This window comes from Vicugna pacos, unplaced genomic scaffold (assembly GCF_048564905.1).
Source record: "Vicugna pacos unplaced genomic scaffold, VicPac4 scaffold_192, whole genome shotgun sequence".
Lineage (NCBI taxonomy): Eukaryota > Metazoa > Chordata > Mammalia > Artiodactyla > Camelidae > Vicugna > Vicugna pacos.
Genome location: NW_027328871.1, coordinates 1,510,030 through 1,582,118, shown reverse-complemented (window position 1 = coordinate 1,582,118; position 72,089 = coordinate 1,510,030). Strand labels below are relative to the sequence as shown.

The following is a 72,089-nucleotide window of genomic DNA, read 5'->3' as shown; positions in this document are numbered from 1 at the left end:
GATGTTCCCATTGTACTCACTTTCATGAGAGTTATGATGATGAATGTATGTTGAATTTTGTCAAATGCTTTTTCTTTGTGTATTGACATTGTCTTGTGAATTTTGTCCTTCCTTTATTAGATATGTGTCACGATGTTTGACTTGTGTATGTTGAACTATCCTTGTGACTCTGGAAAGGAATCCAACTGATCATCGTGTATAATCATTTCTTAGTATTGCTGGATTCATCTGTTGATGTTTTTCGACGATTTTTGAATGTATATTCATCAAGGATATTGGATTTTCATTTTCATTTTTTTAAGTGTTTTTGACTGGTTTTGTTATCAGGGTAATGGTGGCCTCATAGAATAACTTTGGGAATTTTCCTTCCTCCTTCATTTTTTTAAACAGTTGGGGGGAAAGAGGTTTTAGTGTTGGCATCCAGGCATTTTGTTCAAGGGGTGTTTTGAAAATTATTGATTTTATTTAACTTATACTGATTGCCCTTTTCAAGTTCTCAGTTTTCTTTTTATTCAGTGTTGGCAGGCTGTATGTTTCTAGAAAACTGTCTTTTCTATTAAGTCGTCCAGTTGGTTGTCATGTAACAGCTCATAGTGCTTACATAATCAATTTTTGTATTTCTGTAATATCAGATATTATTTCTACTGTTTCATTTCTTATTTTTTTTGGATTCAGTCTCTGTATTTCTTGATAAGCCTGGCTAAATGCTTTTCTGTTTGTTAATATTTTTAAGAAAATTTAAAGCTGTTCATTTTATTATATGTAATTTATTTTTTAACTTTTATATTGTTTATTTTCAACATAATCATTAAAGATTTCTCATTCTACTGCCTTTGGGTTTTGTTTGTTCTTGTTTCTTGTTATTTTGTGTGGTATGCTTGGTCGTTTCTATGAGGTTTTTCTCTTTCCTTGTAGAAGTCTTTATTTGTTCTCATCTTCCATCTAGACTTGTCTTTACTGCATCGCATACATTTTATGAAGCTGTGTTTTCATTGTAATTTGTCTCCAGGTATGATTTTATTACCTCTTTAATTTCATAACATCTTGATTTCATCATTGATAATTTTTTATTTTTTTAAAGGATGTTGTTTGAATTCATGTTTGTGTTTTTCCTATTCTTTCTACAGTTGAAGCACAGTATCATTCTTTTGTGTATGGAAAAATACTTGCTGTAATCTATATTGGCTTAAAGTCCCTGAGGCTCATTTCATGACATAATATGTGGTTAATTCCTTAGATAACCTGTGCACATTTGAAAAGTTTATGTGTTCTGATTTTCTGATGCAGTGTCCAATTGCTCACTTACTTTCAAATGATCTAATATGCTATTAAGACCTCTGTTTCCTTACAGATATTCTTTCTGGATGATCTGGCTATCAGAATAGTGAGGTGTTAAACTCATCTACTATTATTGTTTCATAATGAATTAATTCTTTCATGTCTACTAAAATTTCTTCTTATACTTTGGATTTAAGGTGTTGGGTCCATATATAATTTAATGAGTGTAATACCCTATTTTTATTGATCTCTTTTTGCTTATATAATCTCATATATTTTTTCATTCTGGCCCTTAATTTAAAACATATTTGTATGAGTTGAGCATTGAAATCTGCACTTTCTTGTCATTTCCATGGAATACATTTTCCATTTTTTCCAAACTATGTTTATCTTCCACCATAAAGTGAGACTTTCTGAGGTGGAGACAAAAATGGTGGAGTAGAAAGATGTTCGTAGCTCTCCCTTTCCCAAAAATGCACCAAGACTCACATCCACAGACCCACTCAGCTAAACAGAAAACCTGCAGAACTCTGACAGAACATTGTCTTCTTCAATAGATAAAGATGCAAAAAATCTGGTAGGAGAAAAGGAAGAAAGAAAGAAGAAAAGGCAAAACAGTGGGACAGTTCTCACGGGTAGGGAGCATCAATGAAGGACTGGTGCTCATTCACTGTGTCTCCCCTCTCCAGCTGAGTGGTCAGCAGGATGGTGGGGGAGCCTCCAAGTCTTGGACCTGTACAGAGTATAAGTTGCCTGACAGATCTAAGTCAAACAGGCACAGAGAATCCCTGTGACACCCAGACAAAGATGCATCCCCAAAGCTGGGGGCAGGGCCATGCTGCCTGAGTTGGGTGGTAGATGAGGATGGCAGCACTGTGGCGGCCCAGGGGAATGGAGTGGGCTTTGATCCATGGCTGTGGGTGCACAGGGCAGAACAACCTGGGCCCTCCATTAAACAACAGGGCAGATGTGCCCTGTGGGGTGAAAGGTGCAATCCCCATCTCTGAATTTCCACAGAAGTTTCCAGGTGAAGACAGCTGGGGCTCAGAAACAGCCACCATAGCCTCTGGTGCTTTGTACCCAGGTGGCAGTGGGGGTAAAACCTGCATCTACACCTTAGGACTTAGCAGCATCAACGGCCAGACTGAGACTTGTTGGAAGCATGAGGCAAATATGATCCTACTGTCCTGGTTCCTCAGAGAATTTGTCTGCCAAGACGAACAAGGAGCTGGATTATAGCCCAGACCAGGTACAGGGCTGTTCCTCAGTCTTTCCTGAGCCCACTCCCGGTTTGCAAACCCGAGGTAGAGCGTAGAGTGGCACAGAGCAGCAGAGTGATCGGCAACCTGAGCGGGTGGGTGGCCCCTCAGCTTTTGAGCTATAAAGAAGCCCTTGACCATGGTGCTGGGAGAGGGCATGATGCACAATCCTGCCTGGTCAGTCTGCAACAACTGACTGCAGCATTGAGCAGGGCAATGACAAGCCAGCCCAGAGTCAAGAAAGCTGCACCTAATCCAGTGTTGGTTGTAGGAGTGAGCTGCTTGATGATATGCCCTGGGAGCAGCACAGATGAGTGATCCAATGGAGGGCCTCTGGAAACAGCAAGCTGAGCTTCCAAAACAGAATGAAAACAGAATGACTTCACATTAAATGTACACTGTCTCCAGGAGGACACAAACAACCCCTTGTTTTAAACTGTTTTATCTGTTCCATTTTCTATTATCCTCTTAATTTTTACTTCTTAGGCAATTATATATACCCCCATTTCAATCTTTTTGAAATTTTTTAAAATATTATTATTATTATTTTTGAAAACTCTGCTTCAACTTGCATTAATATTATTAATTATACAATGTTTTCAAAGCTTTATCTCTCCCTTTTTTAAAATTATTTACCTCTCTCTCTTTTTTCCTATTTTCTAAGTTGTATTACTACATAGGCATTAGGTAGATATACTCATTTGGGACCAGGGTAGATAACTGATACTCCTTAAACCACAGTGCCAGAGATGTAGTAGAAATATGAAGAAGCAGAGAAAGCATTCACAATTAAACGAACAAGAGAAATATCCTGCAAGGATGATCAGTGAAATAGACATCGATATCCTACAAGATGAAGATTTCAAAAATGGAGTGATTTAAATACTGAAGGAAATAAAAGAGATAGTGTTTAGAGATATAAAATATGTCAAAAATGAAATGGAAGCTATAAAGAAAAGCCGAGTAGAATAGGTAAACCCTCTGACTGAGATGAGGAATAATCTAAAGGGGTCTCAATGCTGACTGAATAATGCAGAGAAACGAATTTGTGACTTAGAAGACAGGACAATAGCAAACATCCAATCAGTAGATTGACAAGAGAAACAATGAGAAACAAATGAAAAAAGCCTAAGGGACCTATGGTATAATAGAAAGCATGCCAAACTTGGCATGATAAAAGTCCCAGAAGGGGAAGAAAGATCAAAGGGGATTGCAAAGGATTTTGTAGAAAGCATGGCTGAGAACTACTGAAACTTAAAGAAGGAATCAGATATCCAATACAGGAAGCTCAGAGTGTCCCAAAAAGAAAGAACACAAATACACCCATACCAAGACACATAATTAAGAAGGCCACAGGCAAGGATAAAGAAATGATCCTAAAGAGAGCAAGAGAATAGCAAAGAGTGAGTTACAAGGGAATCCCCATAAGGCTCCCAGCTGATTTCACTACACAAATACAACAGGCCAGAAGGGAGTGGCAAGATATATTCAAAGTGCTGAATGATAAAAATGTTATAGCCTAGGATACTTTAAACAGCAAGGCTATCATTTTTGGTAGAAGGAGACATAAAGTATTTTACAGACAAGAAAAATCTTCAAAAGTTCAGCAAAATAGACCCATGCTAAAAGAATTATTGAAATGTCTTCTCTAAAAAGAAAAGCAGCAGGATGCTATAGAAATGTGGAACTCACAGCTTTAAAGGTGATAACTCATGAATTAAAAAAAATAAACACAAAATTTTAAAACAAGACATACAAATCATTGAGAGTGGGAGAGGGAGAAAGGAAAATAGAAAATTTATATTTTTGGTCTTTCTTTTTAAAATTTTTTGTTCTCAGTAGGATGGGTTGGAGATCATGTTACTATCATTTAATAAAAGCAGTTATAGTAATGGTCTAATGGACTTATAAAAAAGGGTAACAAGAAGAAAAAACTTATCAGGGAGTCACTGAACTAAATGAAATTCATGATAATACAAAGGAAAATTACCAAACCATAAAAGGAAGATAAAAAAACAAAGAGGAAATACCAAATCAATTGCAAAAATAGGTCAAATTGTCAATAAACACAAGCCTATCATCAATTATTGTAAATTTTAATGAACTAAATGCTCCAGTCGAAAATCATAGAGTGGCAGGCTGGATAATAAAGCAAGAATCTTTAATATGCTGCATACAAGAGACCCACTTCAGAGAGAAGGACACATATAGATTGAGAGTGAGAGGATGGAAAAGGGTATTCCACATAATTTGAAAGCCAAAAAGCAGATGTTGCAGAACTATTTCAGACAAAATAGTCTTTAAAACAAAGGCCATAAAGAAAGATATAGAAGGACATTTTATAATGATTTAAGGAGTGATACAATATGAGGATAGCACACTCGTTAATACATATGCACCAAATACAGGAGCAAATAAGTGCATAAAATAATTACTAACAGATATAAAGGAGGATTCATATTTGGAGATTTCAACACTGCATTAACATCACTGGAGAGATCATCGAGACAGAAAATAAACTAGGCAACAGAGAAGTTAAATAAAACAATAGAAATATTAGACTTGGTGGATATTTTCAGAGCATTGCACCCCCCACAGAATAGGATATAAATCCTTTTCAAGTGCACGTGGAACATTTTCCAGGATTCATGATGTACTTGGGCATAAAAGAAACCTCAGCAATTTTAAGAAGACAGAAATTACCTCAAGCATGTTTACTGAACACAATGTCATGAAGCTAGAAATCAACAACAGAGAAACAAAGGACAACAAAAGAAAAACATGGGGATTAAACAATATGTTATTAAAATACAAATGGATCAATGAAGAAATCAAAGCTGAAATAAAAAAGTACCTTGAGACAAAAGAAAATGAAAGGAAAACCCCACAAAATTTATGGGACACAGCAAAAGCAGTGCTGAGAGGGGAGTTTATAGTGATACAGGCCTACCTCAAAAAAGAAGAACAACCAAAAATAAACAATTTAACCCACCAGCAGAATGAACTTGAAAAAGAAGAACCAAAAAGACCCAAAAGGCAGGGGAAGGAAGCAAATCATAAATATTGGGGAGGAAATAAATAAAATAGTGATTAAAAAGATCATAGGAAAAAAATTAACCAATTCAAAAGCTGGTTTTTCCAAAAAGTAAGTAAAATCGACAAACCTCTGGCCAAACTCAAAAAGAAGAAAAGAGAGAGAGCACAAATTACCAAAATTAGAAAGGAGATTGTAGAAATTACCACAAAAATTTAGAAATACAGAATATCTTACGAGAATATGATGAAAAGTATATTGAATCAAACTGTATACCCTAGAAGAGATGGACAAGTTTCCAGAAACATACTGTCCACCAAGACTGAATCAAGACATAACTGACCCCTGGAAAAAGTAGAGCACTAGAAATGAAATCAAAGTAGCAATATAAAACCTCCCTACAAGTCGGAGTCCAGGACCAGACGGATTCACTGAGGAATTCAACCAAACATAAAGAAGAACTCATACCACTACTTCTCAAAATCCCCCAGATGATTGAAAAGGAAGGAATACTCCTAAAGTCATTCTATGAATCCACAATCACCCTGATACCACAACCAGGCAAAGACACTACCAAAAAAGAGGATTATAGGCCAATATCACTGTGAACCCAGACGCCAAAATCCTTACCAAAATAGTACCAAATAGAATCCAACAACGCAGAAAAAGGATTATATAACATGACCAAGTGGGGATCATGCCAGTGACACAGGGGTGGTTCAACATATGCAAATCAATCAATGTAATGCAGCATATCAACAAGAGAAAGAACCAAAACCGCATGATCTTCTCAATAGGTGCAGGAAAAGCATTTGTTAAAATTCAACACCCACGTATGATAAAAACTCTCACAAAGTGGCCATAGAGGGAATAAACCTCAACATCATGAAAGTAATAGATAAAAAACCAACAGCAAGGATAGTACTCAATGGTGAGAAAGTCAAATTCTTCCCACTAAAATCTGGGACAAGACAAGGATGAACACTATCATGACTCCTTCTCAAGATAGTCTTGCAAGTCCTAGCCACATCAATCAAAGAAGAGAGAGAAGTAAAAGGGATGCAAATTGGAAAGGAAGAGGTAAAAGTCTCAGTATATGCAGAAAATATCTGACTATATATAGGAAACCCTACAAGATCCAGACAAAATTTACAACAGCTGATCAAATAATTCAGCAAGGAAGCAGATTACAAGATTAAGGTCCTAATATCAGTGACATTTCTTTACGCTTATGATTCAGATAATACTATAGAGCTATAGTCCACATGACAGCACTGTATTGGTAGAAAAACATACATATAGGTCAATGGAACACAATAGAGAGCCCAGAAATTAACCCACAAACGTTTGGTCAATTAATCTTAGACAAAGGAGACAAGAAATTACAATGGTATCGAGATAGTCCCTTCAGCAACTGGTGTTGGGAAAACTGGAGAGCAGCATGTAATTCAATGAAGTTAGAACACTCCCAATGAAGCTAGAACAAGATACAATAAAAATAAACTCAAAAGAGATAAAACACTTAAACATAAGACAAGATACAATAAACCTACAAGAGGGAAATATCTGACATACGTCTCGAAAGTTTTCTCATAGAAGAAATAAAAGCAAGAATAAACAAATGAGACCTAATGAAACTTACAACCTTCTGCATAGTAAAGAAACCGGAAGTAAAACATAAAGAAAACCTACGGAATGGGAAAAAAATTTACATATGAAACCGTCAAAGGCTTGATCTCCAGAGTATATAAACAGCTCATCTAACTGAATAAGAAAAAATAAACAACCTAATCCAAAATTAGTCAGAAGACCTAAACAAACAGTTCTCCAAGGAAGACATACAAATGATAAAAAGGCACATCAGAAAATGCTCAATATCACTGATTATCAGACAAATGCAAATCAAAACTGCAATGAGGTTTCACCTCACACCAGTCAGAATGGCCATCATTCAGAAATCCACAAAGGACAAATGCTGGAGAGGCTGTGGAATAAAGGGAACGGTCCCTCACTGCTGGTGGCAATGAAGATTGGTGCAAACAGAGTGGAAAACAGGATGGAGATTCCTCAAAAGCCTAGAAATAGACTTACAATGTAACCCAAGAATCCCACTCCTGGGCATAAATCCAGAAGGAACCCTACTTCAGGAAGACGCCTGCACCTCAATATTCATAGCCAGCAATATTTACAATAGCCAAGACATGGAAACAGCCTAAATGCCCATCAAAAGTTGACTGGATAAAGAAGTGGTGGTATATTTATATAATGGAACAGTAGTCATTCTTATAAAGTGACAACATAATGCCATTTTCAGCAACATGGATGCTCCATGAGAAAATCAGCCTAAGTGAAGTAAGTCAGAAAGAGAAGGAAAAATACCATATGAGATGGCTCATGAGTGGAATCTAAAAACAAAACTAAACCAAACAAGAAATGCATAAATACAAAACAGAAATAGACTCGCAGGCAGAGACTACAAAGTTTTGGTTGCCAAGTGTTGGGGTTGGGTAGAGACAGACTCGGAGGTCAAAATTGTAGAATAGATAAACAGGATTGTACCGTATAGCACAGGGAAATATACGGCAGCCCACAGTGGAAAAAATGGGACAAAAATTGTATAAATGTTCATTGCAACTAAAAAATTGTGCTCTACAATGGAATTTGAGACAACTTTGTAAAATAATTAAAAATCAATTAAAAAATGGTAATAAAATTAAAATACATGATCCTAAATATTACAGGTGTAAATATAAATTAGAGAGCAAAAACAACCATGCAAAAGAGCAGTAAAAAAAAAGGTTTTGTTTTTTGTTTTCTTTTTAAGAAAAGCAAAATCAAAAAACCTCTATCCAGGTGCATCATGAAGAAAAGAGAGATGCTCCAAAGAAATAAATTCAGAAATAAAATTGTAGAAATAACAATTGTTCCCTCAGGTATACAAAAAAAGGAACATTTTGTCAACTCTTACATGCAAACAAACTGGACAACTTAGAAGAAGTAGACAAATGTCTAGAAATAGATAGGTATAAGGAGAAACAAATAATTTGAACAAACTGATTACTAGAAGAAAGATAGAAACAGCATTTAAAAAAATCGTGAAATATTAGGGCAGATTTAAACAGCTCCCATGGAGAAATGTACAAAAATAAAAAGCAGAACTTATACTCTTCAAACTATTCAAAAATAGTGAACATGTGGGAAACTCCCAAAATAATTATATGAAGCTATCATTACCCTGATAGCAAAGCCAACAAAGTACAATCAAAGAGAACTTCAAGCCAATAACTTTGATTGATATAGATGCAAAAATTCAAAAAAAAAATTATTAGCAAACTAAATCCAGCAATACCTAAAGTGAATCATACAACATGATCAACTTTAATTCATTTCACGGTCATAAGAGAGGTTGAAATTACATGAAATCAATCAGTTTGATACACCAAATAAACAAAGGAAAAAGGGAAAATGATGTGGTCATCCCAATAAATCGATAAAAAGCATTTCACAAACTTCAACTTTTATTCATTATAACAGCAGCAACAACAAGGACAAGAAAAACAGAATCAACAAAAACAGAAAACTCTTTCCACTTTAGGATTAAGGAAATATATCTCAACCTCACTAAATTCATCAATTACAGACCCACAGACAGCATAATATGCAAAAGTGAATAACTGAAAGCCAAGTTAAGGAATAAAACAAGGATGCCCACTCTCGCATTTCTCTTAAACACAGTATGGGAAGACCTCGCAACAGCAATCGGACAAGAAAAAAAGTTATTCAAGTTAGATTGAATGAAGTAAAACTGTTATTATTTTAGATGACATGATAATCTATATAGAGAACTGTAAAGATTCTCCACACCAAAACAACTAAGACTAATAAAGACATTTAGCAAAGTAGGATGATTCATGATTAATATACAAAAACTGTCACATTTCTTTACAAATACCAATGAAATACTACATAATTTTAAAAAATCCATATGAAATCACATCAAAAATGAAGAATCTATGAAAAATCAAAGATAATAAAATCAATAGAACACTGATAAATATATTTGAATATTATGCAATAAATGGAAAGAAATCTCAAGGTCTTAGTTTAGAGGAATTAATATTGCAAAAATATACATACTACAAAATATGTCTACACATATAAAGTGATTCAGATCGAACTACGTGATATTTTCCACAGAACTTAAATCAGTCCTAAGATTTGTATGGAACAGCAAAAGAATCAGAACTGCATAAGAAACAATGAGGAAAAAGAACAAAGTTGGAGGCATAAGCCATATCCCTCTCAGATCTCAGACTATATTGCAAATCAGTAATCGAAACAGCACAATGCTGGAAAATGAACAAACATCTATATCACTGGAACAGAACACAGAGTTAGAAATAAAACATTACACCTATGGTCAACTGAACTACGACAAAGGAAACAAAAATATACAATGCCTAAAGACAGTCTTCAGCAAGTCATGTTGAGAAAGCTAGACAGGTACATGTAACTCAATCAAATTAGAACACTCCCTCACACTGTACAAATATAAATTCAAAATGCTTTAAATATCTGAATCTATTACATGACACAATAAATTTCCTGGAAACTAACATAGGCAAAACAAGACATAAATTTTAGCGAAATTTTCTTATGTCACAATCCCAAGCTGAAAACAACAAAAGCAAAATAATCAAATATATCCAAATTAAACTTCAAACTTCTATAGAGCAAAATAAACAGAATGAAAACATGAACTTCCGAATGGGGGAAAACATTTGGAAACAATGCAATCAAAAAGGGGCAAATTTCTAAAATACACACATCGTTCATACAACTCCATTTCAAAAATCTACAACAACACAGACAGAAAATGAGCCGAAGACAAGTCTCTCAAGAAGACACACAGATGACAAACAGGAACATAAAAACATGCTCACATAACTAATCATTATACAAAGGCAAGATAAAAATAAAATAATGTTTTACCTCACACTACTGAGAAGGGCTGTCATCCAAATATCTACAAATAATAAATACTCGGGAGGTTGTGGAGAAAAAGGGACTCTCCAACGCTGTTGGTGGGAATGAAAATTGGTGCAACCACCTTGGAAATAGTATGGAAGTTCCTTTAAATACTAAAAATAGACCTATCATATGACACAGCAATCCCGCTCCTGGGCATAGAAAACATAAAACCTGAAAACAAAGAATCCTTGTCTAAAATATAAGAAGCATACTCTGACATTGGACTTAATTTGATTGTACATATGTCTCCTCTGGCAAGGGAAGCAGAAGCAAAACTAACAAAATATGATTGTATCACTCTAAACAGATTTACGCTGCAGAGGAAATGATCAATAAAATGAAAAGTCAACCAACACAATGGGAGAATATATTTGCAAGTGATATTTTCCAATCAAGTGTTAATATGCAACTATATGGCAAACTCATACACAAGCACCACAACAAAAATGACCAAACAATCCAATTAAAAAAAGTCCATAGGAACTGAATAGATAGATCTGAATCAATTTTTTGTAGCAAACATACAGTTGAATAAATGACACATGAAAATATGTTCAGAGTTATAATTTATTAGGAAAGTCATAAACCAAAAATGAGAGAAGACCTCACAGTTGTCAGAAGACTCTCATCAAAAAGAAAATAAATAGATTTTGGTGAGGTTGTGGAGAAAAAGAATCACCGTGGACACTGTTGATAGGAAAGCAAAGTATTCATTACATTGCATATATACATCAAATATTCTTCATCCATTTTTCTGTTAAGGGATGTTGGGTTTGTTGGCCCCTGTCTGAAGGCTCTAGAGAATAAGCCCGCAGGCTGAACTGATAAACAAGCTGTGAGGAATGTCACTTATAAAGGCTGGATAACAAATTGTCTACTCAATATATCCAGTATGGATGGCTGGATATCATATGCTGGGTAAGATCCTCAGAGGAGGGCAACCTATGCTAGGCACAGCCTGCTGGATAAGAGATGGGCTACTTACTGAAGTTCCGTGATGAACTTTAAAAAAATCCTTGATCATTTAACATCCTGTGCTTACTTTAGGAGCATGGGGACATAAATAGTTTAAGATTATTAACATTGTTATAACTTAGATGATATGTGAGGCATTGTGCATGTCATATATAAATCTTTTTTGTAAGAATCAATAAACTGTGAATTGCTTCGCTTCTCTCCACACAGTGTTTGTGTGTATATGATATCGTGCCACTGACAGGGTTAATTTAATTTGTTGGGAGTACCTTAAAATGATGTTGCATTATATATAATGTTCTTTCTGCACCTATTCAAATGATTATGTGAGTTTTGTTTCTCATTCTATTAGTGTGGGATGTCACCGTATTGATTTGAATATTTTGACGTATCCTTAAACCCAGGGATAAATCCCTTTACACATGTATGTGTATGATACTTTAAATGTGTTGTTGAATTCATTTTGCTTGTGTTTTGTTGAGAATTTTGGCACATATGTTCATCAGGGATAATGTTCTATGTTTTTCATTTCATGTCGTTTTTAGCTTTGTTATGCAAATAAAGCTAGCATCATAAAACAACTTTGGAATCTTTCACCCCCTTCAAATTCTTGAAAGTTTTGGGGAAGAATTGGTGAAAAATTTACTTCTAATGTATGACAGGATTCACCATTAAAGTCATCTTGTAAATTTTTTCTGGTTTGAGAGGTTTGGATTACTGATTTTCTCATACACACTTTTGCAGAATTTAACTTTCTAATTTCTTCTTGATTCAGTGTTGGAAGACATATGTTTCTGGGAATCTATCTTTTGTTCTAGGTCATTCAAATCGTTGGCTAGTGGTAATTTCTTATGATGCTTTGCATCTCTGCAACTTTAGTGGTAATATCTGCTCTTTTATTTCAAATTTTATTTGAGTCTTTATTTTCTTAGCCAACCTAAACTTTTGTCCACTTTATGTTGAAAAGAAACAAACTTAGGTGTAATTTTTCTTATCTTTTCAATTGTTTGTCTTATTTGCCTTGCTCTAATTTATTCAATTTTCTTCTTTATTCTTTCTGTTTTTCCTAGATTTTTGATGTGTAAATTTAAATAGTGTGAATCTTTGTATTTCCTTTATTATTAAATATTATTCATTTACTTTATTTATTTATTTATTTACTTATTTGAATATTAATTCATTTATTTATCATTGAAGTATGCCATTTACAATGTGTCAATCTGAGGTGTTTAGCACAGTGTCCCCATAAATGCATATATTTCTGTGCCTTTTTAACGTTACTTCACGGTATTTGACTTACTGCCCTGTGTTATGCAAAAGAAATTTTGAAAACATTTATTTTTATATATAGTGGATGACATTTATAAATCTACAGCTCCCAAATATATCCTCTACCAGTCCATTTCTGCAGTAACCATAAGATTATTAAGTAGTTCTGCAAGTGTGTTTCAGTTTTGTAGATGAAATCATAGTGTTCACATCCAAATTATTTTTTAAGATTCTACATATGTCATTTCATGTATTATTTTTCCTTCTCTTTCTGGCTATCTTCAATTAGAATGACACTTTTTGGGGACATACATTTTGCTGCAAATGTCATTGTTTTATCATTTTTTATTGCAGAATATATTCCATTGTGTAAATACAGCATAACTTCTGCATACTCTCATCTGTTGTTTGACAGTTAATTTGCTTCCATGTCATGGCTGTTGTATATAGCACTGCTAAGAACATTGGGGTGAAGGTGTCTTTTTGAAATATGGTTCCCTTTCGTATATACCCAGAAGTGGGATTGTTGGATCATTTGTTAAGTTTATTTTTATACTTTAAAGGAATCCCCATCCTGTTTTCCAAAGTGACTGCTCGAATCTACATTCCTAACAACAGTGCAGGAGGGCTCCCTTTCTCCGCAGCTTCCCCAGCATTTATTGTTTGTGAACTTTTGAATGATGGCCATTGTGAATATTGGGAAGTGATACTTCATTATAGTTTTGAATTGCACTTCTCTGATAATGAGAGTGAGCAATTTTTTTTTTCATATATCTGTGTGACATTTGTACGTCTCTATTGGAGAAATGCTTTTTTAGGGCTTCTGCCCATTTTCAGATTGAGTTTCTTTTTTTTATTATTACTAGGTTGTATGAAATCTTTATATTTTGGAAATTTAGTCTTTGTCAGTTGTATCACTTCTAAATATTTTCTTTAATACTGTAGGTTGTCATTTTCCTTTGTTTATGGTTCCATTTGCTGTGCAAAAGCTTATAAGTTTAATTAGGTCCTATTTATAAATTTTGCTCTTACATCCCATACCTGGGTAGTCTATTCTAAGAAATCATTGCTGAGATTTATCTCAGAGTGTTTTGCCAATATTTTCTTCTAGGAGATTTACCGTGTCTTGCCTTACATTTAAGTCTTGAAGCCATTTTGAGTTTATTCTTGTGTATGGAATGAAGGATTGTACTAACTCCATTGCTCTGATGCTGCTATCCAGTTTTCCCAAAACCAGTTGGTGAAGAGATGTTCTTTTCTCTGTCATATTCTTGGCTACTCTGTCAAAGATTAATTCAACATAGGCCTTTAGTATTATTCCTAGGCTCTCTATTCTGTTCCATTGGCCCATGTGCCTGTTTCTGTACCAATATCATGTCATTTTGATTTTTGTAGCTCTGCAATAGTTTATGGAGACCAGGCGGGTTATTACTCCAGCCTCTTTCTTTGTCTTAAATATAGTTTTGGAAATTATGGATCTTTTTTGATTCTATATAAATCTTATGATAATTTCTTTCAGTCCTAAAAAGAAATGTTTTGCATAATTTGATAGGAACTCAGTTAAATTCTGTGGATTGTCTTGGGCAGTATGGCCATTTTAATAATATTATTTCTTCCACTACGAGACCATTGGGTATCTTTTCATTTCTTTAAATCTTTCTTGATTTCCTCAATGATTTTTTTCTTGTTCTCCAAGTATAAGTCTTTCACCACCTTGGTCACAGTATTCTTAAGCATTTTATAGTTTTGGGTGCAGTTATAAAAGGGGTTGTTTCTATAATTTGTTATCCTGTTGATTCAATGGTAGAGTAAAGAAATGTAATTGGTTTTCGTAGATTATTCTGACTAACTTGCCCAGTTCCTTTTTTAGACTAAGTATTTTTTTTTGTGAAGCTTTTACATTTTTCTGTATATAGTGTCATCTCTGCATATCGTGACAATTTTACTTCTTCTTTTCCAGTCTGAATAGTTTTATTTCTTTTCCTAGCCTGATCGTTGTGGCTAGGAATTCCAAGACTATATTGAATTGAAATTGTGAGAATGGGCATCCTTGTCTTGTCTCAGGTTTTTGTGGGAAGGGTTTCAGTGTTTCAACATTGAGTATTTTGCTGGTTATAAATTTGTCATAAATAGCTTTCATTATGTTGAGATATGGTCACTCTATGCCCACTGTGATAAGAACTTTTATTGCAAATAGGTGTTAATTTTTATCAAATGCTTTCTCTGCATCTACTGAGATGATCATATCGTTTTTGTCTTCTCTTTTGTTGATATGGTGTATCACAATTGATTGATTGATTTGCATAAGTGAAACCATCCTTGTGTTCCTGGGATGAACCTAACATGACAATGGTGCATTACCTTTTTTTTACATGATGTTGGATTCTGTTTGTTAATAATATCTTAAGGACTTTTACATCTATGTTTATGAATTATATTGGCCTATAGTTTTCATTTTGGGGTAGTGTCTTTGTCTGGTTTGGTATCAGGTTAATTTTGGCCTTATGGTGTGAGATTGGGAGCTCTCTCTCCATATCAATCTTTTGGAAGACTTTGAGGTGGATTAGTATGGATTTTTCTTTGTATGTTTGGTCAAATTCCCCAGTGAAGCTATTAGGGTCTGAATTTTGTTTACAGAGATTTTTTTTTTACTGTTAATTCTATTCCATTTCTTGTGATATGATTGTTCAAATCATTAATTTCCTTTTGATGCAATATTGGTGGGCTGAATGTTTCCAAAAACTTCTCCATTTCTTCCTGGTTATCCAGTATGTTTCCATATAGTTCCTCATGGTATTCCCTAATGATATTTTGTAAATTTGTTGTACTCTTGTAGTTTCTCCATTTTCATTTCCTATATTATTTGTGTTCTCTCTTTTTACTTGTTGGTGATCCTGTCTAGAGATTTGTCAATTTTGTTTAAAATTTCAAAAAAGAGTTTGATTGATTTTTTCTATTTCTTAATCTTTATTTCAATTCTTTCCTCCTTGATCTTTATTTTTTCCCACTTTCTGCTGGCTGTTGGTTTTGTTTTCTCTTCTTTTCATGATTAGTTTACATAGAACGTTAGATTATTTTTTTGAAATAGTTCTTCTACTTTGAGGAGGGCTTTGTCAATATGAACTTCCCTTTTTAGACTGCTTTAACTGTATTCCATAGACTTTGTGTAGTGTTTTGTCATATATCTCAAGATATTTTTTAATTTCTTCTTTTAATTCATCAACTCCCCCCTTTGTTATAGTACCATGTTTTTTAATCTGGATGCTGCCATTTTTTCTCCCAATTTTTCTGTGTTTGATTTTTAGTTTCATGGTATTCTACTCAGAAATGTTGCTTGAAATAATTTTTATCTTCTTAAATTTGTTGAGGCTTCTTCTGTGCCTGAGTTTATAATCTTTCCTTGAAAATATTCCATGTGCACTGGAAAAGAATGTATATTCTGTTTTTGGGAGAAGTACTGTTTTGGAAGTATCAAGCATCTCCAATTATTTTATCATGTCTTTTATTAACTTTGTTCCCTTATTAATTTTCTGTGTGAAAGACCAGTCCAGTGATGGTAATGGGGTGTTATAGTCTCCTACTGTGATTGTGTTCCGAGCGATTTCTCTCTTTTTATCTATTAGTATTTGATTTTTGTATTTAGGTGCTCCAATTTTGAGTTCATATATCTTAATGTGTATAAAAACCTCATTTTGTATTGCTCCTTTAATCATTATATCATGTCCTTGTTTATCTTTCTCTATGGCCTTTCTTGTAAAGTCTATTATGTGTGAAGTCAGTACTGCTAGTCCTGCTTTCTTGTCATGTGCATTTGCATGGAATATATTCTTCCAACTTCTGACTTTCAATTGATGTGTTTTCCTCTTACAAATGGGTCTCTTGTATGCTTCATAATGCAGGGTTTTTTTTATATTATCCCATCAGACAATGTATATCTTTTGACTGAAGCACTAAATCCATTTACATTTGTGATAATTATTGATAGACTGGTGTTTATTTCTATTTTGAACTTCATTTTCCAGTTGATTTGGTATTTCCTTTTGTTCATTTCTTTTCCTTTTTGTGGCTTGATAAGTTTTCTTTTATTATCTTTGTTTCGTTTTGTCTTTGTGACTTCATTGTAAGCTTTTGACTTTTGGTTACCTTGTTTTGTATTTATATTTAACCGTACTATATCTGTTTATTTTATCTTATAAGAATACAAACTCATACCCATCCTACAGAGAAGACAAATAAGAAAAAAATACTCTGTATTGTTCTCTTTCACTCTGTGACCCTTAAAAATTTTGATGTCCAGTTTTACAACATCATATTTATTTTGTTGTAATTCATTGTATATATTGCCTTTCTAATTATTCCTTTCTCTTTTGTATAGCACCCTGCTTCTTTTTTTTTAGAGTAGATCTTTCATTATTTCTTTTTCTCTTGCTAAATTCTTTTAACATTTTTTGTGTGGAAGTTATTTATCTCTCCTTCTATTCTCAAAGAGAGCCTTGCTTGATAATGTATCTTAGATTACAGACTTCTTTCATTCAGGACTTTTAATATGCCTTACCACTGCCTTCTGCCTGCTGTATTTGTGTAGGAAACAAGTTTACAACTATTATGTATAAAATTATATATATGTATAAAGAACACCTAGAAATGAAGTTAACAAATAAGGTAAAAACCTATATGTTAAAAAACAGAAAACATTGGTGAAGGAAAATTTAACTGATCCAAAGAAATGAACAGATCTCTTATGTTAATTATGTGAAACTATGTGGTTAACACAACCATTCAACCAAAGGGAATCTACATTTAGTGTGATTCATGTCAAAATACCTATGAGATTTTTGATTAAATAGAACAAATAATTTCAAAATTTATATGTAACCACAAAGAACATGAGTTGCCAAAATAATCTTGAAAAAAAGTATTAAATGTAATGGTGTAAATTTCTCTGATGTTATACAGTCCTTCAAAACTTTAGTAATTAAAACAACATGATACTGGCTTAAAAACAGACACCAATCAAGAGAAGAGAATAGAGAAACCAGATATAATCCCTCACTCTTATGATCAATTAACCCATGAAAAAGAAAGCTGGAGTATAAAATGAAGAAAAGACATTCTCCTAAGTAATTAGTTACTAGGGAGCCTGAACTTTGAAAAGATAGATTACAATATTTCCTCACATTGTGTACAATCCATGAGCACCGAATATATTTCTATTTAATTTATTTTCTTATATTTCTTGCACCTGTAATTTATTGATCTATGTTTAGATCTTTTATTTCACTTACAAAATATATTCCTGTTTTATTCCTTATGGTATAAATTTACATGTAATAATTTTCCAAGTTTCTCTTTCTGATTATGGGTTGTTAATATATAAAAATGCAATGGATTTTTTTTTATCAATTTTGTATTCTGGAAGTTTACTAAGTTTGTTCATTATTTCTAACAGTCACTGGAGGAGTCTATGGAGCTTTCTATCTATGTATAATTATGGCAACTGTAAATACTTTACTGCTTTTTTACAAGTTGGATACATTTTATATTTTTTCTTGACTAGATGTTCTGGCTAGGACTTCTAGCAGTGTAATTTAGGACTTGTGAAAATGAGCTAATTTTTCTTATTACTGGACCAGAGGAAAACCTTCCTGTATGTTAAAATTGAACTTGATGTTAGTCATGGGTTTTTCATAAATGGCTTATATTATGTTTAGTTACATTCTATCTACAGTGAATTTGTAAAAATATTTTTATAAAAAAGTTAAGATCACATATTTTAATAATATTCCTACATTTTTTGAGAGTGTTATTTTTCAATTCTTTGCTTTTTAAGGGATGTTATCACATATTTTAATTTGCATATGTTAAATAATATTTATGAATCAGGACTAAATCCAACATAACTATAGTTGATAATACTTATAATATGCCATGAATTCAGGTTGCTAATATTTATTTAGAATGAAATTTACAGATAGTGATGGAAAAATTTACATTGTAGCTTGAGGGTACATTTATTTATTTAAAAATTTTATCTCTCATTTTTAATTTGGCTTAAGTTTAATGGAATTTATTTCTAAATAAATAATATAAATTTTGATAGAACTGGATTTACTTATGTATACTGTTACAGGACATAGGTAATATTTTCAATTAGTGAACAAATCACTTGCCTTAAAATGCTGTATTATATAAACAATGCCAAAAATTTCAGGACTGAGAAATATATTGCTTCCTAAAATGCATTAACTTGTATTTTCCACCCCAAACCACATATACTGTTATATCTTTGTTTTTTTCATTGTTCATTTGCCCCTTAATGGAGGCACTGCTTATTGAATCCAGTGTCTTGTGCATAAGTGTATTTATCAACATCATTTTGGAACACATAACAGAAGCCACAAGAGTATGGATTATAACGATGACAAGAAAATTTTTTCCTTCTTGGGACTGAAAAACCTCTGACAGAAAGAATGGCAAAAATAAATATTTGTAAATATGCAATAAGATTGTCTCTCTTCTAATTTTTATGGTAGAATGTTAAATTACATTTGTTTTACTTATAGCACTGAATTACAATTTAAATCAAAAATTCCCCACTTTGGGCTTTCTTACATTTGATTCATAATTTTAATCTAGTTTTATTTTATAAATATTTGCCATTTATTTATAAGCATAACAAATAAGCTGATATTTATTCTTCTCATATTTTGAATATAGAGCTACTTATTTTAAAGTACAGAGATAAATACCAACTTCCATTTCCAAATCAAATTATATTTCACTTTAATTACAAATGATATTGAAATAGATATACATTTTCTGTACAGGTTTTAAACAAATTTCACTTTAAATTTCATAACTTTAAAATTATTTTATATATTTATTGCATTATTTATACTTCACCAATTTTGTATAAATTTGTGTACAAAAGTATGGAGACTGATTTTATTTCATAGTCCCCAAAATTAAATTATTTAAAAAGATTTTTGGGGATAATATTTGCAGATCACAGTATAAAAATAAGCATCCTATATGTTTCATTTTAACTGGATGAATGAGAAGGGAACACTGGCTGAATGTTACACTTGAGTTGCTGGGAGACCAGTCGTTTTGTGATGTGACAGCTACTCAGGTAGAGAACCATTTTGATGGCCTAGAAGTTTATCTGTGCAGGCCTGCCAAAGCAGCATTTGAAGCTGCAGTGCTCAAAATCATGCAGATTAGAAAAGTAGCTGTAGAATAAGTTATTTCCGTTGGCACATGTTTCTCCAGAAATCCAAGATGTGTCTCATAAAGTTGGACAAACTGTTTCAGGAACTCTGATATATCTCTATTGTGTGATCAAACATTCTCTGGGGACTTGGACTTGAGGTGTATGATTGAAGAAAATGCTTTTCAGACTTTGTCTGAAAAATCCTTGATAAAAAGACCATGTTACACACATTGTGTCTTGGAACCAGATGAAGATAATGATTTTCGTTCTCTGACATTTCCAAGAAAACTCTGGAAAATGTCTGGGAGTGACCAATAAAAATCTATCTCGTGGGATGATAATGGAACTTCGATAGTGATTGATGAAGATGTCTTTAAGAAGGAAGTTTTGGAAAGAAGGGCGCCTTTCAGAATATTTGAATCTGGAAGTATGTAAAGTTTAGTTAGACAGCTTAGCATGTATGTGTTTACTAAAGTGCGGCAGAATATTCAAAGATCTGTTTCTCCTGCTGACTTTCTGGCAGAAGGAAAAAAGTCTGTTTTAAGCAAGGTATTCAGTAATTGTAGTTACTACTTGGTAACATACATAAAATTTTATTTTGTACATCAACCTATGGGAATATAAATGTAAAGCTAGATTTTGAAAATTGTATAAAACTACAAAGGCTAATATTCTTTACTTTTTCTAAAAATGAGGACAGTGCCTTAAGTATTCAAGATTATGAGAAATGTTCCTAGCAACTATGAATCTTACCAGAAAACTAAATAAACGTATTAAAGCTGCTTTTAAAAAGTGGCTTTCACCGTTACTGCAAATACTAACTTATTAAATTTGATGATATACTATTTAAATGTGTATATTACAAATAAATAATTTCAAAATATTGTCAGCAATGTTCATATTTTAATGATATTATCTTTGCATAATCAACATGAAATCTGAGGTTTTATAGGATAGGCTTATTGTAGTCTTGTATTTTCGTTTAAAATATTACTAAAATCTTTCTCCATTGGTTGCAGCTGCAGTTCTGCCATAATTGAAATCTTAAACAAGTCTGTCACCAGCATTTAGTTAGAATAAAAAGAAGAGTTGGGATTAAAAATGCCTCTCTGGTGGCTTCATTGGCTGAAGATTTCAAAAAGAAGCACTTTAAAGCAGGAGGTAATGTGCATATTCATAATTCTGATTTTGTGGCTGACACTAGTGGAGAAAGTGAATTTTTACTTTCTGCAAATTTAAACATGCCTCTAATAAGGAAGCCCTCTACTAGACAAATAATTTGTGACACAACAACCCGGATCAGAGGTGATTTTTATCCTCCATAATCAATGTCATTTAGACCACCAAAACAAATTGCAGTGGATCAACGTGCTGTTTTAAATCAGTTGACCACTGTCCACGGGCACTCTCAAAGCAGCTACACTGAAGCAAATGGCCGTGTTGTGAACTTCATTACAATTATAACTTCTACTTCTCAGTACAGCATCTTGTCTCCCACAGAGAGCTATTATTTGGACTGATGGTGGAGCCTTCTACTTTCCCAAATAGATATCACAACATATCTGCCAATGAAGGTCGTTTTTCTAAACTTCAACCAAGGAGCAACCCACGGTTTCCAGTGACAGTGATAGCTGATACATCAGCTACCTCTCTTTCAATGCCAACTTATCAGCCGTCTTCAGTTTATGAACGTCATCCTAATTACAACTGATTTACCAGAGGACTACCAGATTATGCAGGATAACAAAGATTAATATTGATGTTGGCAAATGTTGACAAATATCTGCAATTTTCTTATTTGAACAATAAACATAGACGTGTACTTGTATTTTCCTTATAATTTTTAGAATAGAGTAAAGAGATATACAGGAGTATAAGTTACCATTTAAAGAAAAATAGAGATATTTGATTGACATGATCATTTGATGGAACAATATGGGTGTAAATTTAAATAATTTCTTGTAAGGAAGAAGAGAAAATGGAAGAATTTGGAAAAGGACAAACATAGACAGATGGAAAAGTACTAAGTGGTTCCTGGTTCATCCTAGAAAGTATTAAAAGTGTTAAGTTAGGGTTGGTTTGAACAGGATATAAATGCAGGAATCTGTCCAGCGATCATGGTCTCTTTTATGTCATTACTGGTATCAAAATGGTCATATGGTGTAGTCTCATATGGCACATTCAGCATGTGGAAGAATTTCAAAAGTAATTTTATCTATGGTCTTTGTGCTGTTCTCAAAGCATTCCAACTGGTGCTTTCATTTCCTGCCCTGAAGAGTCTACGCTATATTTTTTAGTCAATACTTTATGTTGCTTTTGTGTTCCAGCCAAAGACAAGCTTACGTCTTCAGGGTGGCACTTAATGCCTTTCCAACTCTAAGCCCACAAACTCAACATCGTTTACTCTTTTTTTATAGATCTGGTTTCTGATTACCTTGGCATATCTTTATGTTTCACTGTATTTGGAGATACATCCAGGCAAATGCTCGTGAAAAATGTTAGCTCCAAACTCACAACTTTTGCTCCAGCTCATTCTTGGACTTAAGGTGTCCTCCTTTTACCTACTTTAATTTTCCCAGTCTCAGGACAGAAACTACCTCCTTCAGAAGTTTTCTGTCTATCCCCCTTTCCTTGTCTAACTTGGATACCAGCACAGTAAGCACAGAACATGCCACAGGATGCATTATATTATTTAGTGAATGAAAAATATATGTTGAATTTAAGCAAATCCACTTTCTTGAAACAAGAAAATTCTCATGGTTTTCCAACTATTTTGTTATGGTCCTTACTCTTCACCACAAACTAGCTCTTTTCATAGTCCAAGGACTAGTCACGCAAGACAGTAATTGGAGGTAGGTACAGGAGACAAGTTATTATTTTCTTCTTAATCCATGCCTGCCAGAGGTGTAAAGCATTCCATTCTAATTTGCTGGATTTTTTCCTGTCTCTTCATCACCCACCCACTCAAAAATAGCTGATTCTCTTCCCCATACCAATATCTATACTGCCTTCTAATTAATTTACTTCTTAGAATCAGAGCTTTAACCAGAAAAGAGAGTGTCATTGCAAACATTTAATGTAGGATTATACACCCCATATAAATTGTTCCCTTTCTAACCTTCACACAGGATGTATCTAAGAGTTACTTGACCCTTGGTTGTGGTGGTCGTTTTCAGTAACCAAATTGCAATCTAAAATGTGTGGACTAAATAGAGGTGAGGGTGGTAGAATTAAAAATTTGTCCAACTGCAAGAATACCAAATTTCTGCAGATAGTAGGAAATATAAATATTCATGGAGGACTTTATTTCCCATTAACTTAAAATAAAAGGTGAAGCATTTTCAGAATGTGAAATGCCCTGAAATGGTGGAAAATTTTAGAGAAGTTCAGGTAGCCTAAGGCTTCTGCTCACAATCATGCAGCCAGTGTCAGCTGATAAGACTGGAATGGCAACATTGTGTCCTGTAAATATGTCACCATTTGTGAAGAAAGACTTTGATAATCTGGAGAATGGTAAAATTGGCCATGGTGAACTCTAGCAACATCCCAACAGTATAAACTTTATCAAGAGAAGAAAAGCGCCCACTTGCAGCAGGAGATATGGGTCTGGACATCAGTGGTTTTTCCTAAAACAGAAACATCAAGCTTTAAAATTTGTCAGCTCAACTATGATGGTGACTATTTTGTTGCCTACATTAGCAGTCTGGGGTTCAGATGGGCTGGTTCAGCAGCTAGTTCCCAGCTCTATTATCACACAGTGGGTCTTACTGTGATCATCATAACAAGGTTCTATACTGATAAGTTAAAAATACCATTTACTTTCAAAATTAGAAATCCTAAAGAAGTATATTGTTTGTCCATCTGTAGTTTTCTACGTGGGAAATCCTAGACTATTGGCAAACGTACAAAATTTGGCTGGTGCTTGAAAACTATTCTCTGAGCTCTGCCCACTGAATTCTTCCCACTAAATACTACAAAATCTGTCTGCCACTGTGTGTGTGTGTGAAGATGGATAGTTAACTAGTAACTAAGTTTGTCTTAGTTGAGTCAGCAGTGAATTATTCCTCTGCATTTGATAGAATCCCTGTGAATTAAAAATTTCATTGAGCCACCAGATTTTCTTCTGATCAGGGAGAGGTAGATTATATTTCTCCCATTATCCTTACTGTTACCTGTTCATCGAATCCCTAGCTAATGCCAGGGCCAAGCCACTGAATCCTTGAATTTGACAGAGGCATATACATTCTCCAGTCCCCAGAGCCCAGCAAAGGGCTGTCTCTCCTTTTTAATTTATGCTTATGTCCAATTTCTTTTTTCTTCTAATTCTCATTGTTGACACATCTTATTTTGTCTTTGAACACCCCATGACTAATTTATAGAGACTGAACCGCTGATTTATTCCCTTTAAGCTACAAATTGCAATAACCTTTCTTTCCTTGGACGACCAGGATTACAGTAAGAATAGTCATCATTTTGAAAGCAGTCCTCAGTGCTAAAAATGCAGAAACTTTACAGTTCTTTGCCCAGCACTTGAGCGAGGATGTTTGTTGTGGGTCTGAGGGATTATCCTCACATCCCATAATGCAACCATGAGAAAACAGCACATTGTTATCCAAAATCAAGTCTTTGTCACTATTGCATTCCCATTGCAAAACAGTTAAGACTTGTAGGAGTTCTGAGATTTTACCATGCTGAGATTTCTAGCAACCTAGCATGTTCATTTCTTACAGAATTTCTCGTGGAGATGAGACATTTGGTCTGCGATAGTGAACTTTAAAACTCACAGCAAAAGCAGCCAGGGTTAACACTTGTATCCATTCCCTTATCTCAGGTGAATACACAAAGTAAAATTTTGATTCCAGAGAAGCAGTGGGCTGTTAACATGAAGAAAGTTTAAAGCATGTTAAAACAGTAATTTTATTGGTATCTTTAAGTATAATTTATTAGAATCACTTATTTATTAGTATCTTTACCTAGGATAAGTATATCATGACTCAAGTTTACTTGCTGAAAAACAATCATGATAAATGACATGGAAAAAAGTGAACATTGACTTTCCATTTTTTCTTCCACTTTTATGGAGTTGTAATTGGCATAAAACATTGTGTAAGTTTAGGTGCACAGGATAGTGATTTGATTTACAAGTATCATGAAATAAATATCATAGCAACTTTAGGGAGAATTCATTATCTCATTTAGATAAAATTGTAAAGAAATACAATTTGTCTTTTGGTTGTGATGAGAAACATTAAGGTCTACTCTCTTAATAACATTGATATAGAACATAAAGCAGTATTAATTTTAATTTTCATGTTACTACGGGTAATCCCTAGAACACGATTATTTTACAGGTGGAGGTTTGTAGCTTTTGAGCACATTAATCAAATTCTCCTTTCCCAACCCGTGCCTCTGCTAACTACAAATCTAACTTTTTTCTATATATATGTTTGTTTGTTTTTGAAGTGTACATTTTTCTATAACACTGTGTTAGTTTCTCTTACACAACATACTGTTTGCTGTTTATAATACATTTCAAATTGATCACCAGAATATATCTAGATATGATATGTTGCTATTTAAAGATATTTAATAGTTATTGGCTATTCCCCATACAGTAAATTCCTTGTCCCTGACTAATTTAATTTTCAACTGGAAAACTTTCTCTCTTAATTTTCTCATTTTTCTTTTCCTCACCGCATTTCACTCCTTCTTGTGAACAACCTGTTTCTTTCTATTTCTATAATTCCATTTCTGTGTTTTTATTTTCATTTGTTTTAAATTCCTAATATGAGTAAAATCATTCAGCATTTGTCACTCTCTCTCTGAATTATTTCACTTAGCATATTACTCACTTGTCCAAACCATTTGTTGCAAATGGCAAGAACTTATTCTTTTTAGAGCTGAGTAATAACCCATTGTAATTTTATGTGTGTGTGTGCATATATATATAGATAGATAGATAAATCTGTACTTAAGATAGGTAGATATATATACTATAAACACACATCTTATTTATCCATCATCATTTGATGAACAATTACTTTGCTTCTATATCCTGTCTATTGTGGAGAATGCTGCAGTGAATATAGGGTTGAATTTATCTTTTATAATTAGTGTTTTTATTTTCTTGGAATTAGTATCCCGATATATATATATATTGGATAATGTTTTAGTTTTAATTTTTAGATAAAGCTCCATGTTGTTTCCCACAGTGACATCTCATATTTACATTCACTCCAGCAGTGCATCAGTATTGTTTTTCTTACATCCTAACCAACAGTTATGTTTGTTATCTTTTTGATTATAGTCATTCTGACAGGAGTGACATAAAACCTCATTGTATTTTGGACTTGCATTTTTCCGATGGTTATTGATGTTGATCGGTTGCATGCGCCGTGTGGTAACCTTTCCCCCACTTTTTATTCATTTTTTGTAATGAGCTTAATAACCATAACTGTCTGATTTAATTTTCAGGCATTCTGTTTTGTTCCATTATTCTATTTGTTCTGTGCCAGTAACATATTCTTTTTAAAACTGTAGCTTTGTATTATATTTTAAATCAGGGACAGTGATACATCCTCTTTGTTCTTTGTTAAAGTTATTTCTCTTTTTAGTTTCTTTTATTTCCTATCATTTTTTTTTAGTGATTTCATTTCTTTTGTGTTTACATGTAAATTTTACAATTATTTTTTGTAAGGGTCTGAAAATGCCCTTGGAATTTTGATAAGCAATGAATTTTATTTGTGTATTTTGTTGACTAATAGTGTCATTTAAACAATAATTTTTTCCTCATCTACGAACACAGTATATCCTTTCATCTGTTTGCATAATCTTCAATTTCTCTTATAAATATTTTATAGTTTTCTGAGTACAGGTCTTTTACCTCCTTGGTTGGATAGATTTCTTAAATTTTTTGTAATTCAACTATAATTGAGACAGTTCCCTCACTTTCTGTATCAGTTAGCTTCTTGTTAGTGTGTAGAAACACAAGATTTCTGTATGATAATTTTATATTCGGAAATTTTACCAAATGCATTGATAAGCCCTAGTAGTATTGTGGCACCAATTTTAGGATTTCTTTTTTAAGTATGTCATCTGCAAACAGATACTTTTACTCCTTTTCTTAATTAGCAATATTTCATTTACTTTTATTTTGAATAGCTATGGCTTGAATTTCCAGACTATACTGAATAAAAGTGGTAAGAATGAACATTCTTGCCTTCTTCCTGCTCTTATTGGAAATGCTTTCAGCTTTTAATCAGTGAGTGTAATGTTAGCTGAGTTCTTGTCATATATGACCTTAACTGTGTTGAGGTATGTTTCCTCATGCCCACTTTGAGGAGAAAAATATTCATAAATAGATATTGAATTTGTCAAAATAATTTATGACCCTATTGAGGTGACCATATAACTTTTATTCTTCAGGTTGTTTGTGTGGTGTATCATACTGGTTAAATTGTGGTATTGAATCATTTTGCATCCCTGGAATATAATGGACTTAATCATAATGTATAATCCTCTTAATGTATTGTTGGATTTGCTAACAATTTAGTGGTGACTTTTGCATGTATGCTTACCAGTAGTAGTTAACCTGTAATTTTTGAGGTATTTGTTCCAGTTTTAGTAGTAGTGTGATAAAGAAATGTGGGGTAGAAAGCCTCCCTTCCTCTTGAAATTTTTGGAAATCTCTGAGAAGTATAGGTGATGGCTCTTCTCTAAGTGTTTGGCAGAAATCACCTGTGAAGCTGTCTAAGCCTGGAATTTTGTTTCTTGGGAAATTTTTTTAAATACTTATTCAACTTCATTAGTGATAATCTGTTCATATTATCTTTCTCATTCCATTCTGGAGATTAAATCTTTCTAAGAAGTTGTCCATTTCTTCTAGGATTTCCATTTTATTGGCATATAATTTGTTGTATCATCTTATGCTGCTTTGTATTTCTTTGATATAAGCTGTATCTTCTCATTTATTTCTGAGCTAATTAATTTGTAACTCTTTTTTGCTCATGTATGTGGTTAAAGTTTTTCAACTTTATTTATCTTTCAAAAACCATTATTTAGTTTAATTAAATGTTTATATTTTTAATCCTTATTTTATTTAATTATGTTCTGTCCCTTCAGCTGTTTTTCCTTCTACTAAAATGTTTTTCTTATTATTTTGCTACATATTTTGGTTGTAAGAATATGTTAGAAGAGAGAGATGTTTCTTATTTGTATAAGTGGGATTATTTTGCTATAAGCATCCCTATTAATACTGCTTCTGTATTACCTAATGGATTTTGTTTTTGTTGTCATAATTCTTTATAAATTTTTTCTTTGATTTATACAGCAATCCATTTGTTGTTAATATTGTATGATTTATCCTCCTCACTTTAGTATTTTTCTCAGGTTTTTTCTTTTAGTAAATTTCTATTTTGACAGAATCCATAAGTTTCTTCACAAAACAAGAAGAAAAATATTGAAATTTATACATACATCTAAAAGAACCAAAGTTTCTAAAATTATTTTCAAAAATAAACATAGTTGTGGGTATTACCCTCCCTGAGTTTAGAACATGCTACAAAGCTACAGTAATCAATACATCAAAATATGGCACTTAAGAAACACATAAATCAATGGAACAAAATAAACAGTCCAAAAATATACCCACACACTTATGGTCAATTAGTCTACAAAGAAGGAGGCAAGAGTATACAATGGAAAAAAGGCAGTCTCTTCAATAAGTAGTTCTGAGAAAAAAGGACAGTTCTTGTAAAAGGAAGATATAAAAACACTTCTTTCCATAGTATAAAAAATGTGAAAAAATGGATTAATTTCCTAAATGTAAAGCCTGAAACTATAATATTTCTGACTGAGAACAGGAGCAGAACTGACTTTGAGATAAATCATAGCAATGTTTATTCTTGATCTGTCTCCAAATCAAAATAAAAGGAAAATTAACAATTAGAGTTTTTAGTTTACTGAGGAAAAATCAATGTACTATGCGATACAGGGATTCTATTTCTTGTATAAGTGTGAAGTTGAAAACCTTTTGCAGAGCAAAGGAAACCTTCAAGAAGACATAAGATACCAGACAGAATAGAAGGAAAAATTTCAAACAATGACACCAACAAGATGTTAATATCCATAATATATATATAGCATATCAGACACAATATTTAAAAAATAAAGACCCCAACTAAAAACAGTTGAAGAATCTTCATGGGAACTTTTCAAAAACAGAAATGTGGATGATATTCATGCACATAAAATGAAACATAACGTTGCTATTCATTAGGAGAACATATAAAAATACCAGAATGAAATATAATCTTACAGCAACCAAAATGGCTATTAACAAAAAGTCTACAAATGACAAACATTAATCAGAATGTCAATAAGAAGGAACCCAGGTACACTGTTGTTGGAAATATAAATTGATGCATCCACTATTATTAAAGTGTGGACAGTGCTCAGAAAACTAGAAATAGAAGCATTATATGTTGCAGCAATTCCAGTTTTCAGTATAAATCTGAAAAAAAATGAAAAAAATTAACTTAAAGTATATATTACCCCAATGTTCTTAACATCAGCATTTATAGTTGCCAAGGGTAGAAGCACAACTCAACAGCCCATCAACAGATGATTGGCTGAAATAGATGTGGGATATAGATAACAAAATAAATAATTATTCATTGTATATTAAATAGTAAAATTCTGCCATTTGGAACAATGTGACTGGACCCAGAGGGTGTTGCACAAAGGAAAATAAGTCATACAGGGAAAAACACTCTACGTTGTCACTTAAATTGGGAAAATAATGATATAAGAGAAATAATCATTAAAAAACAAAAAAAGAATCAGATATATATGTGTAGTGTACCAAGTAGTGGTTTCCTGTGGGGAAAGGGTAGAAGGATGGAGAAGACAGAAATGTTGAAGCTACAATTAATAAATTAGAGAAAAAAAAGTGCTATATTTAGAGCACAGGGAAATATTTTAATAATTTAATTGATTTTAAAGAGATTATAGGGGTATATTTTAGTAAAATGTGCATGTAGGTGGGTAAAACATTGAAGAAAAGAACCCAGGAAATTCAAAATATTTTGTAGTACTATGATATTAAGGGAAGTGATTTATTTATTTTCTTTAGTGTTATAATTTCCTAATTAGAATTTAAGCTTTTAGTTGAAAAACTATATACTTTTAAATGTGACATAAGTTGAAACTATTTTTGTCTCTCCCTTTACATCTACAGTCAGTAAAACGTTCACATCTGAACAAAAATAACCACAACACAAACAATACTCCAGAACGCATGTGAACAGATGAAGTTCAGTGGACTAAAGCACACAAAACAGGTTGAACTGAGGGAAGAGCAGAGTTGGTGTCTGCAACCAAGGCCCGCTGAATAGGATATCTGAGTCCACAAGTTCAGAGAACCCAGTAGAATCAGGTTCTCAGTGGTTCACACAGATTCGGTCTCCAACTGCACCACACGAGTACTCATGATCACAGGTAACTAGGAGAGAGCCACAATGGAGAGAGAAATTCCATCCTTCAGACACTCAGACGTTCATGAAACTGTCCCTACTCCCCATTCACATTGGTGGAGACAAGTTACCTTGCAAAACTGAACGTGGCAAAGGCACTTGCCTGATACCAAATACCCACCTGTCTTTACACCTTTCCTCAATGTGTACACTGATTCTCAAGAGATATCAGATAAAAGGAAGGGTTCACAATCCCAGCGACAACAGTGGCATTAACTACCAGAGAAGTCTAAGTAGTGACAATGAAACACATCTTTTATCCACACAGTAGCGTCAGGAAAGTGCCATTTTGAAATATTATCAGAGGTAGCTCAGGTAAGTAAAACCAAAAATTGTGCAACATCACAAGCTACCAGAAAACAAAAGCAAGGACTCCAACTCCCATTCAGTTATGAAGTGTCATCAGAGAAATAATTTATCAAGATCATGACCAATTACAGTAACATTATAGGGCACACACACACAGATGGACACACACAGACACTGACACAAACACAGACACACACGCACACACACACAATGTCAACCTTGCAGCAAACAAACTTAAAAGTCATGGTATATTGCCATATAACTAATAGAGAATCCAAATAGGTGTCATAAAGAAACTCAGTCCAAAAAACAAAACTGAGAAAGCAGTTTAGTGTGCTCAGGAATAAAATAAATTATGATAAGAAATACATTACCATAGAGACTGAAACTATAAAATAAACAAATATTATTGGAGGACAAGGAGAACTTAAATGAGATGAAGAATGAAACAGAAAGCATTGGAAGTAGACTGTCTTGGTGGAAGGGAGAATAGAAAACTCGTCAATACAAATCTAGAAATGATAGGAGAGGGCAGAGATACAAGATATTAAAAAGTGAGGAAATTCGACAGTAGCCATGAAACTTCCTCAGGAAATGCACATTAGAGTGGAATCCTGGAGGGAGAAGACAGTTAGAAGGCAGCTGTTAGGTATTTAAAGAAATAATAGTCAATAACTTCCCTAAACTTTGTAAGGAACTGATATACAATTCTGTGAGTCAACAAAAGACCAATAACTTTAAGACAAAGGGACCTCCTTCAAGATACGCCATATGCAAATTGGCAAGTCAATGACAGAGTAATATTTTAAATTCAGCCAAACAATTTATGACAATCTACAAAGGAACCCCCATTAGGCTATCAGTAGATTTCTGAGCAGAAAACATACACCAAGGGTAAATAAAATTGTATTTTCAAACTACTGAAATAAGAAATCACTCCCCCAATAAGACTTACAGTTATCACTTAGATATAATGTGAAAGTAAAGTCTTTAACAGGCAAACAAATCCAGAATGAGATGAAAAAACAAAACCGGGACACCTTATAAGAGGTGTAGAAAAGAAGTCTTCTAGGAAATATAAAATGGCAAAAATATGTAAAGCATTGTCCAAAATGCTCAGGAGAGACCATGAGAAAGTTGCAACTGTTTCTTTGGTTATGTTCTTAAATGCTACTCTACTATATGGATAAAGAGAGAAAAATAGGAAATCAGGGGCAATAAGTATAGATACTTCAAACTGGTATCATGTTCACAAGAGTAAAAGAAATAATTTAAAACAGTAATCATAAAAAGTAAAGCATAAAATTAAGCAATATTAGTGGAAGATGCTATCAGTGGAAAAATAAAAAATACACAATATGTTTCAATTTTAATTGAAGTACAGTAGATGTATAATATTGTGTATTTTCAGATGTACAGCATAGTGATTCAAACCACTTTGTAGATATATTGCATTATGAATTATTACCATAACTGTAACATACAATTATTTTAAGGTATTGTGTATAATTCATTAATCTATACAGATTATCCTTGTTGCTTCTCTACTTATTGTATACTACTTTGTGTCTGTCAATGTCCTACCATAAAATTCCCTTTCCCTTCAACTTTGGTAAACATAAATTTTTTCCCATATTTTTGAGTCTGCTTAAGTCTTGTCTATCTAATCTCTTTACCTCTCCATCATGTCTCTATCTATCTATCTATCTATCTATCTATGTATGTATGTATGTATGTATCTATCTATCTATCTATCTATGTATCTATCTATCATGTATGTATGTATCTATACTTCTATCTATCTGTCATCTATAATTAGACAGCTATAAATAGATGTACACAGATAATTGTTATACTTTAGATTCCACTTATAAATTATATTATATTCTTTTGTCTTTGTTTAAGTTACTTCACTAAGCACAATATTTACTAAGTCCTTTCATGATGCTGTAATAGCAATGTGTTTTACTTTTTCATGGCTGAGAAATATTCCATTGCATATTTATAGAAATATCATATCTTCTTAAGTCCATAGTCTACTGTGGACTTTTGGATTGGTTCCCTGTCTTGCATATTATAAACAGTGCTGTTGTGAACATTGGTTCTTCTGAATTTAGGGTGTTTCCCCAGATTTTTCCTAGAAAAGTTATTACTGGCTCTTATGGTAGTTAAATTTTAGTTTTTAAAGAAATCTGAATAATGTTTCCTTAGAAGTTGTACCAATTTACATTCCTACCAAGGGTATATAAGACATTTCTTACCTCCATATCGTCTCCAACACTTACTATTTGTAGATTTTTTGATAATAGCCATTAGACAATTGTGAAGTGACACCTCATTGTGGATTTGATTTACAATTATGTAATAAATAGTAATGTTGTGAAATTTTATCACTTGCCTGTTACTCATCTGAATGTGTTCTTTGGAAAAATATTAACTCAAGTACTCTGCTTCTGTTTTTGATTGGGTTTTTGTTTTCCACCTTGAGTTGTGTAACCAAAATCCATGTTACATGTATTAACCTACATCTATTAACCCCTGGTCACTTGTGTTGTTTGAAAGTATGTTCTCCAATTACACAGGCAGTGTTTTCATTTCATTGACAGTGTCCTTAGCTGTGCAGAAATTTTCAAGTTTGTTTAGGTCCCACTTGCTTCTATTTGCTTTTATATCTTTTTCCTTAGGAGACTGATATAAGAAAATATTCCTATGATGTATATCCAATAGTGTATCACCTATATTCCCTTCTAGCAGTTTTATAGTATCAGGTCTTACATTTAGGTCTTTAATACACTTGGAGTTTATTTTTGTATATGATGTCAGGGAATGCTCTAATTTCACTGTTTTACATGTAGATGTCCAGCTTTCCCAACACCATCCATTGACGAGACTGTCTTTTCTCCATTGTGAACTCTTGCCTCTTTTATCATAGTTTCATTGCTCATAAGTGTGTGGAATTATTTCTAGGCTCTCTATCTGTTTTTATTGATTATATCTCTGTGCCAATGCCATGGTGTTTTTATTACTGTAGGTTTGTAGTACAGTAAGGTATCTGGGAGGGTTATACTTCCAGATTTGTTGTTTTTTCTCAAGATCATTTTGGCAATTTTTAATGGTTTCATGGAAAACTTGGAGTTATTTATTTTCAGGTTCTGTGGAAAATACTAGAGCTTCATAACAGGAATTGCACTAAATCCTTAGGTATCATTGTGTAGTACTCCCATGTTAACAATATGAACTCTTTCTATCCAAGAGCAAGACATCATTCCATTTTTATGAATCATTTATAATTTCTTTGTCAATGTTTCATAATTTTCAGTGTGTAGATGTTTCACATATGTGGTTACACTTATTCCAAGATATTCGGGGTTATGGGGTTTTAAATATTATTGCTTTCAACGTCCATTTTATGTATCTCATGATTATGTGGACAAATTCAAGAGACATCTTTATATTAATCTTGTACCATGCTCCCTTGATGAAATTATTTATTGTTCATAATAGTCAGTGTGGAGCCCTTAGGACTCTGTGTAGAATTTTATGCCTTCAGTACTGCTGAAAATTTTGCCTATTTCTTTCCATTTTGTGTTTCTTTTACTTCATTTTCTTTCCCTTTTCCTTTCTTCTATTACTATTGAACAGAAGTGGTGAGAGTAGGAATCCTTGTCTTGTTCCCGAATTTTCCAAGAAAGCTTTCAGCCATTCCCCTGAGTGTTATAAATTGTTATAAATGGCCTTTAGTATGTTGAGAAATGTTCCAATTGTACTCACATTCATGAGAGTTCTGATGATGAATGTATGTTGAATTTTTCAAATGATTTTTCTTTGTTTATTGATATGGTCTTTTGAATTTTGTCCTTCCTTTATTAGATATGTGTCATGCTGCTTGACTCGTGTATGTTGAACCATCCTTGAGACTTTGGAAGGAATCCAACTGATCATCGTGTATAATCATTTCTTAGTATTGCTGGATTAATTTGTTGATATTTTTTGAGGATTTTTGAATGTATATCATCATTCATCCACGATATTGGATTTACATTTTCTTTTTCTTTTTTTTTTTGGTAGTGTCTTTGACTGGTTTATCAGGGTAATTGTGGACTGATAGAATAACTGGGAATATTCCTTCCTCCTTCATTTTTAAAAATATTTAGGGGAAAGAGGTGTTAGTGAAGTAATCCAGGCATTTTGATCAAGGGGTATTTCTAAAATTATACATTTTATTCAACGTAAACTGATTGCTCTTATCATGTTCTCAGTTTTCTCTTTATTGAGTGTTGGCAGGCTGTACGTTCCTAGAAATTTGTCCATTTCTTTTAGGTCGTTCAGATGACTGCCACGTAACAGCTCAGACTGCTTTCATAATCTTCTTTTTGTATTTCTGTAATATCAAGTTTTATTTCTACTGTTTCATTTCTTATTTTGTTTGGGTCCATTCTCTGTATTTCTTGATAAGCCTGGCTAAATGCTTACCTGTTTGTCAATATTTTTTAAAAAAATTTAAGCGGTTGATTTTATGATTTGTAATTTATTTTTCAACTGCTATTTTATATATTTTCAACATAATCATTAAAGATTTCTCATTCTACGGCCTTTGGGTTTTGTTTGTCCCTATTTCTTGTTATTTTGGCTGGTATGCTTGGTCCTTTCTATGAGGTTTTTCTTGTTCCTTTTAGAAGTCCTGATTTGCTCTCAACTTCCCTGTTAGATTTGTCTTTGCTGCATCCCATACGTTTTATGAAGCTGTGTTTTCATTGTAATTTTACTCTACGTATGATTTTATTACCTCTTTGATTTCATCATTGACCTTGTTTTATTTTATTTTTTTAAAGGATGTGGTTTGACCTCATGTTTGTTCTTTTCCTATTCTTCTTTCTAGAGTTGATGCACAGTTCCTTAATTTTGTGTACGGAAAAATACTTGCTGTAATCTATATTTGCTTAATATTCCTGAGGCTCATTTCATGACATAATATGTGGTTAATTCGTTAGATAACATCCTGTGCACACTTGAAAAGTTTATGTGTTCTGCTTTTCTGATGCAGTGCCAATAGCTCAGTTAGGATCAAATGATATAATATGCTATTAAGATCTTTGTCTCTTTACAGATATTCTTTCTGTATGATCTGGCTATCAGAATAGTGAGCTGTTAAACTCATCTACTATTATTGTTTTATAATAAATTAATTCTTTCATGTCTACTAAAATTTCATTTTATATTTAGGATCTACTGTTTTGGGTCCATATATAATTTAATGAGTGTAATATCTTATTGGTTAATTGATCTCTTTTCCTTTATATAAGTTCATATTTGTTTTATTTTGGCCCCTATTTTAAAACGTTTGTTATGAGGTGAGTATTGCAATCTGCACTTTCTTCTCATTTCCATGGAATATCTTTTCCATTTATTTCCAGACTATGTTTATCTCCCACAATACAGTGAGGCTTTTTTGAGGGGAGGCAATGATGATGGAGTAGAAAGATGCTCGTAGCTCAACCTTTCCCACAAATGCACCAAGACTCACATCCACAGACCCAGTCAGCTAACCAGAGAACCTGCAAAACTCTGACAGAACATTGTCCTCTTCAATAGAAAAAATGTGAATAATCAGGCAGGAGAAAAGGAAGAAAGAAGAAAATGCTAAAGAGAGTGGGACAGGTCCCACAGGGAGGGAGCAGCAAAGAAGGACTGGTGCTCATTTACTGTGTCTCCCATCTCCAACTGAGAGATCAGCAGGATGGAGGGGGAGCCTCCAAGACTTGGACATGTACATAGTATAAGTTGACTGACAGAACTAAGTTAAGCAGGCACAGAGGATCCCTGTGACACTCAGCTGAAGATGCAGCCTGGAAGCTTGGGGCAGGGCTATGTTGCCCAACCTGGGTGGAAGATTGGGACGGCTGCACTGAGGCAGCCCTGGAGAACATAGGTGGCTGTGTGCCATTTTTGTGGGTGCACGGGGCAGAACACCTGGGCCCTCCATAAAACAACAGGGCAGACGTGCCCTGTGGGTGGAAGGGTGCATTCCCCATCTCTGAAATTCCATAAATGTTTCTAGGTGAATAGAGCAGGGGCTCAGACACAGCCACCATACCCACTGGTGCTTTACACCCAGGTGGCAGCGGGGGCAAAACCTGCATCTACCCCTAAGGAATTAGCAACCTTAAGGGCCAGAGACTTGTCTATAGCCTGAGGCATATAGGATTCTACTGTCTGGATTTTTAGAGATCTTGTCTGACAAGACAAACAAGGAGTAGGATTTTGGCCCAGATCAGGGACAGGGCTGTCCCTCAGTCTTCCCTGAGCCCACTTCTGGTGTGCAAACCCAAAGCAGAGCATAGAGTGGCACAGAGCAGCAGAGTTATTGGCAACCTGAGGGGGCGGGTGGCTCCTCAAATTTTCGGCTGGGTTATAGCCACTGACCATGGTGCTGGGTGAGGGCGTGATGCCCAATCCTGCCTGGTCAGTCTGCAACATCTGACTGCAGCATCGGGCAAGGCATTGACAAGCCATCCCAGAGTAAAGAGAGCTTCATCAGACCCAGTGTTGGGTGTAGGAGCAATCAGCTTGCCGACATGCCCTGGGAGCAGCACAGATGAGGGCTCCAATGGAGGGCCTCTGGAAACAGCAAGATGAGCTTCCAAATCAGGATGAATAAAGAGACTTCACATTAAATGTACACAGTCTCCAGGAGGACACTGACCACCCCCTTGTATTAATCTGTTTTACCTGCACCATTTTCTATTACACTATTAATTTTTACTCCTTATTGAATTATATATACCCCCATTTTTATCCCTTTGAAATTTTTAAAAATATTTTAATTATTATTATTTTTCAAAACACTGCTTCAACTTCCTTTTCTATTATTCATTATACAGTGTCTTCAAACCTTTATTTCTCCCTTCTTTAAAATTCTTTATCTCATGCTCTCTTTTTTCTCTTTTCTAAGTTATATAACTACAAAGGCATTTGGTAGATAAACTCCTTTAGGACCAGAGTGGATAACTGATACTGCATAAACCATAGTGCCAGAGATGTAGAAGAAAGTTGAATAAGAAGTGACACCATTCCTAATTAAAAGAACAAGAGAAATCCCCTGAAAGAATGATCAGTGAAATAGACATTGATATCCAACTAGATCAAGATTTCAAATATGAAGTGATCAAAGTACTGAAGGAAATAAAAGAGATAGTGTTTAGAGATACAAAATATGTCAAAAATGAAATGGAAGCTATTAAGAAGAGCCGAGTAGAATAAGTAAATACATTGACTGAGATGAGGAATGATTTAAAGGTGTAGCAAATCTGACTAAATAATGCAGAGGAATGAATTAGTGACTTAGAAGACAGGAAAATAGAAAGCACCCAATCAGAAGAGCTACAAGAGAAACAATAAGAAACAAATGAAAAAAGCATAAGGGACCCATGGGATAATAGAAAGCATTCCAAACTTGGCATGATACAAGTCCTAGAAGGGGAATAAGGATCAAAGGTGATTGCAAACGTTTTTGTAGAAATCATGAATGAGAACTTCCGAAAATTAAAGAAGGAATCAGATATCCAAGTACAGTAAGCTAAGAGTGTCCCAAACAGGAAGAACACAATTACACCCACACCAATATATTTAATTAAGATGGCGAGAGTCAAGGATAAAGAAATGATCCTAAGGACAGCAAGAGAATAGTAAAGTATGAGTTACAAGGGAATCCCCATAAGGCTACCAGCTGATTTCTCTACACAAATACTACAGCCCAGAAGGGAGTGGCAAGATATATTCAGTCCTGAATGAAAAAAATTATATACAGTAGTATACTTTGACCAGCAATGCTATTCTATTTGGTAAATATAGAAATAAAGGATTTCACAACAAGAAAAAGCTTAAAGAGTTTAGCAACACTAGACCCATGCTAAAAGAATTATTGAAAGGTCTACTTTAAAAAGAAAAGCAGCAGGATGCTACAGAAATATGAAACTCACAACTTGAAATGTGATGATTCATGAATTACAAATAAAATAAACAAAAAATTTTAAAACAAGGCATACAAATCATTGAGAGTCGGAGAGGGAGGCAGGAAAATAGAGAAATTTTTTTTTTTGGTCTTTTATTTTAAAATTTTTTGTTCTCGGTAGGATGGGTTTGAGATCATCTTACTATCCGTTTAATAGAAGCAGTTATAGTAATGGCCTAATGGACTTATAAAAAAGGGTAACAAGAAGACAAAAACTTATCAGGGAGTCACTAAAACTAAGTAAAATTCTTGAAATAACAAAGGAAAGTTACCAAACCATAAAAGGAAGATGAAAGGAACAAAGAGGAAATAACAAATCAACTGCAAATATAAGGTCAAATTGGCAATAAACACAAGGCTGTCATCAATTATTGTAAATGTTAATGGACTAAATGCTCCAGTCGAAAGTCACAGAGTAGCAGGCTGGATAATAAAGCAAGAACATTCAATATGCTGCATAGAATAGACCCCCTTCAGAGAGAAGGACACATATAGATTGAGAGTGAAAGGATGGAAAAGGGTATTCCATACAATTGGAAAAGCCAAAAAGCAGATGTTGCAGAACTGATTTCAGACAAAATATTCTTTAAAACAAAGGCCATAAAGAAAGAAAAAGAAGGACGTTTTATAATGATTGAAGGAGTGATACAATATGAGGATAGCACACTCATTAATACATATGCACCAAATACAGGAGCACCTAAGTACATAAAATAATTACCAACAGATATAAAAGGGGAGTCATATTTGTAGATTTCAACACTGCATTAACATCACTGGACAGAACATCGAGACAGAAAATAAATTAGGCAACAGAAAAATTAAATAATACAATAGAAATATTAGACTTGGTGGATATTTTCAGAGCATTGCAACCCCCAAAATAGGATATACATTCTTTTCAAGTGCACGAGGAACATTTTCCAGGATTCATGATGTACTTGGTCACCAAAGAAACCTCAGCAATTTTAAGAAGACAGAAATTACCTCAAGCATCTTTACTGGCCACAATGCAATGAAGTAAGAAATCAACAGCAGAGAAACAAAGGAGAACAAAGGAAAAAATTGGGATTAAACAATATGTTATTTAAAACCCAATGGGTCAATGAAGATATCAAAGCTGAAATGAAAAAGTACCTTGAGACAAAAGAAAATGAAAACGAAACCATTCAAAATTTATGAGACACAGTAAAAGCAGTGCTGAGAGGGGAGTTTGTAGTGATACAGGCGTTCCTCAAAAATGAAGAACATCCACAAATAAACAATTGAACCCACCAGCAGAATGAACTAGAAAAAGAAGAACAAAAACCTAAAAGGCAGCACAAGGAAAGAAATCATCAATATTGGGGAGGAAATAAATAAAATAGAGATTAAAAAGACCATAGGAAAAAGTCAACAAATCCAAAAGCTGGTTTTTCCATAAAGTAAGTAAAATCGACAAACCTCTGGCCAAACTTAAAAAGAAGAACAGAGAGAGAGCACAAATTAGCAAAATAAGACTGGAGAATGGAGAAATTATAACAAAAAATACTGTTTATCATAGGAGAATATTATGAAGAGTATATGGAATCAAACTGTATAACCTAGAAGAGATGGACAAGTTTCTGGAAACATACTGTCCACCAAGACAGAATGAAGACGAACCTGACCACTTGAACAAACAGAGCACAAGAAATGAAATCAAAATAGCAATATAAAACCTCCCTACAAATAACAGTCCAGGAGCAGATGGATTCACAGCGGAATTCTACCAAACAAAAAAGAAAAACTCATACCAGTCCTTCTCAAATTCTTCCAGAAGATTGAAAAGGTAGGAATACTCCCAAAGACATTCTATAAAGCCACAATCACCCTGATACCACAACCAGGCAAAGAAACTACCAAAAAAGAGGATTATAGGCCAATATCACTGATGAAAACACACGCCAAAATCCACACCAAAATAGTAGCAAATACAACCCAACAACACAGAAAAAAATATTATATATCATGACCAAGTGGAGATCATGCCAGAGACACAGAGGTGGTTTACTTAAGCAAATCAATGTAATACAGCACATCAACAAGAGAAAGGACCAAAACCACATGATCATCTCAATAGATGCAGGAAAAGCACTTGATAAAATTCAACACCCACGTATGATACATACACACACCAAAGTGGGCATAGAGGGACTGTATCTCAGCATCATGAAAGCTATAGATACCAAACGTACAGCCAGCATAGTACTCAAAGTTGAGAAAGTCAAATTCTTCCTACTATAATCTGGGACAGTAAAAGGATGCACACTAACACGACTCCTACTCAAGATAGTCTTGGAAGTCCTAGCCACAGCAATCAAATAAGGGAGAGAAGTAAAAGAGATGCAAATTGGAAAGGAAGAGATAAATGTCAAACTATATGCAGATAATATGTTACTATTTATAGAAAACTCTACAAGATCCAGAATGAATTTACTACAGCTGCTCAAAGAATTCAGCAAGATAGCAGGTTACAAGATTAAGGTTCAAATATCAGTGGCATTTCTTAACGCTAATGATTCAGATAATACTATAGAGCTACAGTCAACATGACAGCACTGTATTGGTAGTTAAACATACATATAGGCCAATGGCACAGAATAGAGAGCCCAGAAATGAAACCGAAAATGTTTGGTCAACTAATCTTAGACAAAGGAGGCAAGAAATTACAATGGAAAAGAGATAGTCTCTTCAGCAACTGGTGTTTGGAGAACTGGACAGCAGCATATAATTCAATGAAGCTAGAACACTCCCAATGAAGCCAGAACACCATGCACAAAAATAAACTCAGAATGGATCAAAGACTTAAACATAAGGCAAAATACAAAAACAACCAAGATGAAAATATAGGCAAACCATATCTGACATAATTCTCGAAAATTTTCTCGTAGAAGAAATAAAAGCCTGAATAAGCAAATGAGACCTAGTGAAACTTACAAGCTTCTGCACAGTAAAGAAACTGCAAGTAAAACAAAAAGACAACCTATGGGATGGGAAAAATATTTGCACATGAAACCGTCAAAGTCTTGATCTCCAGAGTATACAACAGCTCATTCAACTGAAGAAGAAAAAATAAACAACCCAATGCAAAATTGGGCAGAAGACCTAAACAAGCAATTCTACAAGGAAGACATACAAATGATAAAAAGGCACATCAGAAAATGCTCAATATCACTGATTATCAGAGAAATGCAAATCAAAACTACAATGAGGTATCACCTCACAGCAGTCAGAATGGCCATCATTCAAAAATCCACAAATGAAAAATGCTGCAGAGGCTGTGGAGAAAAGGGTACCTTCCTTCACTGCTGGTGGCAATGCAGTTTGGTGCAGCCAATGTGGAAAACATGATGGAGAGTCCTCAAAAGCCTAGGAATAGACTTACCATATGACCAAGGAATCCAGCTCCTGGCCATAAATCATGAAGGAACCCTACTTCTGGATGACACCTGCACCCCAATATTCATATTCAGCACTATTTACAATAGCCAAGACATGGAAACAGCCTAAATATCCGTCAAATGTTGACTGGATAAAGAAGAGGTGGTATATTTATTCAATGGAATACTGGTCAGCCATATAAAGTGAAAACTTAACGCTATTATCAGCAACATGGTTGGTCCAGGAGAAAATCAGTCTAAGTGAAGTAAGCCAGAAAGTGAAAGAAAAAGAAAAATACCATATGAGATGGCTCATCAGTGGAATCTAAAAACAAAGCAATACAAAACAAAAGAAGCACAAATACAAAACAGAAATAGACTCACAGACATAGAATAAAAGGTTTTGTTATCCCAGGGGGCCGATGGTGGGAAGAGATAAACTGGGAGGTATAAATTGTAGAATAGATAAACAGGATTGTACTGCATAGCACAGGGAAATATATAAAAGTTCTTACGGAAGCCCATAATAGAAAAAATGGTACAACAAATGTATATTTTTTCATTGTAACTGCAAAACTTTGCTCTAGGCTGGGATTGCAGACAACTTTGTAAAATGACTGTAAATCAATAAAGAAAACTTAAAAAGTTAAAAAACATGATCCTAAATATTACAGGTGTAAATATACATTAGATTAGAAAAGAAAACTATACAAAAGAACATTAAAACCAAAGATGTTTTTTTTTTTTAAGATAAGCATAGTCAAAAAACCTCTAGCCAGGTACATCATGAAGAAAAGAGAGATGCTGCAAAGGAATAAAGTAAGAAAAAAAGAAGAGAAATAACAATGGTTACCTCAGATATACAAAAAAGGGATTATTTGACAACACTTACATTAGCATAAACTGGACAACTTAGAAGAAATAGACAAATGTCTATAAAGAGACAGAGATAAGGAGAAACAAATAATTTGAACAAATTGTTTACTAGAAGAAGGAATCTGCATTTAAAAAATTGTTAAATAGAAGTGCAGATTTAAACAAATCCTGTGGATAATTGTACAAAAATACAAAGAAGAACTTATACTCTTCAAACTATTCAAAAATATTTAAGATGTGGGAAACTCCCAAATTAATTTCTATGAAGATTTCATCACCCTGATAGCAAAGCCAACAAACAAACTACAGGCAAAGGGAACTTCTAGTCAATAAATTTGATAGATTTAGATGCAAAAATTCAACAAAATATTATTAGCAAATGAAATCCAGCAATACCAAAAAGTGAATAATACACCATGATCAACTTGGATTCATTGCAGGGTCACAAGAGAAGTTCAACATACACAAATCAAACAGTTTGATACACCACATTAACAAAAGGAATAGAGAAAATGGCATGGTCCTCCCAATAAACACATAAAAAGTATTTCACAAAATTCAACATTTATTCATTAAAACAGCAACAACAGCAACAACAACAACAACAACAACAACAGAAACCTCTTACCAAAGTAGGATTCAGGAAATATATCTCAACATAAATAATGTCATTACTTACAAACATACAGACAACATAATATGCAAAAGTGAATAAATGAAAGCCAAATTAAGGAATAAAACTAGGTTGCCCAATCTCAAAATTTCTGTTAAACACAGTATGGGAAGAACTAGCAAAAGCAATCAAACAAGAAAAATGTTATTCAAGTTGGATTGAATGAAGTTAAACTGTTATTATTTTAGATGACATGATAATCTTTATAGAGATCCCTAAGTATTCTCCACACCAGAAAAACTAAAACTAATAAAGACATTTAGCATAGTAGCATGATTCATGTTTAATATACAAAACTGTCACATTCCTTTACACTAACAATCAAATATTCAATAATGTAAAAAATCCATATGAAATCAGATCATAAAATGAAAAACCTATGGAAATTCCAAGATAATGAAATCTATAGGACACTGAGAACGAAATTTGAAGATGATGCAAAGAAATGGAAAGAAATCTCAAGATCTTAGTTTAGAGGAATTAATATTGCTAAAATGTACATACTACAAAATATGTCTACAGATATAAATTCATTCATATCATACTACATGATATTTTCCACAGAAATAAAAAAGTCCTATGATTTGTATGGAACTGCAAAAGAACCAGAACTGCAAAAGAAACAATGAGGAAAAAGAACAAAGTTGGAGGCATAACCAATAAACCTCCCAGATCTCAGAGTATATTACAAAAATACAGTAATCAAAACAGCACAATACTGGAAAACAAACAAACATCTATATCACTGCAACAGAACACAGAGGCAGAAATAAAACATCACAACTATGGTCAACTAATCTATGAGAAAGGAAACAAAAATATACAATGCCTAAAAGACAGTCTTCAGCATGTGATGTTGAGAAAGCTAGACAGCTACATGTAAATCAATCAAATTAGAACAATCCCTCACATTGTACAAGAATAAATTCAAAATGTTTTAAGTATCTGAATCTAATACATGACACAATAAAATTTCTGGAATCTAACACAGGCAAAACAAAACAAACATTGTAGCAAAATTTTCTTATGTCACACTCCCAAGCTGAAAACAATAAAGTTAAAATAAACAAATAGGTCCTAAGTAAACTTAAACTTTCTACACAGCAAAATAAACAAAATGAAAAGATGAACTTCCAAACAGGAGAAAACATTAGGAAACAATGCAATCAACAAGAGGCTAATTTCTAATATACACAAATCGTTCATACAACACCATTTCAAAAATCTACAAACAACTCAGCCAGAAAATGAGCAGAAGACAGTTCTCTAAAAAAGACACACAAATAACAAACAGGAACATAAAAACGTGCTCACATTGCTAATCATTATACAAAGGCAAGACAACATTTATATAATGTTTTATCTTACACTAGTGAGAAGGGCTGTCATCCAATTGTCTACAAATAATAAAGACTGGGGAGATTGTGGAGAAAAGGGACTCTCCAACGCTGTTGTTGGGAATGAAAATTGGTGAAAACACTTTGGAAACCGTATGGAAGTTCTTTAAATAATAAAAATAGACCTATCATATGACACAGCAATTCCACTCCTGGGCATATAAAATATAAACCTGAAATTAAAAATCCTAGGGTAAAACATAAGAAATACACTCTGACATTGGACTTAATTTGATTCTACATATGTCTCCTCTGGCAAGGGAAGCAGAAATAAAACTAACAAAATATGATTGTGTCACACTAAACACGTTTAGACTGCAGAAGAAATGATCAATAAAATGAACAGTCAAGCAACACAATGGTAGAAAATATTTTCAAGTATAATTTCCAATCAAGTGTTTGGATATAATATCCAAAATATATGGCAAACTCTTACCCCAAAACTTCAACAAAAAAGAGCAAACAATCCAATCAAAAAAAAAAGTCCATAGGAAATAAATAGATAGATCTGAATCAATTTTCTTTAGAAAACATACTGTTGGCTATATGACACATGAAAATGTGTTCAGAGTTATAAATTATTAGGAAAGTCATAAACCAAAAATGAGACAAGACCTCACACTTGTCAGAATGTTCTCATCAAAAAGAAAAAAATAGATATTGGTGAGATTGTGGAGAAAAAGGAACACCTTGGACACTCTTGATAGCAATGCAATGTATTGATTCCATTGCATATATACATCAAATTTTCTTCATCCAGTTTTCTGTCAAGGGATGTTGGGTTTGTAGGCCCCTGTCTGAAGGCTCTAGAGAATAAGCCCATGGGCTGAACTCATAAACAAGCTGTGAGGAATATCATATATCCAGGCTGGATATGAAATGGCCTATTCAATGTATCCAGTATGGATGGCTGGATAGCCTATGCTGGTTAAGTTCCTCAGAGGAGGACAAACTAGAAAAGCACAGCCTGCTGGATAAGAGGTGGCCTACTTAATGAATTTCCGTGATGAACTTTAAAACAATCCTTGATCATTTAACATCCTGCGCTTACTGCAGGAGCATGGGAACATAAATAGCTTAAGATTATTAACATTGTTATAACTTTGATTATAAGTGAGGCATTGTGCAAGTCCTATATAAAGCTTCTTCTAAGAATCAATAAACAGAGACTGCTTCACTTCTCTCCACACAGTGTTTGTGTGTAAATTATATCGTGTCACTGACAGGGTTAATTTAATTTGTTGGGAGTATCTTAAAAGGATGTTGCATTATATACAATGCTCTTTCTGCACCTATTGAGATGATTATGTGAATTCTTTTACTCATTCTATTAGTGTGGCATGTCACCTTTATCGATTTGAATGTTTTGAAGTATCCTTAAACCAGGGATAAATAACTTAACTCATGCATGTTTATGATACATTAAATGTGTTGTTGAATTCATTTCGCTTGTGTTTTGTTGAGAATTTTGGCACATATTTTCTTTAGGGATAATAATCTATATTTTGCATATAATGTCCTTTCTAGCATTGTTAAGCAAATAAAGCTCACATCATAAAACCTGTTTGGAATCCTTCACCTCCTTCAAATTCTTGGAAGATATTTGGAAGAATTGGTGAAAATTTGTCTTCAAATATATGACAGAATTCACCAGTAAAGATGTCTTGTAAATTTTTTCTGGTTTTCGAAGTTTGGATTATTGACTTACTCAAACACACTTTTGCTCTATTATCTTTCTAATTTTTCTTGATTCGGTATTGGAAGACATAAGTTTCTGGGAATTTATCTTTTGATCTATGTCATTCAAAACTTTGGCTTGTGGTAATTTCTTATGATGCTTTGCATCTCTACAACATCATAGGTTATATCTTCTCTTTTATTTCTAATTTTATTTGAGTCTTTATTTTCTTAGCCAACTTAAACTTTTGTCCAGTTTATGTTAAAAATAAACATACTTAGGTATATATTTTTTTATCTTTTCAATTGTATCTGTTGTTATTTGCCTTACTCTCATTCATTCAATTTTCGTCTTTATTGTTTCTGTTTTCTCCTAGATCCGTGAGGTGTAAAATTATGTAGTGTGAATTTTTGTATTTCATTTATTATTAAATATTTTTTATTTAGTTATTATTTATTTATTTGCATATTTATTCATTTATTTATAATTGATGTACTGCCATTTACAATGTGTCAATCTGTGGTGTATAGCACATTGTCCCTGTATATGCATATATTTTTGTTCCTATTAAATATTACTTCACGTTATTTAATTCACTGTCCCGTGTCATACAAGAGAAGTTTTGAAAAAATCTATTTTTATATATAGTGGAAAAAATTTATGAATCTACAACTCCCAAATATATCCTCCCACAGCCCCTTTCCGCAGTAATCATAAAACTGTTTAGTAGATCTGTGAGTGTGATTCAGTTTTGTAGATGAAATCATAGTGTTCTCATCTAAATTTTTTTTAAGGTTCCACATATGTCATGTCATGTTTTATTTTTCTTTCTCTTTCTGGCTTACATGAATTAGAATGACGAGTTTTGGGGTATCCATTTTGCTGCAAATGTCATTGTTTTATCATTTTTTATTGCAGAATATAATTCCATTGTGTAAATAAGGCATAATTTCTGAATACTGTCATCTGTTGTTGGACAATTAGGTTGCTTCCATGTCATGGCTGTTGTATGTAACACTGCTAAAAACATTGGGGTGCAGGTGTCTTTTAGAACTAGGGTTCCCTTTGATATATATCCAGAAGTGGGATTGCTGGATTGTATGTTAAGTCTATTTTAATTCTTTTGAGGAATCCCCACCCTGGTTTCCACAATGACTGCACCAATCTACATTCCTTTCAACAGTGTGGGAGGGTCCACCTTCTCCACAGCTACCCCAGCACTTAATGTTTGTGGAATTTTGAATGATGGCCATTGTGACTATTGTGAGGTGATACTTCATTATAGTTTTGAATTACCCTTCTCTGATAATGATATTGGGCGATTATTTTTTCATATATCTAAGTGGCATTTGTATGTCTCTATTGGAGAATTGCTTGATTAGGGCTTCTGCCCATTTTGAGGTTGGGTTTGTTTTTTTTTTATTATTATTATAAGGTTGTATGAAGTCTTTATATTTTGGAAATTAAGACTTTGTCAGTTGCATCACTTCTAAATATTTTCTTTAATCCTGAAGGTTGTCATTTAGCTTTGTTTATGGTTCCCTTTGCTGTGCAAAAGCTTATAAGTTTAATTAGGTCCAATTTATTAATTTTTCTCTTACATCCGTTACCTGGGTAGGCTGTTCTAGGAGATCATTGCTGACATTTATCTCAGAGTGTTTTGCCTATGTTTTCTTCTAGGAGATTTACTTTGTCTTGCCTTACATTTAAGTCTTCAAGCCATTTTGAATTTATTGTTGTGTATGGAGTTAAGAATTGTTCTAAATCCATTGCTCTATTGCTGCTATCCAGTTTTCCCAACATCATTGGTGAAGAGATGGTGTTTTCTCTGTCATATTCCTGGCTACTCTGTCAAAGATTAATAGAACATAGGCCTGTAGATTTATTCCTAGGCCCTGTAATCTGTTCCAATGGCCATATGCCTGTTTCTGTACAAATATCATGTCATTTTGATTATTGTAGTTGTGCAATAGTGTATGGAGACATGGTGGTTTATTCCTCCATCCTCTTTCTTTTTCTTTAATATTGCTTTGGAAATTATGGATCTTTTATGACTCTCTGTAAATCTTAGGATCATTTGTTTCAGCCCCAAAAAGAAGAGTTTTGCATAATTTGTTAGGAAATCACATTAATTCTGGGGACTGCCTTGGACTATATGAACATTTTAACCATTTTGTTTCTTCCATTATGAGACCATTGGTTATCTTTTCAATTCTTCAAATCTTTTTTGAGTTAATCAATGTTTTCTAGTTCTCCATGTATAATATATTCACCTCTTTGGTCAGATATATTCTCAAGCATTTTATAATTTTGGGTGCAGTTATAAAAGCGGTTGTCTCTATACTTTATTTTCCTGTTGATTCAATGGTAGTGTAAGGAAATGCAATTTGTTTTTTGTACATTAGTCTGGGTACCTTGCACATTTCCTTTTTTAGCCTAAGTATTTTTTTGTGAAGCTTTTACATTTTTCTCTATATAGTGTCATGTCTGCATATCATGACAATTTTACCTCTTCTTTTCCAGTCTGAATCCTTTTATTTCTTTTCCTAGCCAATCGTTGTGGCTAGGAATTCCATGACTATATTGAATTGAAATTGGGAGAATGGACAACATTGTCTTGTCTCATGTATTTGTGGGAAGGGTTTCAGTTTTTCATCATTGAGTATTTTGCTGGTTATATGTTTGTCATAAATAGCTTTCATTATGAAGACATATGGTCCCTCTATGCCCACTCTGATAAGAACTTTTATTGCAAATACTTGTTAATTTTTATCATATGCTTTCTCTGCATCTACTGAGATGATCATGTGGTTTTTTTGTCCTCTCTATTATTGATATGGTGTATCACAATTGATTGATTGATTTTCATAAGTTTAACCATCCTTGTGTTCCTGGGATGAACCTAACTTGACCATGTTGTATGATCTTATTTTACATGATGTTGGATTCTGTTTATTAATACTTTCTTAAAGACATTTACATCTAGGTTTATCAAAGATATTGGCCTATAATATTCTCTTGGGGTATTGTCTTTGTCTGGTTTTGGTATCAGGTTGATGTTGGCCTTACAGTGTGAGTTTGGGTGTACTCTCTCCGTATCAATCTTTTGGAAGAATTTGAGGAGGACTGGTATGGATTTTTTTTTTGTATGTCTGGTCAAATTCCCCAGTGAAGATACTTGGGTCTGAATTTTTGTTTGCAGAGATTTTTTATTTTATTGATAATTCTATTCCATTTCTGGTGATCTGTCTGTTCAAATGGTTAATTTGTTCTTGATGTAATATTGGAGGGCTGAATGTTTCCAAAATCTTCTCCATTTCTTCCTGGTTATCCAGTTTGTTTCCATGCAGTTGTTCATGATATTCAATTATGATATGCAAATTTGTTGTGCTCTTTTTAGTTTCTCCATTTTCATTTCTTATATTATTTGTGTTCTCTCCCCTTTCTTGTTGGTGAGGCTGTCCAGAGTTTTGTCAATTATGTTTACTATTTCAAAAAAGAGTTTGATTTTTTTCTATATTTTAATGTGTATTTCAATTCTTTCTTCCATGATCTTTCTTATTTCTCTCTTTCTGCTGACTTTTGGTTTTGTTTGCTCTTCTTTTCATGATTAGTTTACATAGAACTATAGATAATTTATTTGAAATTGCTCTTCTAATTTGAGTAGGGTCTTGTCATTTTGAACTTCCCTCTTAAGCCTGCTTTAACAGTGTTCCATAGAAATTGTTTTGTGTTTTGACATATTTCTCAAGATATTTTTTTTAATTTCTTCTTTTACTTGTTCATCTCCCCCACTTGTTATAGTACCATGGTGTTTAATTTACATGCTGCAATTTTTTCTCCGTATTTTTCTCTGAAGGATTTCTAGTTTCATGGTATTATACTCAGAAAAGATGCTTGAAATAATTTTTATTTTCTTAAATTTGTTGAGGCTTCTTCTGTGCCTGAGTACATAATCTTTCCTAGAAAATATTCCATGTGAACTGCGAAAGAATGTATATTCTGTTTGAGGAGGAGTACTGTTTTGAAAATATCAACCAACACCAATTATTTTATCATATCTTTTTGTATTTTTGTTCCCTTATTAGTTTTCTGTCTGAAAGACCAGTCTAGTGATGATAATGGGGAGTTATATTCTCCTACTGTGATTGTGTTCTGAGCGATATCTCCCTTTTTATCTATTAGTATTTGCTTTATGTATTTAGGTGCTCCTATATTGAGTGTATATATGAGTTTAATACCCTCATTTTTTATTGCTCCTTTATTCATTATATTATGTCCTTGTCTATCTTTCTCTATGGCCTTTGTTGTAAAGTCTATTTTGTGTGAAGTCAGTACTGCTAGTCCTGCTCTCTTGTCATGTCAATTTGCATGTGATATAATTTTCCATCTTCTGACTTTCAATTAATGTGTGTTCCTCTTACTAAAGTGAGTCTCTTCTATGCTTCATAATGTAGGGTTTTGTTATATTGTACCATCTGACACTATATATCTTTTGATTCAAGCACTAAGTCCATTAACAGTTGTGATAATTTTTGATAGACTGGTGTTTATTTCCATTTTGAACTTCATTTTCCAGTTGATTTGGTATTTCCTTTTTGTTCATTTCATTTTCTTTTTGTGGCTTGATAAGTTTTCTGTTATTATCTTGGTTTCTTTTTGGTTTTCTACTTCATTGTAAGAGTTTGACTTATGGTTACCCTGTTTTGTATGTATATTGACACATTATTATATCTTTTTATTTTAACTGATAGGAATAGAAATTCTAACCCCTCCTATAGAGGACAGAATCAAGAAGAAAATTCACTGTATTGTCCTGTATCAATCCCTGACCCATAAAAATTTTGATGGCCTGTTTTACAACATCCTTTTATTCTATTTTAAGACATTGTGGCAATTGCATTTCTAATTATGCCTTTCTCCTTTCTATAGCATCCTGCTTTTTGTTTCATAGTAGATTTTTCATTGTTTCTGTTTCTGTTGCTTAATTCTTTTAGTATTTGCTTTTCTGGAAGTTATTTATCTCTCCTTCTATTCTAAGGAATAGCCTTGCTTGATAAATTATTTTAGATTACAGGTTTCTTTCATTCAGGATTTTGAATATGTCTTGCCACTGCCTTATGCCTGTTGTATTTGTGTATGAAACGTGTTTACAAATATAATATATATAATTATATATATATGAATAGAATATACAGAAATGAGGTTAACAAGTAAGGAGAAATCATATACATTAAAAAATTGAAAACATTGATGAAGGAAATTAAAAGTGGTCCAAAGAAATGAAAAGATCTCTTATGTTAATGATGTGAAACAATGTGGTTGAAACAACCACACTACCCAAAGCAATCTACATTTAGTGTGATTCATGTCAAAGTACCCATGAGATTTTTCCATTTAATAGAACAGGTAATTTCAAAATTTATATGTAACCGCATAGATTATGAGTTGCTAAAATGATCTTGAAAAAGTGTATTAAATCTAATAGTGTAAAGTTCTCTGATGTTAAACAGTCCAAAAAAGCTTTAGTAATTTAAACAACATGATACTGGCTCAAAAACAGACACCAATTAATAGAAGAGAATAGAGCAACCACATATAATCCCTCACACCTATGATCAATTAAACCATGAAAAAGGAAGCAAGAGAATAAAATGAAGAATAGACATTCTCCTCAATAATTAGTGCAGGGGAGATTGAACATGTGAAAGATACATTAGAATAGTTCCTCATATTGTATACAATCCATAAGCAGAGAATATCTTTCTATTTATTTTGGTTACTTATATTTCTTGCACCTGTAATTTATAGATCAATGTTTAGATCTTTTATTTCACTTATCAAATGTATTCCTAGTTTATCCCTTTTGGTATAAATATGCAGACAATTGTTTTCCTAATTTCTCTTTCTGATAATTTGTTGTTACTATATAAAAATGCAACGGATATTTGCATATTGATTCTGTATTCTGTACGTTTACTAAGTTTGTTCATTATTTGCAACAGTCACTGGAGGAGTATATGGAGTTTTCTATCTATGCATAATTATGTCATCTGTAAAAATTTTACTGCTTTTTTACAAGTTGGATGCCTTTTATATTTTTTCTTGACTAGTTGTTCTGGCTAGGGCTTCAAGTAGTGTAATTTAGTACCTGTGAGAATGAGCTAGCTTTTCTTATTACTGGACCAGAGGAAAACCTTCCTGTAATTTAACATTGAACGTGACGTTAGTCATGGGTTTTTCATATATGGCTTATATTATGTTTAGTTACATTCTATTTAAAGTGAATTTCTTAAGAATATTTTTATAAAAAAGTAAAGATCAGATCTGTGAAAAATTTTCCTACATTTTTTGAGAATGCTTTTTTGAATTCTCTGCTTTTTAAGGGATTGTATCACATATATTGATTTGCATATGATAAGTAATATTTATGAATGAGGACTAAATCCAACTTAAGTATAGTTTATAATACTTATAATATGCAATGTATTCAGGTTGCTTATGTTTATTTAGAATGGAATGTACACATACTGAAAGAAAAATTTACATTGTAGCTTGAGTTTACAATTATCTATTTAAAAATTTTATCCCTCATTTTGAAATTGGCTCATGTTTAATGGAATATATTTCTAAATAAAGAATATAACTTTTGGCAGAACTGGATTTTCTACGGTTTACTGATACACAACGTAACTATTATTTACAATTAGTGAACAAAACCCTTGCCTTAAAATGCCGGATTTTACTACCAATGTTATCTGTTTCAGGACTGAGATACAAATTGCTTCCTAAAATGCATTACATGGTATTTTCCACCCGAACACACATATAGTGTTATTTCTTTCTTTTTTGATTGTTTCTTTGTTTGCCCCTTAATGGAGGCACTGCTTATTTAACCCAGCATCTTTTGCATAAGTGTATATATCAACATCATTTTGGAACACTTAACAGAAGGCTCAAGGGTTTGGATTATAAAGATGAAAAGAAAATTTGTTCCTTCTAAGGACTGAAAAACCTCTGACTGAAAGAATGGCAAAAGTATACATTTGTAAATATACTATAAGATTTTCTCTTTTGTAATTTTAGAGTAGAATATTAACTTACATTTGTTTTACTTATAGAACTTAATTGAAATTTAAAACAAAACTTCTGCCCCTTGGGATTTCTTAAATTTGATTCATTATTTTTATCTAATTTTATTTCATACTTATTTACCATTTATTTTTTATACAAAACAAATAAACTGATATTTATTCTGCTCATGTTATGAATATAGAGCTACTTATTATAAAGTACACAGAAAAATACTTATTTCCATTTCCAAATCAAATTATGTTTCACTTTAATTACAAATGATATTGAAATAGATATACATTATCTGTACTGGATTTACACAAATTTCACTTTAAATTCTAAAACTTTAATATTATTTTATATATTTTGTGCATTACTTATACTCTGTTCTTAAATCTGGTAAAAATTTCTGTACAAAAGGAAGGAGATTGGTTTTATTTCATAGACCCCAAAATTAAATTATTTAGAAAGATTTTGTTGGGATAATATTTGCAAATCACACTTTAAATATAAGCATCCTATATGTTTCATTTTAACTGGATGAATGACAAGTAAACACTGGCTGAATGTTACACTTGAGTTGCTGAGAGGCCAGTTGTTTTGTAATGTCACAGCTACTCAAGTTGAGTTTCATTGTGAAGGTCTAGCAGTTTATCTGTGCAGGCCTGCTAAAGCAGCATTTGATGCTGCAGTGCTCAAAATCATGCAGATTAGAAAAGTAGCTGTTGATAAATTTAATTGAGATGGCACATGATTCTTCAGAAATTCAAGTTGTGTCTTGTAAAGATGGACCAACTGGTTCAGCAAAATCCGGTAGATCTCTATTGTGTGATCAAACATTTTCTGGGGACTTGGACTTGAGGTCTATGATTGAAGAAAATGTTTTTCAGACTTTGTCTGAAGAATCCTTGATAAAAACACCATGATACACACATTGTGTCTCTGAACCAGATGAAGATAATGATTTTCGTTATCTGACATTTCCAAGAAAACTCTGGAAAATAGCTGGGAGTGACCAATTTAAATCCATCTGGTGGGATGATAATGGATATTTCATAGTGATTGATGAAGATGTCTTTAAGAAGGAAGTTTTGGAAAGAAAGGCCCCTTTCAGAATATTTGAAACTGGAAGTATGAAAAGTTTACTTAGACAGCTAAACCTATATGGGTTTAAGAAGGTGCGGTAGAATTTTCAAGGTTCTGCTTGTTTAGCTGACTTTCTGGCAGTAGAAAAAGAAGTCTCTGTTTTAAGAAAGGTATTCAGAAATTTTAGTTACCACATGGTAACTTATATATAAAATTTTATTTTGTATATCAATCAATGATAATATAAAAGTAAAGCTAAATTTTGAAAATTGTATAAAACTACTAAGGCTAAAATCCTTTATTTTTTCTAAAAAATGAGGATAGTGCCTTAAGTAGTCAATATTATGAGAAACTTTGTTTGCAACTATGAATAATTCCAGAAATCTAAATAAAGGTATTAAGGCTGCTTATAAAAAGTGGCATTCACTGTTACTGCAATGGCTGACTTCTTAAATTTGATGAGTATACTATTTAAATGCATAGTTTCCAAATAAGGAACTTCAAAATATCGTCAGCAATGTTCATATTTTGATGATATTATCTTTGCATTTTAAACATGGAATCTGAGGTTTTATAAGTTAGCCTTATTGTAGTCTTGTATTTTGGTTTAAAATTTTACTAAAATGTTTCTCCATTGGTTGTAGCTGCATTTGTATCATAATCCAAATGTTAAACGAGGCTGTCCCCAGCTTTTAGTGAGAATAAAAAGAAGAGTTGAGATTAAAAATTCTTGTCTGTTGTCTTCATTGGCTGAAGATTTCAACAAGAAATACTTTAAATCAGGGGTAATGTCGATAAACATAATTCTGATTTTGTGGCTGACACTAGTGGAGAAAGTGCATTTTTACCTTCTGCAAATTTAAACATGCCTCTAATAAGAAAGCCCTCTACTAACCACATAATTGGTGATACAACAACCCCGATCAGAGGTGATTTTCCTCCTCCATCATCAATGTCAGTGAGACCACCAGAACAAATTGCAGTGGATCAACGAGCTATTTTCAATCAGTTCACCCCTGTCCACGGGCACTCTCAAATCAGCTACAATGAAACAAATGGCCGTATTGTGAACTCCATTACAACTACAACTTGTATTTCTCAGTACAGCATCTTCTCTCCCATACAGAGCAATTATTTTAGACTGATGTTGGAGCCTTCTACTTTTCCATAAAGATATCACAAAATATCTGCCAATGAACTTCATTTTCCTAAACTTCAACCAGGGATCAACCCACGCATTTCAGTGCCAGTGATAGCTGATAAATCAGTTACCTCTCTTTCAAGGCCAACTCATCAGACATTTTCAGTTTATGAACGTCAAACTAATTACAACTGATCAACCAGAGGACTACCAGATTATGCAGGATAACAGTAGTTAAAATTGATGTTGGCAAATGTCATCAAATATCTGCAATTTTCTTATTTTAACAATAATCATAGGTGTGTACCTGTATTTTCCTTATTTTTTTTAAATATAGCATATAGTTAAACAGGAGACTAAGTTGCCATTTAACGATAGAAAGAGATATCTGATTGATATGATCTTTTTATGGAAAAATATGGGAGTAAATTTAAATAATTCCTTGTAAGGAAGAAGAAAATATGGGAGAATTTGGAAAAAGACTAAAACATGGAGAGAGGGAAAATTACTAAGTGGATTCTGGTTCATACTGGAAAGTATGAAAAGTGTTAAGTTAGAATAGATTGGAACAGGAGATACATGCAGGAACCGGCCCAGGGATCATGGTCTCTATTATGTCATCCCCGGAATCAAAAAGATCACATGATATAGTCAAAGATGGCACATTCATCATGTGGTAGAATTTAAGAAGTAATTTTATCTATGGTCTTCTTCGTGCTGTTCTAAAAGCATTCCAATTGGTGCTTTCATTTCCTGCCCTGAAGATTCTACATTATATTTTCTAGTCAATAATTTATGTTGCTTTATGTTCCAGCCAAAGTAAAGTTTACGTCCTCAGGGTGGCATTCAATGCCTTTCCAACTCTAAGCACACAAACTCAAATTTGTTTAGTCATTTCTTTATGAATCTGGCAACTGATTACCATGGCATATCTTTATGTTTCACTGTATCTGGATATATATCCAGGCAAATGATTGTCAACAATGTTAGTTCCAAACTCAATACTTTTAATCCAGCTCATCCTTGGATTTTGGGTGTCCTCCTTTTACCTTGTTAGACTATCCCTGTCTCAGCACAGAAACCACCTCCTCCAGATGTTTTCTGTCTATCCCCCTTTCCTTGTCTAACTTGGATACCAGCACAGTAAGCTCAGCACATGCCACAGGATGCATTTTAGTATTTACTGAATGAAAAATACATGTTGAGTTTAGCAAAATCCACTTTCTTGAAACAAGAAAACTCTCATGGTTTTCCAACTATTTTGTTATGGTCTTTACTCTTCACCAAAAACTAGCTCTTTTCATAGCCCAAGGACTAATCCCTCAAAACAGTAATTGGAGGTAGGTACAGGAGACAAGTTATTATTTTCTTAATTCATGCCTCCAGAGGTCTAAAGTATTCCATTCCCATTTGCTGGACATTTTCCTGTCTCTTCATCACCCACCCATCCCAAAATAGCTGATATCCTTCCCCATACCAATAACTATAATGCCTTCCAATTATTTTACTTCTTAAATTCAGAGATTTTTCCAGAAAAGACAGTGCCATTGCAAACATTTAATATAGGTTTATACACCCCACATAACTTTTGCCCCTTCTAACCTTAACAGAGGATGTATCTAAAATGTACTTGACCCTTGGCTGTGGTGGTTGCATTCAGTAACCAAATTGCAATCTAAAATGTGTGGACAAGATGGAGGTGAGGGTGATAGAATTAAAAATTTGTCCAACTGCAAGAATACCAAATTTATACAGATATTAGGAAATATAAAATATTCATGAAAGTCTTTGACTATTTCCCATTAATTTAAAATAAAATATGAAGCATTTTAAGAATGTGAAATGCCCTGAAATGCTGGAAAAATTGTAGGAAAAGTCAGGGAGCCTACGGCTTCTGCTCACAATGATTCAGGTAGTGTCAGCTGATAAGACAGTAATGGCAGAATTTAGTACTGAAAATGTGTCACCTATTGTGAAGAAAGCTTTTGATAATCTGGAGAATGGGCAAATTGGCCAGGGTGAACTCTAGCAACATGCCACCAATATGACCTTTACCAACAGAAGAATAGAGACCACTTACAGCTGGAGAACTGTGTCTGAACACCAGTGGTTCTTCCTACAACAAAAACATCAAGCTTTTTAGTTTGTCAGCTGAACTCTGATGGTGGCTATGTTGTTGCGTACATTAGCATTCTGGGGTTCAGATGGGCTGGTTCAGCAGCTAGTTTCCAGCTCCTTATCAGACAGTGGGTCTTACCGTGATCATCTTAACAAGGTTCTATACTGATAAGTCAAAAGCTATAGTTTACTTTCAAAATTAGAAATCCTAAAGAAGAATATTGTTTGTCCATCTGTAGTTTTCTACCTGGGAAAATCTAGACTATTGGCAAAACTACAAAAGTTGGCTGGTGCTTTGAAAACTATTCTCTGAGCTCTGCCCACTGAATTCTTCCCACTAAATACAACAAATCTCTGTACCACTGTGTCTGTGTGTGAGGATGGATTGTTAAGCAGTAACTAAGTCTGTCTTAGTTGAGTCATCAGTGAAATATTCCTCTGCATCTGGCAGAATCTCTGTGAATTAAGAGTTTCATTGAAACACCAGATTTTCTTCCAATCAGGGAGGGATAGATTATATTTCTCCCAGTATACTAATTGTTACCTGTTCATTGAATTCTGAGCTGATGCTAGGGCCAAGCCACTGAATCCTTGAATGGGACTGAGGCATATACATTATTTAGTACCGAGAGCCCAGCACAGGACTGTATCACCTTTTTAATTTAAGCTTATGAATAAGTTTTTTCTTTTAATTCTCATTGTTGACACAACTTATTTTGGCTTTGAACACACTTTGACTAATTTATAGATTCTGAAACACTGAATTATTCCCATTCACACAGAAATTGCAATAACTTTTCTTCCCTTGGACTACCTGGAATAGAGTGAGCGCCCTCATCATTTTGAAAGCAGTCCTCTGTCCTAATATTGCAGAATCTTTACACATCTTTGCCCAGGACTTGAACAAGAGTGTTTGCTGTGGATCTCATGGATTATCGTCACATTCCCTTATGCAACCATGAGAAAACTCCACATTCTTATCCAAAATTAAGTCTTTGTCATTATTGCATTCCCATTGGAAAACAGTTAAGAATTGTAGGAGTTCTGAGATTTTACCATGCTGAGATTTTTAGCAACCTAGCATGTTCAATTCTTACAGATGCTGTCGGGGAGATGAGACCATCGGTCAGAGAGAGTGAATTTTATCACTCACAGCAAGAGCAGCCAGTTTTAAATTTGTATCCATTCACTAATCTCAGATGATTACACAGAATGAAATTTTGATGCCTACAGAAGCAGTGAGCTGTTAACATGAAGAAAGTTTAAGGCATGGTAAGACACTAATTTTATAAATATCTTTATGTACAATTTATTAGAATCACTTATTTATGAGTATCTTTACCTAGGATATGTATATCATGAGTCAAGTTTACTTGCTGCTAAAACAATCATGAGAAATGATATGGGAAAAAATGACCATTGACTTTTCATTTTTCCTTCCCCTTTTATTTACATATAATTGGCATAAAACATTGTGTAAGTTTAGGTGCACAGGATAGTGATTTGATTTACAACTATCATGAAATAAATATCATAGCAACTTTTGGGAGAATTCATTTTCTCATTTAGATAAAATTTTAAAGTAATACAATTTGTCGTTTGGTTGTGATGAGTAATCTTATGGTCTACTCTCTTAACAACATACATATAGAACATAAATCAGTATTAATTGTAATTTTCTTGTTATTACAGGGCATCCTTAGAATACGTTTATTTTATGGCTGGAAGTTTGTAGCTTTTGAGTGCATTAATCAAATTCTCCTTTTCCAAAACCTGCCTCTGTTAATTACAAATCTAATTTCCTATAAGTATCTTTATTTGTTTTTGAATTGTACTTTCTTCTATAACACTGTGCTAGTTTCCCCTACATAAAATACTGTTTGCAATTTTTAATACATTTCAAACTGTTCACCAGAATATATTTAGTTATGATATGTTGCTATGTAAATATATTTAATAGTTATTGACTATTCCCCATAGAGTAAATTTCTTGTCCCTGATTTATTTAACTTGCACCTGGAAAATTTTCCCTTTTAATTTTCCTCAACTTTTTCTTTTCCTTACCCCATTTCCCTCCTTCTTGTGAACATCCTGTTTCTTTCTATATGTATAAATCCTTTTCTGTGTTGCTATGATCATTTGTTTAAAATTCCAAATTTGAGTAAAATAATTCAGCATTTGTCATTCTCTTTCTGACATATTTCACTTAGCATATTACCCTCTTTTTCTACCCATTTGTTGCAAATGACAAAATCTTATACTTTTTGCAGCTGAATGATAACCCATTTTATTTTTATCTGTGTGTGTGTGTATAAATACTGCATATGTATATATATACTTCATATATATATATATACTGCATATATATATATAGTCTCTGTGTGTGTGTATATATATATAAATATAGATAAATCTGTAATTAAGATGGGTAGATATATACATTATAAACACACATCTTTTTCTCCATCATCTACTGATGAGCAATTAATTTGCTTCTATATCCTGTCTTTTGTGAATATTGCTGCAGTGAATATAGGGTTGCATTTATCTTTTCTAATTAGCGTTTTTATTTTCTTGGAATTAGTATCGAGGTATGGAACTGTAGAATTATATTTCAAATTTATATTTAGATAAATCTCCATGTTGTTTCCACAGTGGCAGCACATTTTTCCATTCACTCCAGCGGTGCATCCGGGTTGTTTTTCTTACATCCTCACCAACAATTATGTTTGTTATCTTTTTGATAATAGTCATTCTGACAGGAGTGACATAAAATCTCATTGTGTTTTGGACTTCCATTTTTCTGATGGTTAGTGATGTTGATCGGTTTCATGTGCCTGTTGGTTACCTTTCCCCCACTGTATATTCATTTTTTGTAATGGGCTAAATGACCATAACTGTCTAATTTCATTTTCAGGCATTATTTGTGTTCCATTATTCTGTTTCTTTTGTGCCACTGCCATATTATTTTTATTACTGTAGCTTTGTATTATAGCTTAAAATCACGGACTGTAATACATCCTCTTTGTTCTTTGTCAAAGTTGTTTATGTTTTTATTTTGTTTGTTTTCTTTTCTTTCTTTTTTCTTTTTTTTTTTTTAGTGATTTCAATTCTTTTGTCTTTACATGTAAATTTTAGAATTATTTTTTGTAGGTGTCTGAAAATGCCCTTGGTATTTTTGGGGGAACTGAATTTAATAAGTGTATTTTCTTGGCTTATTCTGCCATTTAAACAATATATGTTTCCTCATCTACGAACACAGTATATTCTTTCATCTGTTTGCATTACCTTCAATTTCTGTTATAAATATTTTATAGATTTCTGAGTACAGGTCCTTTACCTCCTTGGTTGGATATATTTCTTGATTTTTTTTTCTAATGCAACAGTAAATGATGCAGTTCCCTCACTTTCTGTATCAGTTAGCTTCTTGATAGTGTGTAGAAATGCAAGATTTCTGTATGTTAATTTTACATTCGGAAATTTTACCAAATGCATTGATAAGCCCTAGTAGTTTTGTGGCGTCTTCTTTAGGGTTTCTGTTTAAATTATGTCATCTGCAAACAGATACTTTTACTCCTTTCCTTAATTAGCTATATTTTACTTTCTTTTATTTTGGATAGCTATGGCTAGAATTTCCAATACTATAATGAATAAAAGGGGTAAGAGTGAGCATTTTTGTCTTCTTCCTGCTCTTATTGGAGATGCTTTCAGATTTTAATCAGTGAGTGTCATGTTAGCTGAGTTCTTGTCGTATAAGACCTTAACTGTGTTGAGGTATGTTTCCTCATGCCCACTTTGAGGAGAAATATATTCATAAATAGATACTGAATTTGTCAAAACATTTTATGCCTCTATTGAGGTGACCGTATAAATTTTATTCTTCATATTGTTAGTGTGGTGTAACATACTGATTAATTTGTGGGTATTCAATCACTTTTGCATCCCTGGAGTAAAATGGATTTAATCATATTGTATAATACTCTTAATGTATTGTTTGATTTGCTAACAATTTAGTATTGATTTTTGCATCTATGCTTATCAGTAGTATGTAACCTGTAATTTTTTGAAGTATTTGTTCCAGTTTTAGTAGTAATGTGATACAGAAATTTGGGGTAGTGATCCTCCCTTCCTCTCGAAATTTTTGGAATACGCTGAGAAGTATATGTGACAGTTATTCTTTAAATGTTTGGCAGAAATCACCTGTGAAGCTGTCTAGGCCTGGAAATTTGTTTCTTGGGAGATTTTGTTAAATTACTGATTCAATTTCATTAGTGACAATCCGTTCATATTTTCTATTTCTCATTCCATTCTGGAAATTATGTCTTTCTCAGAAATTGTATATTTCTTCTAGGGTTTCCATTTTATAAGCATATAATTTGTTGTAGCTTTATGTGATGCTTTGTATTTCTTTGATATAAGCTGTAACTTCTCATTTATTTCAGAGCTTATTAATCTGTACTCTCTTTTCTGCTCATGTGTATGGTTAAAGATTATCAACATTATTTATCTTTGAAAAGCTATTATTTAGTTTGATCAAATGTTTCTGTTTTTAATCTTTATTTTATTTAATTATGTTCTGACCTTTCAACTGTCTTTCCTTCTACTAACATGTTTATTTATTATTTTGCTACAACGTTTGGTTGTAAGAATATGTTGTAAGAGACGTGTTTCTTATTTGTATAAGTGGGATTATTTTGCTATAAGTATCCCTATTAATACTGCTTTTGTTAAACCCCATGGATTTTGTTTCTGTTGTCATTTTTCTTTATATATTTTTTGTTTGATTTATACAGCAATCCAGTTGTTGTTAATATTGTATGATTTATCCTCCACACTTTAGTATTTTTCTCAGGTTTTTTCTTTTAATAAATTTCTATTTTCACAGAATCCAAAAGTTTCTTCACAAAACAAGGAAAAAAATAATAAAATTTGAACATATATCTGAAAGTCCCAAATTTTTAAAATTATTTTGAAAAATGAATGAAGCTGTGGGTATTACCCTCCCTGAGTTTAGAACATACTACAAAGTTACAGTAATCAATACATCAAAATATGGCACTTATAGAAACACAGAGAAAAATGGAACAAAATAAAGAGTCTGAAAATAAACCCACACAGATATGGTCAATTAGTCTGCAATGAAGGTTGCAAGAGTATACAATGGAAAAAAGATAGTCTCTTCAAAAAGTAGTTCTGAGAAAACAGGACAGTACATGTAAAAGGAAGATGTTAAAATACTTCCTTCCATAGTATAAAAAATGAGATAAAATGGATTAATTCCCTAAATTTAAAGCATGAAACTATACCATATTTGACCAAGAACAGGAACAGAACTGACTTTGAGATAAATCATAGCAATCTTTATTTTAGATCTGTCTCCAAATTAAAAAAAAAGGAAAACTAACAATTACAGTTTTTAGTTTACTGAGGAAAAAATAGATGTATTCTGCGATACAGGGATTCTATTTCTTATATAAGTGTGAAGTGCAAAAACTTTTGCAGAGCAAAGGAAACCTTCAACAAGACATATGATAACAGACAGAATAGAAGGAAAAATTTCAGACAATGAGACCTACAAAATGTTAAAATCCATAATATATATATAGCATATTAGACTCAGTATTTAAAAAATAAAGACCCCAAATGAAAAACAGCTGAAGAATCCTCATGGAAACTTTTCAAAAATAGACATGTGGATGATTTTCATGCTCATATAAAGAAACATAACGTTGCTATTCATTAGGAAAACATAAATCAAAACCAGAATGAAATAATCGTACAGCAACCAAAATGGCTATTAACAAAATGTCTACAAATGACAAACATTAATCAGAATGTCAATAAGAGTGAACCCAGCTACACTGTTGGTGGAAATATAAATTGATGCATCCACTATTATAAAAGTGTGGACAGTGCCCAGAAAACTTGAAACAGAAGCATTATATGTTGCAGCAATTCCAGTTTTTGGTATAAATCTGAAAAAAAAATGAAAACATTAACTTAAAGGATATATTACCCCCAATGTTCCTAACATCATCATTTATAGTAGTCAAGGGTAGAAGCCCAACTCAACTGCCCATCAACAGATGATTGGCTGAAATAGATGTGGGATATAGATAACAAAATAAATAATTATTCATTGTATATTAAATAGTAAAATTCTGCCATTTGGAACAATGTGACTGGACCCAGAGAATGTTGCACATAGGAAAATAAGTCATACAGGGAAAAACACTCTACGTTGTCACTTAAATTGGGAAAATAATGATATAAGAGAAATAATCATTAAAAAACAAAAAAAGAATCACATATATATGTGTAGTGTACCAAGTAGTGGTTTCCTGTGGGGAAAGGGTAGAAGGATGGAGAAGACAGAAATGTTGAAGCTACAATTAATAAATTAGAGAAAAAAAGTGCTATATTTAGAGCACAGGGAAATATTTTAATAATTTAATTGATTTTAAAGAGATTATAGGGGTATATTTTAGTAAAATGTGCATGTAGGTGGGTAAAACATTGAAGAAAATAACCCAGGAAATTCAAAATATTTTGTAGTACTATGATATTAAGGGAAGTGATTTATTTACTTTCTTTAGTGTTATAATTTCCTAATTAGAATTTAAGCTTTTAGTTGAAAAACTATATACTTTTAAATGTGACATAAGTTGAAACTATTTTTGTCTCTCCCTTTACATCTACAGTCAGTAAAACATTCACATCTGACCAAAAATAACCACAACACAAACAATACTCCAGAACGCATGCGAACAGGTGAAGTTCAGTGGACTAAAGCACACAAAACAGGTTGAACTGAGGGAAGAGCAGAGTTGGTGTCTGCAACCAAGGCCCCCTGAATAGGATTTCTGAGTCTGTAAATTCAAAGAACCCACTAAAAACAGGGTCTCAGTGGTTCACGCAGCTTCGGCCTCCAACTGCACCAGTATTCATGATCACAGGTAACTAGGAGGGAGCCACAATGGAGACAGAGTTTCCATCCTTCAGACACTTAGACATTCATGAATCTGTCCCTACTCCCCATTCACAGTGGTGGAGTCAAGTTACCTTGCAACACTGGACATGGGAAAGGCACTTGCCTGATTCCAAATACCCACCTGTCTTTACAACTTTCCTCAATGTGTACACTGATTCTCAAGGGATATCAGATAAAAGGAAGGGTTCTCCGTCCCAGTGACAACAGTGGCATTAACTACCAGAGAATTCTAAGAAGTGACAATGAAAGCACATCTTTTATCCACACAGTAGCGTCAGGAAAGTGCCATTTTGAAATATTATCAGAGGTAGCTCAGGTAAGTAAAACCAATAATTGTGCAATATTGCAAGCTACCAGAAAACAAAAGCAAGGACTCCAACTCCCAATCTGTTATTTAGTGTCATCAGAGCAATAATCTATCAAGATCAAGACCAATCACAGTAACTTTATAGGACACGCTAACACTCAGATAGACACACACAGACACCGTCACAGACACAGACACAGAAACACACGCACACACACCTACACACACACACACACACACACACACACACAATGTCAGCCCTGCAGGAAACAAAGTTAACGTCATGGTATATTGCCATATAATTAATAGAGAATCCAAATAATTGTCATACAGAAACTCAATACAAAAAACAAAACTGAGAAAGCAGTTTAGTGAGCTCAGGAATAAATGAAATGATGATAAGGAATACATTACCAAAGAGACTGAAAATATAAAATAACCTAACATTATTGGTGGACCAGGAGAACTTAATAAATGAGATGAAGAATGCAACAGAAAGCATTGGAAGTAGAGTGTCTTTCTGCAAGAGAGATTAGAAAACTCACCAATAAAAAACTAGAAATGTTAGGAGAGGGCAGAGATTCAAGATATTTAAAAGTGGGGAAATTCTACAGTAGCCATAGACTTCCTCAGGAAGTGCACATTAGTGTGGAATCCTGGGGGGGGGTAGAAATTTAGAAGTTAGCTGATTGTTTATTTAAAGAATTAAAATTGATAACTTCCCAAACCTGTGTAAGGAACTGATATACAAGTCCATGAACCAACAAAACACCAATAACTTTAAGACAAAGGGACCTCCTTCAATATACGTCATATGCAAATTGAAAACACAATGACAGAGTAAAATTTTAAAGACAGCCAAAAAAAGTTATGATAATCTACAAAGGAACCCCCATTAGGCTTTTAGCAGATTTCTGAGCAAAAAATATACGCCAAGCGTAAATAAGATTGTATTTTCAAACTAATGAAATAAGATATCACTCACCCAATAATTCTTACACTGTTATCACTTAGATATAAAGTGAAAGTAAAGACTTTAACTAACAAACCTGAATGAGATGAAAAAGCAAAACCGAGACACCTTATTAGAGGTGTAGAAAAGAAGTCTTCTAAGAAATATAAAATGGCAAAAATATGCTAAACATTGACCAAAACCTAAGGAAAGACCATGAGAAAGGTTCAACACTTTCTTTGGGTATGTTCTTAAATGCTACTATTCTATATGGATTAAAGAGTGAAAAAGAGGTAATCAGGGGCAATAAATACAGATACTTCAAACTGGTATCATGTTCACAAGAGTAAAAGAAATAATTTGAAACAGTAATCATAAAAAGTAAAGTGTAATATAAAACAATATTAAAGGAAGATGCTATCAGCAGAAAAAGGACTAAATTATACAGGATATGTTTTATTTTATTTGAAGTACATTAGATGTAAAATAATGTGTAGTTTCAGATGTAAAGCATAGTGATTCCAACCACTTTGTAGATTATATTGCATTATGAATTATTACAGTAATTATAAGATACAATTATTTTAAGCAATTGTGTACAACTCCATACTGTATACAGATTATCCTTGTTGCTTTTCTATTAATGTATACTTCTTTGTGTCTGTCAGTGCCCTACCATTGAATTCTCTTTCCCTTCCACTTTGGTAAACATAAATTATTTCCCATATCTTTGAGTCTGCTTATGTTTTGTCTATCTAATCTCTTAACCACTCCATCATGTCTCCACCTAACTACTATCTATCTATCTATCTATCTATCTATCTATCTATCTATCTATCTATCTATCTATCAATCTATCTATCATCTATCTATCAAACATCTATCTATCATATAAGTATGTATCTATACTTCTATCTATTTTTCTGTCATCTGTCAATAGATAGCTATACAATGATGTACACAGATATTTGTTAGTGTTTAGATTCCACATATAAATTAAATTATATCATTTTGTCTTCGTCTAAGTTACTTCACTAAGCACAACATTTACTAGGTTATCTCATGATGCTGAAATAGCAATGTGTTATAGTTTTTCATGGCTGAGTAATATTTATTGCATATTTACAGATACATCATTTCTTCTTAAGTCCATAGTCTGCTGTGGACTCTTGGATTTCTTCCCTGTCTTGTATATTATAAACAGTACTGTTGTGAACATTGGTTCTTCACAATTTAGGGTGTTTTTTTCCCAGATATTTCCAAGGAGAGGTTTTACTGGGTCATATGTTAGTTAACTTTTTCATTTTTAAACAAATCTGAATACTGTTTTCCTTAGAAGTTGTACCAATTTACATTACTACCAAGAGTATACAAGAGATTTCTTACCTCCACATCATCTCCAACACTTACTATTTGTAGACTTTTTGATAAAGCCGTTTGACCAGTGTGAAGTGATACCTCGTTGTGGTTTTGATTTGCAATTACTTAATAATTAGTAATGATGTGAAATTTTATCACTTGCCTGTTATTCATCTGAATATTTTCTTTGTAAAAATATTAACTCACGTACTCTGCTCTTGTTTTTGATTGGGTTTTTGTTTTTCACCTTGAGTTATGTAACCTAAATCCATGTTACATCTATTAACCTACATCTATTAACCCCTGGTCATTTGCATTGTTTGCAAATATGTTCTCCAATTACACAGGCAGTGTTTGCATTTCATTGATAGTGTCCTTAGCTGTAAAGAAATTTTCAAGATTGTTTAGGTCCCATTTGCTTATTTTTGCTTTTATTTCTTTTGCCTTAGGAGACTGATATAAGAAATTATTCCTATGATGTATATACAATAGTGTATCACCTATATTCCCATCTAGCAGTTTTATAGTATCAGGTCTTACGTTTACTTCCTTAATACACATGGAGTTTATTTTTGTATATGATGTCAGGAAATGCTCTCAATTCATTGTTTTACATGTAGATGTCCAGCTTTCACAACACCATCCATTGACGAGACTGTCTTTTCTCCATTGTGAACTCTTGCCTCTTTTATCATAGATTCATTGCTTATAGGTGTGTGGAATTATTTCTAGGCTCTCTATCTGTTTTTGTTGATTATATCTCTGTGCCAATGCCATACATTTTTATTACTGTAGGTTTTTAGTATAGTAAGTTATCCCGGAGGGTTATACCTCCAGATTTGTTGTTTTTTCTCAAAGTTATTTTGAAAAATTTTAATGGTGTCATGTAAAACTTAGAGTTATTTATTTTCTCATTCTATGGAAAATACTACAGCTTCATAACAGGAATTGCACTAAATCCTTAGGATTCTTTGTGTACTACGGCCTTGTTAACATTATGAACTCTTTCAATCCAAGACCACAAGACATCTTTCCAATTCTCTGAATCATTTTTAATTTCTTTGCCAATGTTTTATATTTTTAAGTGTATGGATCTTTCACATATGTGGTTACATTTATTCCAAGATATTCGGGGTTATGGGGTTTTAAATATTATTGCTTTCAATGTCCATTTTATGGTATCTCATGATCAACGTGGACAAATGCAAGAGACGTCTTTACATTAAATTTGTACCCTGCTCCCTTGATAAAATTATTTATTGTTCATAATAGTCAGTGTGGAGCCCATAGGACTCTCTGTGTAGATTGTTATGTCTTCAGTACTAGTGACAATTTTGCCCCTTTCTTTCTATTTTGCATTTCTTTTACTTATTTTTCTTTTCCTTTTCCTTTCTTCTATTACTATTGTATAGAAGTGGTGAGAGTAGGAATCCTTGTCTTGATCCCAAATTTACCCAGAAGGCTTTCAGCCTTTCGCCTGAGTATTATAAATGGTTATAAATGGCCTTTTGTATGGTGATAAATGTTCCCATTGTACTCACTTTCATGAGAGTTCTGATGATGAATGTATGTTGAATTTTGTCAAATGCTTTTTCTTTGTGTATTGACATGGTCTTGTGAATTTTGTCTTTCCTTTATTAGATATGTGTCATGCTGCTTGACTTGTGTATGTTGAACCATCCTTTTGACTCTGGAAGGAATCCAAATGATCAACGTTTGTAATCCTTTCTATGTATTGCTGGATTAATTTGTTGAAGTGTTTCGAGTATTTTTGAATCTATATTCATCAATAATATTGGATTTTCATTTTCATTTTTTTTTTTTGGTTGTGTCTTTGACTGGTTTTGTTATAAGGGTAATGGTGGCCTCATGGAATATCTTTGGGAATTGTCCTTCCTCCTTCAATTTTTAAAATACTTGGGGGGAAAGGTGTTTTAATGAAGGAGTCCAGGCATTTTGTTCAAGGGGTGTTTATAAAATTATACATTTTATTTAACTTATACTGATTGATCTATTCAAGTTCTCAGTTTTCTCTTTATTCTGTCTTGGCAGGCTGTACGGTTTTAGAAATTTGTTCATTTTCTTAGGTCGTCCAGTTGCTTGTCACGTAACAGCTCATAGTGCTTTCATAATCTTTTTTTTGTATTTCTGTAATATCAGATATTATTTCTACTGTTTCATTTCTTATTTTGTTTGGGTCCAGTCTCTGTATTTCTTGATAAGGCTGGCTAAATGCTTTCCTGTTTTTTAATATTTTAAGTAAAATTAAAGCTGTTTATTTTATGATTTGTAATTTATTTTTTAACTTTTATTTATTTTCAACCTAATCATTTAAGATTTCTCATTCTACTGCCTTTGGGTTTTGTTTGTTCTTATTTCTTGTTATTTTGGGAGTACGTTTGGTCCTTTGTATGAGGTTTCTCTTGTTCCTTGTAGAAGGCCTGATTTGTTCACAACTTACCTCATAGATTTGTATTTGTTGCATCCCATACATTTATTAAGCTGTCTTTTCATTGTAGTTTGTCTCCAGGTATGATTCTGTTACCTCTTTGATTTCATCATTAAACTCATTTTATTGTATTTTTTTAAAGGATGTGGTTTTACCTCATGTTTGTACTATTCCTATTCTTTCTAGAGTTGATGCAAAGTTTCATAGTTTTGTGTATGGAAAAAAACTTGCTGTAATCTATATTTGCTTAAAGTTCCTGAAGCTTATTTCATGATATAATATGTGGTTAATTGCTTAGATAAGATCCAGTGCACACTTGAAAAGGTCATGTGTTCTGCCTTTCTAATGCAGTGTCTAATAACACAGTTGTGTTCAAATGATCTAATATGCTATTAAGACCTTTGGTTCCTTACAGATATTCTTGCTGGATGATATGATCATCACAATAGTGAGATGTTAAGCTCATCTACTATTATTGTTTTATAATGAATTAATTCTTTCATGTCTACTAAAATTTCTTTTTATACTTAGGTTCTATGGTGTTGGTCCATATATAATTTAATGAGTGTAATTCCCAATTTTTTTATTGATATCTTTTTCTTTATATAATCTCATATTTCTTTCAATTTGGCCCTTATTTAAAAACGTATTTGGTATGAGTAGAGCATTGCAATCTGCACTTTATGTCAATTCCATGGAATAACTTTTCCATTTATTTCAAGACTAGGTTTATCTTCCACCACAAAGTGAGACTTTTTTGGAGGGAGGCAAAGATGCTGGAGCAGATGGAGGCTTGTAGCTCACCCTTTCCCACAAATGCACCAAGACTCACATCCACTGACCCACTCAGCTAACCAGAGAACATGCAGAATTGTGACAGAACATTGTCCTCTTCAATAGATAAAGATGTAAAAAATCTGGTAGTAGAAAAGGAAGAAAGAAAGAAGAAAAGGCAAAACAGAGTGGGACAGGTACCATGGGGAGGGAGCAGCAAAGACGGACTGCTGCTCATTCACTGTGTCACCCCTCTTCAACTGAGAGTTTGCCAGGATGGAGGGGGAGCCTCCAAGTCTTGGATCTGTACAAAGTATAAGTTGATGGACAGAACTAAGTTAAACAGGCACAGAGGATCCCTGTGGGACATAGCAAATGATGCAGCCTGGAAGCTGGGGGCAGGGCCATGCTGCCAGAACTGGGTGGTAGATGGGGATGGCTGCAATGTGGCAGCCCAGTGGAATGGATTGGGCTTTGTGCCATGGCTGTGGGTGCACAGGGCAGAACAATCTGGGCCCTCCATAAGACAAAGGGGCTGATGTGCCCTGTGGGTGGAAGGGTGCATTCCCCATCTCTGAAACTCCACAAATTTTCTAGGTGAAGAGAGCTAGGGCTGAGACACTGCCACTATACCTACTGGTGCTTTGCACCCAGGTGGCAGTGGGGGCAAAACTGCATCTACACCTAAGGACTTAGCAGCCTCAAGAGCCAGACGGAGACTTGTCTAAAGCCTGAGGCAGATAGGAACCTACTGTAATGGTTAATCAGGGAACTTGTCCGCCAAGACAAACGAGCTGGATTTTGGCCCAGACCAGGGAGAGGGCTGTTCCTCAGACTTCCCTGAGCCCGCTTCCAGTGTGCAAACATGAGGCAGAGCATACAGTGGCACAGAGCAGCAGAGT

At 33.3% G+C, this 72,089-nt stretch overlaps 1 long non-coding RNA gene and 1 pseudogene across 1 annotated transcript; both read left to right on the top strand.

Annotated features, from left to right (window-relative positions):
- Positions 1-20,268: 20,268 nt before the first annotated feature.
- Positions 20,269-21,826, top strand: LOC140695261 (uncharacterized). The gene is made up of 3 exons (XR_012070957.1): positions 20,269-20,486; positions 21,079-21,220; positions 21,560-21,826. It is a non-coding gene; the product is annotated as an uncharacterized lncRNA (long non-coding RNA).
- Positions 21,827-54,753: 32,927 nt separating this feature from the next.
- Positions 54,754-56,432, top strand: LOC140695267 (heat shock transcription factor, Y-linked-like; annotated as a pseudogene).
- Positions 56,433-72,089: the final 15,657 nt, after the last annotated feature.